At 31.9% G+C, this 72,089-nt stretch overlaps 2 protein-coding genes and 1 long non-coding RNA gene across 3 annotated transcripts in view; 2 read left to right on the forward strand and 1 right to left on the reverse strand.

Annotated features, from left to right (window-relative positions):
• The first annotated feature begins 8,211 nt into the window (after window positions 1–8,211).
• Window positions 8,212–10,120, forward strand: LOC143231489 (uncharacterized). Its single transcript, XR_013016943.1, has 2 exons — window positions 8,212–8,951; window positions 9,978–10,120. It is a non-coding gene; the product is annotated as an uncharacterized LOC143231489 (long non-coding RNA).
• Window positions 10,121–16,441: 6,321 nt separating this feature from the next.
• On the forward strand, window positions 16,442–48,462 carry LOC143231362 (breast cancer anti-estrogen resistance protein 1-like). The gene is made up of 6 exons (XM_076465905.1): window positions 16,442–16,542; window positions 26,063–26,812; window positions 36,087–36,401; window positions 44,372–44,509; window positions 45,901–45,925; window positions 45,979–48,462. Exons 2-6 carry the CDS (start codon window positions 26,726–26,728, stop codon window positions 47,769–47,771), a joined length of 2,358 nt encoding a protein of 785 aa, XP_076322020.1. The 5' UTR covers window positions 16,442–16,542; window positions 26,063–26,725; the 3' UTR covers window positions 47,772–48,462.
• A 23,077-nt stretch (window positions 48,463–71,539) lies between these two features.
• Window positions 71,540–72,089, reverse strand: part of LOC143232151 (lysosomal phospholipase A and acyltransferase-like) — a 24,137-nt gene continuing 23,587 nt past the window's right edge. Inside the window, exon 7 of the mRNA XM_076467246.1 lies at window positions 71,540–72,089. This exon is cut by the window's right edge and continues 301 nt beyond it. The gene's annotated coding sequence lies outside the window, so the exon portion shown is untranslated.

The following is a 72,089-nucleotide window of genomic DNA, read 5'->3' on the forward strand; positions in this document are numbered from 1 at the left end:
CTTTTTAATATCTTAACTCAGAAGTTTGTATTGATTGCTAAGGAGAGTTTTGTTTTGATGTGAAATGTGAGTAACTCTATGTTTCCTAAGGGCAGAGGAAGCTTTTGGATAATACAAAATAATGGCAGAGTAATCATCGATTGATTAGTTAATAGTAAATTATTAAGTCTGTGTTAGTTAGTTTACTAGCATACATTTTTTGTTTTCAACAAAGTACTGAAAGAGTAAGGATAAAAAAGTGACAATTTAGTTTTATTTGTGAGTTAAGACAAATATCAAACATATTTATAAAGATTGTACTAGTATATGAAGAATTAAAACGTCCCATTTTTTATATATAACATATATATATATACATTTTTTAAAAAAGATAACCAAAAAAACATACTCAATAATAGGTTCAAGAGTGGGATTATTTTGGTTAAAAGTATTTTTCTGGAGAGTACTTCAAATTCAAAATGATGATGACATGTGCTCGAAGTAAAATTAGAAATGATGAAGCAGTGGTAATAACAAGAAGAAAGGGACAGGAAGTAAAATAAGAGACAGGGATTTAATAGAGGGATCATTACAAAATTAAATTTGAATCAAGACAAATTAGAGAAGCAAAGTTGAAGTAGTACAAAAGTAAAAGTATAAATAACAGAAAGAATTTAATGACAAAAGTAAAGATGAACAAAAGGGCATTAATGAAATACAAAAATCAATCTATGAAATGTAGAAAGATTGTCATGGCAAACTTTAAAAGGTACAAAAAGAAGTCAGTTACAAAATGGAATATCTGGAAAATGAATTCGTAAATGCAAGGACAAATCTCCTTGATTTTGGAATGTTGCTCACAGCTACACGAGGGCTATCTGTGCTAGTCATCACCACCTACCGCCAACTTTTGGGCTACTCTTTTGCCAACGAATAGTAAGATTGATCGTCACGTTATTACGCCCTCACTGCTAAAATGGTGCAAGGATCAAACTGCCCAACTTCTCTCTATATCTGTTTGAGAATTTCAACACCAAACATCACTACTTATGAAATTTCGCGATAGGAAAGCCCATCTAGCCCATACTTGTCACCCATGCTGCTCTTTTAATTGGCTTCTTCTGTGTGTTTGTTGTTTATCTCCAAACTTCCCATTTTTCTTTCTGTTCTCTTTCCTTCTCTGGTTTTTCCAGCGTTATAAGCCCGCAAATATATTGCTTTACCTAAGGGGGTAGGCATTTAATAGGACTAGCTTTGTAATTATTTCCAATGTTATCTAAATCATTTGCATACCTTGTGTTTAGCGTAAGGATTACTAACTTAATTCAACAATAAATTATACATGCACAAGTTGTATTATGTTTCTGTATAAAAATCCTGCCGGAAATCGTTATTTTTTGAAATTTTGTAGTAAGCACAATTTATTTTGGATTAAAATATATATCATTGACACTTTCGCTACTTTTCAGACAATATTCAATAAGAATACTATGAAAAATGATTTTACAAACGGTCGTAATAGCTGCGGATTATGCATGACATTTTTTATCCTTGCTTTACATAATCCAACACAAATCTTACATACAAGTTATTATTACGTTCAAAGCCAACATGATTTATAACAACGGCTGGCTCACGAAAGTAAATGACTGTCTAGTTCCATTTACAAGTTAAGCCTACAAGCAAAAATGAGTTGTAGAGTTAATGGTTCAAGTCATAAAACACTTTCTACTCACTAAGCAGAATGGACGTTGCAATTTATTTATCAAATAATCAAAACGAACCTGTTAACAATAAAAACTGTTACAACAATATGTCGTGTTTCTTATGAAACGTTAATCTTCTCTGGTTGTTGAGTTATAAGCCTGAAGAAGAAGTAAATGTATAACGTGTTTTAAGATATTTTCAAAGATAAATCTCTAAAATCAGATAAGAAATGTTGAGTTTTATTTAATTCTAAACGTTTTCAAGCCATTTGTTGTTTTTACTTGCAGATTATTTAAGTTTTTTTTTTTATCAAGCGTAGAAGGTAATCCTGTATATACAGGATCAATTGTATTTTATGAAAAGAAACAATAGGTTTAACACCCAGACACATTCACCTATAAATTTGATGGAAACAGTATTACTGATCATTCAACACGCAAAGCCTCCATGAGTAGATTTTTTGATGGAAAAAAACATTCAACTCGCCATGTTTCTACAGGTAGACTTATAGATGAAAAAAAAAAAAACATTCAATATGTAACGCCTCCATGGTTAAAATTGTAGATGGAGAAAGATTTATCAGAGTTTTGCGCGAATGATATTTATAAAGTTAAATTGTTGAACATTGTAGTACAAAGAACAAAACATGCCAATATTTTCCGTATAAGGAGAGAAACTGTAACACTTCAAACTATTTTAGTGTCACACTTTTATCCATAAAAAGGTATGGTTATAAAAAAAGAAAAAAATCTGTATGACTAAAAAAAAACTGTACACTATGTTTTAAGGTATTTTCAAAGATAAATCACTATAATCAGATACGAAATGTTGAGTTTTGTTTAATTCTAAATGTTTTCAGGCTATTTCAAAAACCTGTATGACGAAAAAAATACTATTGTGATGAAATTGGACATCTATCCTGGTACTATAAACACGAAGTAGTCATAAAACCAAAAACAACTTTTAATAAAGGGCTTGTGGGAAGTTTGTCAGGATGTGTGATTTAAGATTAATAATAGCTCTCTTCAAAGAAAATTTGACCTTGGAAGAAATAATTTCAGAGCCATACGAAATCAAGAAATTCATTCTTAAAAAATACTCAATTCTTAACATAAAGCAATGTACTCTAACAAGTACAATAAAGCTCTTTATACGACTTTGTGGTAAGAAAAGTTTTTTTCGTTTTATGGGTTTGATATTGCTTTCACATCAGTTTTGCTGTTTATTCATTATGCTTAATCTATTTTATATATAATTAAGTGCATATATTGAAAAGAGTGTCACAGCTTAAGTAACTTATTTGGTAGTTAAAGTTTTACGTTAAATGAAACAAAGATATTGGTCACTTTTATCCCAAAGTGTTTGTCCGAGTGACAAAACATGGCTTTTTTTATAACTAATAGTCCAGAAATGAAAGTTGTTTCATATATGCTACTATTAGAATAAACTGGGTAAGGGAATGCTATTGGTGCATCTTAATACAAATTATAAAAGATAGTAAGAGTTTATAACATATAAGAAACACTGTCTACTATTCTGTAAAAGTTATCTACCCAAGTGAAAATATCCAGCGTTTTCATAATTGAGGATTTAGACATGTTGTCCCATTCAAATTTTTGTAAAATAATCGGTGTTGTTTTAGTGGGGTACTTTCAAAAATAAGGAAACTATTCCAAACCTAGATAGTATAGTCGTTGTTTGAATTTCTACATCATCGATTTCATTTTTTTTTTTTTTGAATTTCTTGAATATTCCATAATTTGCCTCAATTATTGAAAATATTGAGAAATCTCATTATTTCACACGTGTTTGTTTGTTTGTTATTAAGCGCAAAGCTATGAAATAGGTTATTTGTACTATGTTTACCACAGGTATCGAAACCTGGTTTTTAACGTTGTAAGTTTTGACACTTACCACTGTGCCATTAGTAGGCTATTATATCATAAACAAAACGTTTAGTTTCCTATTTTGGTTTATGAAACAGTTACATTATCCTTTACAGTAGATTTATTTTGTTTTTGAATTTCGTGCAAAGCTACACGAGGGCTATCTGTGCAAATCGTCCCAAATTTAGCAGCGTAAGATTAGAGGGACGGCAGCTAGTCATCACCACCCACCGCCAACTCTTGGGCTACTCTTTTACCACTTAATAGTGGGATTGGTCGTCACTTTATAACACTCCCACGACTGAAAGGGTAAGAATGTTTGGTGCGACGGGGATTCGAACCAGCACCCATCAGATTACGAGTCAAGCCGGGCCCTTTGTAGTAGAACTTCTTTCAGAAATCCAAAATATATGGTGAAAACATAAAGTTCAATAGCTTTCCAAATAAAAATATTAATTATTAACCCGTATTTATGTAAGATAAAAATTAGCTCTTGCTGAGCACTAAATAATGGTAAAGATAAATTACTCGTGGTGAGCAGTGTGTCTTTTCATTCTTTTAACGATTATCTAACACTGAATCATCTTTTACACAGTTACCAAACAGCTCACGACACAGTATTTCCACACCCATAGACAAGGAATTTTTTCAAATAATAAAGGAACAATCCACCACGTTAGTGCTGTTCTAAAATGGTTTAAAGAGCAATACAAGATTTCAGTCTTCTTCCTTAAGTAACTATTTATCTCCATCCGTTTAAACATCTTTGGAGTGAACATGAATGTTACATTGTATCCGTATACGTTTAATTACCAGCTGTTTCCTTTACTCAGTATTTCCTGATAATTAAGCGAAAATCGAATAACATAATTTTCAGTTAATGCCACGCTGAGTGAGGCTACTACTTAGGCAAATAATGATCTTGCCTGATATTACATTAAAGTGTTCTTATCCTTTGCTAAATAGATGAATTATCTTGAATTTAATGATTTAGGCTGCTTCGAAAACACAATAATTAAAATAACAAACATGCTTTGGCAGGAGTTTATATAATATACGTACTTGAAGCATTTACTATTGTTTCAACTCATTGCCTGCAAAGCTTTAAACTTATATTTGCAAATTTGCAAATACTATTGTTTTGACGCTAAAATAACACCGGAATAAATACATGGATTCAGATAGAGAACGGTCTGAGCACATTAAATATGCACATTTTGAAAATGTCCCTTTAATAATTTGTCGCCGTTTTTTTACCTGTAAAATAGTAAAATATTTAAAAGTCAATGGTTACGGAAGCTATTTACAAAGATGAATAAATTGCGTATAATTAAAATTAAACCACAACTTTTATTACACGTAGCAACGAAAAATAGTATTAGCTGTTACTTGTAATGTTTTTACATTTAAAAATATAATATTTATTGGTGATGAATATAGTGTGTGAAATTGTCATTAAATATATTCGCTAATTCTTGTTTGTAATAAATGTACGTTAGACGAAATCTGTAAAAATGTGCTTTTTATTACGAGTTGTAAAACAAACTTCAATTATTAGGATGCTTAAACCAAATATAGATAAAGAGAATGTAAACACTTATACACATGCTTAAATGTTTACGTATTGATAATATCTATTATATCTGAATTACTAGCAATAAATAACTATTGTAAGCTGAAAGAAGTTTTGTGGACAAATTGTCAATGTGGACAATTGAAACGGACATGGTAAAAGAACCATTTTAAGGGTTACTATTTATAGGCCAACAGGCTTAAATTTTAATCTTGATTATGTCCTTTCGAAAAACTAAAATTAAACAAGAATATTAGTCTGGTCATTAAGAATGACTCAAATTTCACACCGTCCTCGATTTTTCAAACTGCAACATTTTTACTAGCCAAAATGTGAAAAAGGCAGACAGAAATATACTTATCTATCCATATCTGTTTGACTGTAGGTCTGTATGTGACCACCATAGCTCCAAGAGTTGAGAATATAGAAACCCGGAATTTGCACCCACACAGTAGACCCTGAGGGTCTTTAATTGGGTATTATTACTTATAAGTGTGCATGTGCATCTTATTATGAAGCAAGCAAACGAAAAATCGCATAGAAAAGAAGTGTGACTGCCATAGATCCAAGAAAAACAAAGAGTCTGTATAATTGAAAGTTCACCAAATATATTAAGTAGACCCTAAGAGTATGCACTTAGGTATTACTTATCTTATTCACATTCGTGTGCGCGAGTGCATCTTTTTGATGAGGTAAGCTAGTGAAAATACATATAGAAAACAAGAAGTTCGTTATATTATTACCAGGTGATTAGGGCACTCGACTCGTAATCTTAGGGTCGACTTTTAAACTTAACTTTTAAAATTTAAACTTTTAAATCACTGGCTGACATTTCATGGTAGGTATATATAATAATCGACTGAGTTATGACATTAAAATGTTTGCCGGAAGGGTTTCCAAAATAATATGCGTTACGACATTGCAAAGTTATATATGTCACTTGATCCCTTTTCATAAGTTTTACATCTTCATGACAACACTTACAATTCAGTTCTCCGATGGGACTGTTAATGGTAAAATCCGGGTTTCGATACCCCATGGTGGACAGAGAAGAGATAATCTATTCTGTGGCTTTCACTGAAGAAACAACTAAATTCAATCGTTAATGAAAAGTTTGACGATTTTTTTATTACTTAAAATTTATCTTAACGTTTGTAAGATAGAAAACTAACACCTCACATAATATAAAAAAAATTTAGTCATCGTTTTATATCTAAAGCAAGAATTAAACAAAATTAAGACACTTTGTTTAGGATTTCCATAAAATAGTGTGAACGAGAATTTTAATATGATTTGTTCATTTTGATTATTATGTTAACTGATTTCTACGGAATATAATCCAGACCCTAGAAAAAAAGAGTATTGGAAACCGTTGAATTCGTTCACGAAAATTTCCATGTGAGAGGGATATACAGGTAAAGATATTTCAAAACGAATATTATATATATACACACATATATCACGTATCAGCAGATTAACCGAAACAATATACAAACTCAAGCCCACGTTTTACGTTTTAACTTTACAAGCGATCACTTTATGAAGTTCACCAGCAGGTTTAAGTTCACCATGACAGAACGCTTGTTCATGATACCCACGAGGACGCCAATTAGGTGTTAGTCACTGAGCCAGGGTTTGGCTCGTTACTTCAGAATTAAAGACAAGTACGGTAATAACGGCAAGGCATCGTCTCAAGAAACCTGCTGCGGCGGCTAAGACATAGATTACTTGTAACAGGTTAAAATTGATCGTGTTATGTCTCTTGTTCATTTGTTTGTTTTTGAATTCGCGCAAAGCTACACGAGGGCTATCTACGCTAGCTTTCCCTAGCTTAGCAGTGTAAGGCTAGAGGAAAGGCAACTAGTCATTATCACCCATCGCCAATTCTTAGGCTACTCCTGCAAACGATGAGTGGGATTGATCGTCACAATGAAAGGGCGAACGTGATTGGTGTGACGGGAATTTGAATCCGCGACCCTCAGTTTACGAGTCGATTGCTCTAATCACCTGGCCATGCCGGGCAGTCTCATGTTCGAGCTGAGTAGTGGTTGTACGATTTATCAGCTGGGAAATGATGGAATATGCAACTTTGGTTTAGATCAGCGTATTAGCAAATCACAATTAGGCAGAAAAATAACAGTTTCTTACGTGATAAGAAATAATACGAAAATTATTATTGTCCTCTGATATCAACTAAAGCTAGAAGTCAAAATAATTAACTTTGAGTGTCTTTTACAAGAAAGAAGAAATAAAGTTCTCACCTCAACATATTAGTTCCTTATTTCTATTTTTCACATAATTATTTTGGAACTTAGTTGAAAATTATAATGTTTTTGTATTTCATTATTATAACATTATTATACTAGGAGAAAAAAGAAGTAAACGTGCTTAGTTCTCAGAATTTATTATATTTACTGGAGAAGGTTTGTCGATTTTCTTAAAACGAAATAGTTTTAGTTAATAAGGTACCTACAGGCGACAATATAAGAAGAGGGAGTGGAAAATACGCACTAGAATGCCATACTCGAGAACTGCTCAATACATACGGCTTAAATATTTTATCGAACTAAATATTCTTTCATTGTTATATTTTATAGTCGTCATGACATGCGTATGTGAATTAAATGTAGAAAATAATGAAAATAAAATTTTAAAAAATATTTAAATAATTATTGATTTAAGTTTTCATTGAGGGACAACATATTTGTGAATCTCTATAGATTTGCAAATGGATTGATTTTAGGAAACATTTAACGAAATGTTCGCTTCTAGCGATATTACACAAGTCTTAAAAACAACATTTAAAGACTTTTCAAAACATGATACATGCTGGTTTTGTTTATCCTCAAAATAATGAACGTAAGATCTAATCTCCAATACCGCTACATCTGTGTTAAAAACAGTGACAGATTCATCTGCTTCACTTGTGGTTGAAAAAAAAAAAACAGCACTATATAGAGCTTAAACTTTGCCCAAGTTTTACAGGTATTAATCACGCGTAATAATTCTGTCAACTTCTACACTAAGAGGCCCAATGTTTTTAGCTTCACATTTAGGGTACGAGTGTGTTTATATAGCGGAACTGAACCTGCCAGACTGAGGTACGGAATACTTTGTTTAAAATACCCGCTGAGTCTACTTCAGGTGATAAGCTTTAGGACGCGAGCGGCATCATTAAACGTTTCTGTGTACGCACTATCAGATAATAGCTAACATAGTTCTGCCAGCGTAAGAAATGGATGTGGTCTCAAAAAAGAATAAACATGAGAGTAGTTGGAAGGATTTTGTGAAACCAAAACTTATCGGCCCAGCGTGTGTGTGTTTCCTTATAGCAAAGCCACACGGGGCTATCTGCTGTGTCCACTGAGAGGAATCGAACCCCTGATTTTAGCGTTGTAAATCCGAAGACTTTCCGCTGTCCCAGCGGGGGACTATCCACCCAGGGATATAAAATATTTCTCTTCATTACGAGGCACAGTGTGAAAACAACTTTTTTGTTTTGTTTTAATGGTGGTTGCAGAACAAAAGAATTAAACTATCCTTGATAGAATGTTTAGGTATGTGTAACACATCGTATTCATTTGTCCTATAAAATCCGTTACCAACCATCAGCGCCTGATTTCGTGTTATTTTAACAATAGATGAAACCGAGATCTTACTTTTTTTCGAATCTACAAGTTTCACTGTGAAAAGGTTCCAACAAAAATAGTTCAAATGCTGACTACAATAATGTCTGTTTTGGTTGTTTCCATTCAAGTATACGTTCTAAGTTCATGACAGTTTTCAAATACAGCGTTTTACCTCCAGTAAGTATTTTTAAAGTCATTATTGTTTAAATGAATTGTTAAAAAACAGAAAACAGATGTAGAGAAGAGGTGTTTATTACTTTTTTGAAACTTATGAATTTAGTAAAAAAGCACAGAGTTCACTTTAAGTTAATAGTTTAATACAAATTCGTGAAGTGTCTATGTAAAGAAATAAAAAGATATACTTTTGTTTCGAACATATATTTATCGCGTGAAAATTTATCCCTTGTACAAACGTGCATAAGAATCGTAAGCCTACAAGAAAAAAACAAAGACAAAATTGCATCCTAAGTTAGTTGTTGTTTTTTGCAAATATGGCTCATTCATTTCTGTGTAACTTAAGAAATTTATAATGAATAATAGAAGAAGGTTAACCTTGTTACGCATGTTTGCATTTCAGTAAGTTTTATGCCTTAGCGATTACAAGAACGAGGAATTTTTTTTTTCCCTGCCTGATGGTACAAATTTAAGCTTCGTTAAAATTATTTTGATTTTTACAACAGATTTTCCAGAATATAGCCACGCGCCATGTTTCGAAAATAGTATTCTCTCTCTCTCTCTTTTTCTATCACGTAAGATACTTGTAAAGTAAAGGAATTGAATGTAAAAGATCGTGATATGGGCACTTTGACCTAACCCGCAGCGAGAGGGTTAAATCCAATAAACTGCAAAAATCGATAATACTAGTGAATGAATAAGGAAATAAATTATATTAAACCTGATAGAAATAACACGATAATGGAAGTTTTACGAAATGGAAAACTTGAGAAGCTACTAGTTGATCAGCTGGTGCACGATTTCGAGAAATTTTGCCAACTGAAATCAAGAAAGGTTATAAATAAAATAAGCACAATATCAACTATTGGGTTGAGGAATAATTCGTGAGCGTTTTTTCAAGTTAAAAAAATATATTCATAAATGAAACGCTTTCGCAAAATATTTCATGTCATTTGGTAGATAATTTTTTGCTCTAATAGATGGTGTGTTTGATTTTCATATGTCTTTAATTTTTGCTTTCATTTTCAGCTCATTAAATGGAATGTCAAGTGGACAAAATCGAGCATTATCGACACCATCTGCTTTTCGCATTTAATTTCTTGCAATTTCGTTTAAAACAATGCATACTATATACCTAAGTATTACCTGAAATAAAGTATCATAATAAATGTTTTGGGTGTAATGTGTTCATGCATTGAAGTATTGTATAGTCTTGCATGTAATGCTTGAATGAAATTATTTAAAAACGCTCACGAATTATTCCTCAACCTAATAGAAAAATTCAAGGTTTGTTACTTGACGAACCACGTAACGGGAAGACTTATTATTAGAAGAAAGTGTTGTAACACTTTTTTGAAGAAGAACTTTCATATAACATGATTGTGAAGTGATTTAAAACAAACATGATATACAACATTTCAAGTTAGAAAGCTTTGTATGTTCTTCATGGAAAGTTGCACAACAAGACATTTAAATCATTGAAGTACATTACATCTCTAGTATACGATTAACAGAATTAAAAAGAAGGTTTTGAGGCTGATCAGTGTTCACTTCTCTAAATCAATGGCTGTTTAAATTAAAAAACATGAACGAAAACACTAAAATCTAGCAATTTTATTCAGCCTCGTACCTCTTATTGCATCATTAATGGACTCTTGAGCTTAGTTTCAATTTCAAAGTGGGTCTTGGAAACAGATAACTACACATAGTAGAAGATCTATGTAAATATTCTCAAAAAGATAATTTCGGTGAAAATTGTGGCTTTGGCAGAGGTGAGTAACCATAGCCACCTGGCTGGGCACCATCGATGATAGCAAAAGTATCGACCAAAATAATAATAAACGTAGAACATTGTTTTTATAAAATGCTATTAACCCTCCGTAAAAATATAAAACTAAAATCAGTTTTTTTCTTTATGTAAGTGTAAAACGAGAATAAAATAATTAAGCTGCTCCGAACTGTACGTTTGATAAACAGAAAATCTCTTTAATTACGATTTGTTTCAAATAGTAAAAATAGCTGTGATACCCAATCTATCATTTGATCCCTCACTTGTCACTTAGATACTCAGTTTTCAAGAAATTTCAACGCTCATCACTAACCCTAGACGAGAGTAGATCGCAAGAACAGAACAAAGCTTCTTATAGTTGGGGAGTGTATACTATATGTATTCAGTAGTTTTGGAGTATATATTGTACGTTTTCAGAAGAACAAAATAATAACGTTGATACTGCATAACCTTAAACTTTTATATAAATATAAGTCTACTCGGGAGAGTAAAAAGTAATTAAAATATATATAAATACATATGGCGTGTTTTGTTTTCTTGTTGTTGCTCGTGTTATTTTGTGTGAACGTAACTATGCTTGACATAACAAAAGCAGAAATTCGCTAAAGGAAAACATTCTCTGTCGTTTGTGTTTGAGTAAAGTTAATTAGATACGTCAAAGTTGTCAAAACACTAAGCGTTATATATCTATGACCTAATGATACAAACATAAACTGCGATTATAATTATTAAAGAATTTTAATGTTGACTTAACATTAGAAGTAGTTGAAAAATATTATTTAAATAAGAAAATTAAACAACAAATCACCTAAGGAAACGCTAAATTTTTTACACGTAGAACATGTAATTCATTTAGGTAGATTATTTCAAAAGGCTGAAAATATAACATCGAACTAAATGTGGGAAACAGGTAAATGGTCAAAAGACGTGATTGTCGATACTTATGTTACTAAAGCTGCAAGTTTCTAGCACTCCTGTACTTATCTTAACATGTTTGTGATGTGTTTTAGTATTAACAAGTTCTCAGAAATAGACTAAGATAACTGCAGCATAACAGTAATACTTATTCTCTTCAAAAGCACATTTGTTTGTTTTTGCTACTTCCTAATATTTACGTCAGATTATTTATTGTAGTGGTGACCCGGATTAATCTTAATAGGCTAAGAGCTAGTTTTCACACGGTCTATTAAAATCAGAACACGTTTATGTTGTATTTGTTGTTGTTTTTTACAGCCTTAAACGGGAAGCTATTCAATTATTTTTAATTTTTAACGAAGATCTAGTACCGAAAAAAGATTATAGCGAAACTACACAGTTTAATGTCCTTCTCTCACGTCTAGAAATTTTCACTAGCACTTTGTATGTGTTGTCAATTCTTATAAATCTCTCCACGTCTTTGTTTCAACAAATAACTAAGTTATTGAAACAAATCTGTTAATTTTTCTGTTGAAATAATAACGTTTCTAAAATTTTCACTTCTCAGCAGACATAGATTTTATGTAAATATTTGAGTCTGTAACAATGAAAATTATTAATAAATATTGATATATAAGTTTGTTTGAATTTAAGCGCAAAGCTACACAATAGGTGACCTGTGCTGTACCTACCACAGGTTTCGAAACCCAATTTCTAGTATTGTAAGTCAGCAGACGTACTACTGTGCTAGTGGGGAGCAAATATGTAATAAATAAATAAAGTAACTTTAGTACAAGAAACTCTCTTACTTTTACTCGATTCCAGTAGCCACGTGACGAATAATTCTTATTCACTTCAATTTTACTTAATTCCAAAACTGACTATATAACCAGAATTAGAGAAAGTATTTTGAAATGAAAATTTATTGTTATGTCCTGTCTATTTCTATTAAACAAAAAGCGGGGGTAGACATAGGTCATAGCTCTTATTTCCAAACTGACCATGATCTAAGCTCAACAACCTTTTGATGACTGGTCTAGACCCTAACCAAGATTAAGGATCAAAGTGTTTTAGATAACTAATATCCGAAATGATAATGATTGCAATTTAACGACCAATAATGATGTGGAGTAAAAACAAGCTCTTGGTAGTTGTTTTCGTAACAAATTAGGAGCAGAAAGAAAATAGATAAGCTGGCCTGTTTGAGGTGGACAATAATAATAACCCATTATGATGTGCCTTACCTTAGGAATCCTTACTCTATGAAATGTAATATAATATGTATAAATAATTAGCCTTTATTCGATGAAAGGATTATATGTCTTGCATGAAAAAGTTTTGTAATGTCTCATACCTACACCTACGTGTACTGTTTTAGACTCCTTATGTCATAACGATTTGTCATCAGATCCACTTTATAGTACTATGCTGTAATCTTTTCCCTCAAACGCTTCTCTTTTATAGTTACAACCGTTCGTGGCTAGTTTTTTCCTAAATCCTTTTAATATTTAACGTATGACAATCTATTTTTGTAGTGTTTTGTAACGTATTCAGCTTTGTGATCACGAAGAATTAACAGCTATTGGTCGAAGTGCGGAATTACTACAACCAGTAAATCATATTAGTGTTTCCGAGTAACGCTTCATTAACAAGTCCCGATCTTTAAACCATAAATGGTAACAAGGGATTTAAACAACGTTAATATTATAATAAACCCTGGATCTTAGATATCTTGTAGAAATCCAGAATGAAAAGAATATCCACCGGATTTTGAGAAGAATGATTCTGGCGAATGCTTTCAAATACAAGACATCTTCGAACACGTGTTGCTCTCAAGTACCGTGAAACAAACAAACTATTGTGAATCAGTAGTCATGACTAAAATGAAACAAGTAAGACTCATTTCGTGATTGCGTGCTTCAGCCACAAAATAAATTTACAACAGTATACGGAAACCGGAGAATGTTTTACAGTCGTCACGTTTGTGGCGTTTCTTTCTTTTCTAACTTATTTTTAACGAATCTGTAAGACAGATATTTTCCTCTTTCATGTGTTCTTTGCGTGACCATTGTAGCTAATGAAGTGCATAATTCTCCTTATAAAATCACGAAGTTTCGAAGGCAAAATTTTCTCTCTCGCACCTTTTTATGGATGTCTTGGAATATCATAACGTAACCAATGATTTATTCATTTATTGTCAGTGTTCCTCTCACTTATCAGATACTTATACAGACATATCCTTCCCAAATTCGGAACAAAATACTCCCTGGTACAAAGTCCCTGTCTAAATAATGACATACATCTTCATATCACCTTGTTAACAACTGCGTTTTGAAATGAGCACCATATATAAGTCAACACTGTCGTTTTTAACTAGCATTCCTTAAAGTTTCAGTTTATGTAGATAGATTAGATATATTCTGGTAGGAGCCATGAAACCGTTTAATGTTTCTTCGAAACATACATATATAGATCATTTCGAATATATTTTTTTCTCTTCTAAACACACATTCGTTAAATTGTTCATTATCTATATGATATGTATTACAAAATTTCATTCATTTGTTGTTGTTTTCTTACTCTATTGTTGAACTTTGCATATCATGAATTTATAGACTTTTATAACTATAATTGAAACTTGCTTCTCGTGCAAAATTTTAAATGTATGTTAAAAACAAACACGAATCCGGCGACTTTTATGTAAGTTATTATTATGAATTTAGTAAACAGAGAAGAAAATGGTAAAAAATACAAATTATAATTATTACTCTTTTATGAAGTCAAACTCATCACGAATATAAATGCTAACCTTATTAAGACAATGCAAAATGCTTACTTCTGCGGAACAAGGAAAACTTATGACTTTCGTCAACTTTTTTCTTTTATTTACTTCTGTTATAAAATTTCTAATTCTTAGCTCTCGCGTAGTAATCATAAGCTTTTCAAGTTTTTGTTACAGAAAGAGTATTGAAAGTATTCACTGATATTAAATGTTTATAAATCCACAATATCTTCATGAAAACATAACACGTAACTTGCTACAAGACAAATTATAAGAGGAGACACCTTTCGACCTAAGAGACGAGAGAAGAAAAATATGGCGCCCAGAAAGCTCTTTAAAACTTAAAATGTAAAATCAAACATTTTTGCCCTATCTAAAAATTTTAATATCTATATCGTGCTAAACTGTGTGAAGCTAGATTTCTTCTGAAAGTTAAAATAAAAAACACTCCTTTATTAAGTTTTCTGACTCGAATGTTTCATTGCAATGGGACATTGAATAAAAAATATGTTTTTCTTTTTAATGGGTAAAAACATAATAAATATATACACGCGCACACAAGTATAGATGATAATATCACGTGTTTAGTCTCAAGAACTGAAGTTTTACTATTTATTTTCAGAAGGACTTATGGATAACGTTTGGATAAAACAATTATAACACAAAACTCTTTGAAGCAGTAACATTTTTCAGTCACACACAGAATAATGAGAAAGTATGGTACAGGTCATACTCAGCTTTATGTTTCTCCATTGCTTTGAACACTTGACTTATCTAAAGATGCGCTTATGTAATAGTTTTTATGCAGTCATATCTGTTTCTCTAGTCTATTAGCATTATTTGTGAGAAAGCGTTTGTTTCAGAACTTTGCACTAGTAATATCTGCCTTTAATTTTGAATAGATAGACGAAAGGAAAGTGCCTAGTTAACAGCACCTTCTTTCAGTTATGCTTTTCTTCTCAAATAGCGGGATATGAGCGTTACTATTATAACTCACTTACGAGCCAAAAGTGCGAAGAGTATTTGTGTTTTTGAAACAAAGGACTGCGAACTATTAACCGTCGAATTAATAGTCCGCGCATCTTAACCACTAGGCCATGCTTGGTCCAGGTTTGTAAAGATCATAAGATGAACCAAAAGAAAATACCATGTAAGTGAGAAATGTTTATCTTTTCTTCTAAGCATGATGTCTGAAATCAGAACACAACAACAATATTTGTACAAATAATAGTAGCGGTTTGATGTTAAAGTATCACACTAGATCACCAAACAGGTTCAGGTGTTTTAACTAATTAATTATTTTGTAATAACAAGTAAAATTAATTAAGGGTGCTTACACGAGTCAGAATATTTAAGGAACAATACGTGACTGCTCTTTCTCTTTGAACTTTTTCTGTAAAACTCCAGTTTTTTATTTGTTTTATGACAATTTTTGGCATTACTGTAAAATATGGCTGTAATACCACATTGAGAAAGTACTTAACAATATTCATGTCTTCAAAACCTTCCAATAGATTTTTTACGAAACGAATTTTACTAACATTGTATTGTAATGTTGGTCTTAACGATTCGAAGCAAAATGAGAGTTCCCAGAGTGTATGTTTTGACTAGCCAAGATAAACAAGGAGTTTTCTTCATGTTAATTCTTCGAACTGGTGGAGTAATTGAGTCGGACTTACAGATTGTGTTTACATTAAGATAATAGATTAAGCTTACAAGCGTAGCATTCATTCATATTGTTTATACTTAAAAAAATAGAAAAAAAACGGAAAACAAGAAAATCTGCCAAATTAAAAATATGTAGATATCGATAATATATGAATGTAAAATGATAACTCCTTTATGTGTGAACGTAGTAACTATTGAATACATAATATACTTTATGCTTATATTGTATAAACGTATTATTTTCAACTGCAATAAATTGACGTCCCCGAAGATTTGATACTTCTAACGAACTCTGGTAGCCCCTGTGAGATGAGAAGACAGACACGTGTTTACAAAACCACCTTGTGGCTTGAGTGAAGTTGGACAAAGAATCCTTAGTGTTTGAAGAAAAAGAGGAATAAAAATCCCCAAATTTTGTTCTGAGAAGAATCATATTTCCGGTATTTATCATCTCTATACATGTATTAAGTAAAGTATCCTAACGACAGTTTATTTCTTTTTTTATAGTTTAGACAGTACACTGTCTTAAGTGTTAATTACTTTTTTCTGAGCCTTTTCAGCGTACATTATAATAAAACAGGAAGACATTTCCGGTTTATTTCAGATTTGATTGCTGCCTGCAACTTGGAATGAAACTTATTAGTAATTTGGGGATTTTTTTTCTAAATAGATGTCAGAAATTGAAGAGATTAAATATGTGTTTCACAGATTATTTTTGTAGCAAATAAAATCTTAGGGATACATATATCAGTGAGAATATCTAAAGTGGGACACAACTGGTTGTTTAATTGATACATCGGAGCGGTTTTCAACAAGACCAAGTATTAAGAAATTAAAATACGTAACTAACTTGGAGACTAAACTGTTAGTGTATATCATTAATTTTATTATTTTATGTCACTTCTTTCTCAACCGTTGTTGAGATGGCAAATATCTCTTTCTCTCTATATATATATGTACATATTATGTTGCAGTTCTTATTGAACACGTTTTTTTTCTTTGAAAGCATAGTTTATTAAATCATATTTTGATAGCATAAAACGCACTCGAGGAAATGTAGACAAACCTATACGATCGAAAGTATCGTTAGCATCAAGGGTACCCAACTGATGAAAGAATGCAATCTAATCTTTATAAGTTGAAACGAAAATACAGCATATAATTTTATATAAATTTATATAAATTATATAAACCTTAAATAATACTAATTGATTTGCCCTCAGAACATAGTTTACTCTAATCGGAAGTTGTATATTACAAAATATTTGTTACTCATTCATGAGAAACTAAATTTAAAAATAGAATGAAGGTACCTTCTTTTACGATATAAATTGAATTCTGCCGTAGTCTCAGTGTATTAGTACTTCATTTTAAAAAGCCACGTAATACCATGCTTAAACCAATTCTTCGTTTCAAACAATGTTTGTTTGTTTTTCAGAGGAAACACTGGCTAGTTTGTTTTAATTTAATAATTATTTTCTTAGATGCACATATCATGACATATGATACTACTAAATAAAATTTCCCGTGCTTGCTACTTATTCACGCAAATGCAAAGTTATAGTTTCTTACTGAAACCGAAAATAATATATTTCTAATTAAAGAATGAATTCAGTTTTGATTCAATATTAAGAGATATTAATTAGAAAATTTAATGGCACGAATAAAATGTGAAGTTTGTCTATCGTCACACCATCCATTGAGTTAAATTGTGGTAACATTATAAGAAATTAAACTGGTTAGTACTATAGCGTAGAATATACAATTATTATAAATTTCAGCCAGTCATTCCATCAAAAACAACTCATTAAATAATATACATAAAAACACACACCCTCATCTTCAACAAAACGAAAAAATTAAATGCATCTACCTCTGATAACAAATTAAGTAGTATTGGCAGTGTTTATATTGTTGTCAAAAACAATAAGACCCCAAATAAAATGTAAAATACAAAACTGAATTGTTCAAATATGCATTTTAGCAGGAATAATTTAATAGAAATTATTTGTTATTGTTAATAATCATCTTTGTGACTCACCACTTCCTTAAGAAACACATAACTGAGGTGCTAAATCTAATGGCCCGGCATGGCAAAGCGTGCGACTCGTAGTCTGAGGGGCGCGGGTTCGCATCCCCGTCGCGCTAAACATGCTCGCCCTTTCAGTCGTGGGGGCGTTATAATGTGACGGTCAATCTTACTATTCGTTGGTAAAAGAGTAGCCCAAGAGTTGGCGGTGGGTGGTGATGACGAGCTATCTTCCCTCTGGTCTTACACTGCTAAATTAGGAACGGCTAGCACAGATAGCCCTCGAGTAGCTTTTTGCGAAATTCAAAACAAACAAACAAACAAACTAAATCTAATAAAAAGCAACATAGAATCATCATACAAACATGTTTAATTACAAAAAAGTAATTTATGGTTGCTTGTTTATGTTTTTTCTTCATGTTTTTCAATTTATCTTCATAATTTACTAAACATGCACACACAAATGTTTTTCATCAAAGCAGGCGACAAACAATCCTTTATGTGTGTAAATGTATGTGTATTGCAAGGGTTAGCAGTATAACTTAACCTTCCAGAGTCCTTTAAATACTTTTATAATAATTTTTCCGATTATAAAAATACTAATAAAGAAACAGGTTGTAGGGACGTTTTTAACCCGTTTCATAAATGTCAGGAGTATTTCCTCATGGCAGTTTTGCATACCTACAGTCTAGCTTCTTTCTTTTTCCGCAATGTCAACGTTCTCTCTGGTTTACCGTGATAGCAAACACATAGCTCAATTACAGTAACATAATAAGAGATTAAAATCTTTAGCATCAACACGTAGGAAATAATGTTATTGTACATTTCGGCCAGTCATTTACTACACCACATAATTCTTTCTTTGTTATAGTGTTGTAATATATTATTATTCCATTAATTATTCTTTTATACATTTTAGAATATAATGCTTTGTTTTATGATGTAAAATCATTTGAATGTTTTCGTAATTACACGTAAAAAGTATTGACCAGTAAGCCTTGCGAATATTAGATTTAATGCCACTTTCTATTCAATGATAGTTTTACTGTTTCAGAATAGATAGTTAAGCTAAACAAAATAAACGTACAGTAAGAAGATTTCAGCAGTTGGAAGTTAAGTAATTTATTTAACGCAATTTCAAGTTTTAATTACTTTAGGGTTGAAAGAACTCGATGCAGTTGTTCTCATAAAAACAATAAAAACATTCAGTTGCAGCTTAGGCAACATAAAATTTTATGATCAGTGTCCCTTACATAATGATCGACGTAAATTTAAATGACACTGGGCATAAATTTTCTGTAAATATTTTCAACTAAGAAAACAAAATGGTTTCTCACAAGTTCTGATCTTTAATAATGGTGATAGTGAATTTTGTGTGATTATTTTCAAATAAGGGACCAAAACAATTTCTTACAAGTTTTTGCCTTTAGTGATAGTAATCGTATATTAAAATAAGCGTTGTCATACTGCCTATTAATGATGTCCGAGAAAAAAATTCTTACAAATCAAATTATTTTGTTTCTGTCGTTGTCGTCATCTCCCTTTGTTTGTATTTCAGTTGTAACTGCACTAGCTCACATAAATACAAATCAACCTGTTAGTATAATGAATACTTAACTGTCACGTATTTATCTTGTTTCCGCCATTCTGGACAGGAGCTGATTTTCTACTGTTTGTTTATAAGCGCGAAGCTATACAATATATCATCCGGGCTATGCCCGCCACAGGTATCGAAACCCAATGTTTAGCATGTCAAGCCCTCAATGTTATCGCTGAGCCAACTAGGAGAGGCTTATTTGTGTTGTTCAAAAATTTTTTTGTGTACCATAAACCATTTTTAGGTCTGGTTTCAAAGCAAATGATCAAATATTTTAAGAGTGTATTAGTTCGTAAGATATATTCATATAATTATAAAATTCACTAATCTAAATCATGTGTCCTACAGTAGCATGTCTACGAACGTAAACTACTAGAAACCGAGGTTCCGTACCCGTGTTAAGTAGAGCACAGATAGTCCTGTGTGTGTGGCATTTTGCTTAAGAGCAAACAAATCATATAGTCATATATATTTGTTTTCCCTTTTACTTCATGATATCTGATGTTTGTAGTTTATGTTGTGTGTGTTTTAGTCAGTTGCTCACCATTTGCCATAGTTCAACCTTTCATCTAAATAATTCAACAGTGATTTGTTAAGTACTAAACCATGAACACATTACTTACATTATATTACCGAAAGGAGGAGAAAATATGCCCATTTTAATAGGTTTGTAGGTCACTTTATCTAAATGAAAGATATAGAGACAATAAAAATAATAGGGACCATTGCATAAATTCAAGTCTTTAGAAAAAGGAAAAACAAATTATCGTGACGACAAAAAAACTATCGGTCTTGTATGTTGTTTGTTTGTTTGTTTCGAAGTTAAGCACAAATTTGCTCAATGGGCCATCTATGCTCTGACCACCATGGGTATCGAAACTCAGTTTCTAGCGTTACAAGTTCGCAAACATACCGCTGTGGCACTGTGGTCTTTTATTTTGCTCAGTAGGCTATACAATAAATTATCCAACATTTCTTGTACGCAAATAAAAGCTTGTTGTACTAATAGTTTTGCTAAAGTATTTTATCCGTAATTTCAGCTTCAAAAAGTTGAAATTTGTTTTGAGTATTTTTAATGTTGAAATTTGTTTTGAGTATTTTTAATGTTGAAATTTGTTTTGAGTATTTTTAATGTTGAAATTTGTTTTGAGTATTTTTAATGTTGAAATTTGTTTTGAGTATTTTTAATGTTGAAATTTGTTTTGAGTATTTTTAATGTTGAAATTTGTTTTGAGTATTTTTAATGTTGAAATTTGTTTTGAGTATTTTTAATGTTGAAATTCTGAAAAACATTGTTTTCCAGTACTCATTATACCTTCAGAGAAATAACACGAAAATATGCAGACTTGATTACCACTCATTACTACTACTAATAGCTCATGATCTTTGAGGCTATTTTAAAATTTATTTATACAGCAAGTATTCTGGTGCTATATCATGATATTCAATATTTATAGTTCGATGCAAAGCAAAATGCCTGTATTTAGCACATTGAAATTCTCTTCTGATACTTATCTCTGATTGCATATACCTATTTGTCTGAGTGACGCATTTGTTTTACTCTGCAATAAAAGTATTATTCTTAAATAAATAATCAACAGAGAAAAAATTAAATAAAATATCAGACAGAAGGACCGTCCCTATGTAGAGGAAATCCTGACAAAAGTATGAGCTTTGGAGGCGATGAGTGTAGGCGAATTGACAGTAATAGTTGAGTGATGACATGTAGTCATCTCTTTACATGACATTCATTGATATCTTCAGTAATTAAACTGTAGTTAATAACCTCTAATTCTTTCTTCGACACTAATAAAACTAGCCAAAAGAAAAGTACAACTTAAGAGGGAAATTTTTTTATCACTTATATTAACCACCATTTTAATGCATGCAACTGAATAAAATTGGGTTACTGTTTACAAATGTTTCTGTAATTTAATAAATTTCAAACTGTAATAAATTTCAGCGTTGAATCAAGTTTATTAAAGAAAACGAAATTTCGGCTATAATCCTAAAGTTGGTGAGCTCTTTATAATAATAGCTCTCTATAATTTATCAACATATATTCTACAAGTAGTCACGAATTAAGCCTTGCTATGTTACAAAATTTCCTGTTCATTGTACATGGCTTCCTTTATTCCTCTTCTGGATGTATTTAATTCACTTTCAGTAACCTCGATTTTGTCCCATTGCATTTCGTCTTTGGAACAAAACTGTTGTTCAGGAACGTGAAATGTGTTTCAAAGTTCTGTGATTTTTTGAAACACGACAGGTGGTTAAGGTATTCGACTCGTAATCCGAGGGTCGCGGATTCGGATCCCAGCCACACCAAACATGTTCGCTCTTTCAGGCGTGGGGACGTTATAAAGTACATTCAATTCCACTATTCGTTGGTAAAAGAGTAGTCCAACAGTTGGCGGTGGGTTGTAACGACTAGCTGCCTTCCTTCTAGTCTTACACTGCTAGATTAGGGATGTCTAGCGCAGATAGTCCTCGTATAGCTTTGTGCAAAATTCAAAATACAAACAAACAATCCTTCATTTGCAGTAACACCTCTGCATTTATTGGTTGTAACATACAAACATCATACACTTGAGCTGCCAAGAACATTGTAATCGTTAACCCTTTCCTGCATTAATGTGTAAAGATTCTGCAACATCCCTACGGGCAGAGTAGATACCATATACTATCGACAACAACAGAGACAGATAGACAACTATAACGAAACAATTTCAGTGTTTTTTCTCGGCAATGTGCTTATGCTAAAACTGCATAGATAACAAACTAAGTGAAAACGTAAAAAATCCTATATTAATGAACCTGATGGAAAATATATTATATGCTACATAATACACTTCTTCCCTCATCAATGTTTCATGATTGGCCTCAGGGCAATAATTATAATTAAACTTAAACCCACTAAATTAAATTTATGATATAATCAAGAAGCACGTTAATAATTTATCCCAACAAACAATTACTTGCCACATGGAAGACTGTGAACTATTGTTAACTACAATGAAAAATGAGATAACTTACCTAAAATTCAAAATATAGGATAATACATTAATAATAACCCTCTAATTATCTTTTAAAATGAAATGTAATAACAAGTTAGTGAAAAAAGAACCATTTAATTGTCATATAAAAATTAATTAATTGTGAAGCATAATCTGATAAAAGCAAATAAAATAACCTTTAACTTTTATTATTCACTGTATAATCACATAAAAAAATAGAATGAAATAAATAAGGAAATATTTCACTTCAATGATAAATTACAGCACAATGCATAATATAAAAACAAAAAGTTGCAATGTACATAATACATAAAGTAACCATTTAATATAGTAATACAATATACAAGTTCACATTTACATCTATACAAAATCCTTTAAGTAAGAATAAATTGTGAAAAAGATCTCTATCAACAATTTCCTATCCCAAATAGAACAGTTGGTATAAAAGACTATGCGAAAATGTCAGAACAAAACAATCCCTCAAAAATGATCTAGCTCTTTAGAAAGAAGCACTCTAATATGTTATGTAAAAATAAAATGAAAACCTTCAAAAATGAAATGAAACATAAATTATAAAATATTACATGGTTAAATATTGTGATAGAAAACAACGTTAAATTAAGACTAAGTTTCATTAATATTGAAATGTTATGTAACACAAATAAATGTTTTAACAACAAAAATGAAACATTAACAATTTTAAATTTAAAGAAATACAAAAAGATATATCAACTTTTAAAACAAAATAGTCACATAGAAAGAACAAAAACCTTTGAAACTTATAAAATAGCAATACCTTCAAGCGGCATAGCGGCGTGTCTGCAGAATCATAACGTTAGAAACTGGGTTTCGATATCCCTAGTGAGAAAAGCGCAGATACACCATCGTGTTGCATCTGCAGACATATCGCTGTGCCACTGGGGGGGAGGCATTTAAAGAAGGGAGAGACTGAGCCTGCTTGAAACTTAAAATTAAATGCTCAAGGACCAGACTCAAGTGCAAGGTTGAAAGATTTTCATTTGGTAAAAAAAATCAAACTAGTGTGCACATTAAAGGGGGTCATAGTGTGCAATTTTAACCATGAACTATGAAATTAGGCAATGATGAAATGACATTCATACCAGCTTTGTTGATACTCACAATGCATCACCCAGAGAACATGTAGTCAAGCATTCTGAGTATATCCAGATTCTCATTCTTTTACTGGTATCTAACTAACTAAATATCTCTTGTTCTAGTAACTTCTGTTCTGTTTTCTGGACAACTAGAACAAATACCCTACAATCTGAAGTGGCCCAGTTCTTCGTTCTAACATCTGATTGTCAGTTGTTGTGAGAAGAAATGAGGGTCAATCCTACAACAGGTTCTTACACACTCAAGATGATTCACGTTACGTCATTTCAACATTATATTTAACTATTAGCTTCACCAATAATTTCATTCAAGAGAACGAATACATACAGTTTGCATTTTTATTATTTATTCTCATATTTTGTAACGAAAAAGGTTTAAGAAAATATGTAGTAAAATTATATGTTTATTAAACATATTGCAATACTCATGAGCTGAAGATATTCTATCTCAATAAAATAAAACACTGAGCACATATGAAGTTATATTTGTTATGATATCTGAGCCAATGTCTGTGAATTTCATTCACTAGTTATAAATTCAACCACTCATAAATATTTCACCTCAATTCATTCAATATATTTTCTGTTATACTGTTCATGAAAAGTGTCAGGTAAAACAGTACTCTTCAAACACCATGTAAAACTAGGTTTTTTCTCTCTCTCATCCATAGTGACTGTCTTTTCGTTACTTTTATCTTTTCCATTAAATTTTCCTACCTGCTAAATGTTCCATTTTCTTACCAGCATTAATGAAAACAACGGGTACCCTGCATTTTCCAATAATACTCTCTTAAGTCAATCATCATAGTTGATCTCATGCTTACCAATTCTTAACCTCTATCAGGATCAAATTGTTTGTCTTCATACTCTTGTTGATTTTTATTGGTGTGCCCTTCGATTAATTCTTTCATTTGTGTTATAAAACGCTCATAAATGACTATTTAACTGTTATTCATGCTTATGAAACTAAACATGTTTATTTATTAATATACATATATTAACGTGCTGCCATAATACTTTATCAAGTACACTAGTAGTTTATACAGTGTCTCTAGCTACTGTTTGAATCACTTCAGTGATACTCAATACTCTCTGAAGTTACACTCAGTTGTTATAGCAGTGTAATCTAGGGATCAAAAACTGTACTCATTATACTTCAGGCTTCAAAAATTCAATGGCATAATTCGGACCAATTAAGGCTTTTTACCCAAAAGTCTAACTAACTAGGGATAAGTTCGTGCTCTTACTTTGTATCTAAAATAAATATTCACAGAAGACACTCCCACATAACGTGTGGAACCACAATTTTTTTACAGGTGTATCGGCAAAAACTTTGAAATATAGGGTTGTATGGTCTATAGAATTTTCACCGTTCAGCTCGACTATAGAAATAGTGGGATTGATCGTCACCTTACACTGCCTCCCAGGATTGAAAGGCGAGCATGAACAGTAAGCGGGATTCGAACCCACAACACAAAGATCGGGAGTCGAGTGTCCTAACCACCGAACTATGACAGAAAATGATTTAGTGATCTTTCCTTTTCGTTGTTATTTTAGTGCACGTTAAATCTGATTGACAATTAGGTTATACCATGATTTATTTATTTTCTTATGAACTTAATTTTAGTACGTATACAAAAAACCTCCTGGAAATGACAAAGAAACAGTGGAAGCTTTGACGTTATCATTTTGATAAGACATAATGTATAATGGGTCTTTGTTGCCATTATCAGGACGTACTATGAAAACCGCTCATTGTCAAAACACACTTAAATAACGGTACCTCCTAGTGTACAACAATTATATATTCCTTAAAGTATACACTGTACGTGTTTGTCATATTTATAATTCAAATTGTCTTTAAGACAAGTTTAAAGTTTTTCTTTATCTTGCAAGTAAAATACACCCTTCTAAAATATCGTACAGTTGCGTTACTGTAATAAAATTAATTTGTAACAGTCTATTTTTTGTAAATACGATGGGGGGGGGGGGTATGTATCGAGAGTGATAGAATATCTAACACTGAATAAGTATTATACTTTAAGCCATAAAATTATCTTTAGAGTAAAAAACTTCTAAATATGTCTTCTTCATATTAAACAAGAAACAAATTTTATAACAATCACAGAATATGACAGTGATTTTCCAAAAAATGGTCAAATGTTTCTAAATCTCTTTCCACAGACTAGGCGGTAGAGAAGAGTGAAAACATCTTTTTTGAGGCTGCTACGTCAATTCTGGCTCCTCCCTGGCGCCGCAGCTCGTAAGCAGCTCCTTGAGTCACGTGATTTCTCCAGCGGACTCTGCGAACACGAAAACATTTTAGTCAGAAGCCCAGTTTGTGATCATGTTTTTTGAAAGAACGTGTAACATTTATCCCTTTGAAGTACGTCTTTAATTCTGCAGTCCTGAAACTTTTTCAAGTGACCTCTGTTGAAGAGGCCTTTTTACAAGCGTGTTTACGGAAATATTTCACATGGAAAAACCTTCTATACAGGTTCACCACAGTGGACAAATTGACATAAAGAACCATTTTTCTCTTATCTCACGAAACTTGAATCCAAATCTCAAGACGTTTGCAAAGAGCTGCATTATCACTCAGAAAGTTATCTGTGTGCAACCTGACATTTCTGAAAGGATGTGCCTCTTTATAAAGTAATAACATTAGTGCTTGAAATATATATTTTTTTATTGTTATTGTTTGTTTCTTTATTTTTAACAACTGTTGACGGTAATCGATACGTTTTGGTAAAGACGCCGAAACAACAACCCAAGGTTCTCAAATAAACGCGCGGGATAATATTTGGGATTTTGTCAGTGTTACTGCAGAGACAAACCACACTGACAATGTCAGTCATAAGATACTCAGTGAAATCTCAAGAGTTTCCAAACTTTTATAAGACAGAGCGCCATCCTGTGAGTTACAGCAAACTGGTATGTCATTTGTCAATACTGTCCTTTTCTTATGTCTCTTTACACGTATAGATTATTTAAGCGGTGGTTGTAAAAATGACACCAACATAGATGTGGCATGTTCACATCTCAAATAATGAACTTTTAAAAACAAACATTGTTTGTTTATTATTAAACAGAGAAAGCAAGTAACCCTAATTTTAGTGCATATGAAGTCTTTTAAGCATTATTAATATGAATTTAAACTTACCGTGTGTTCAAAATAAGAAACAATTTTTTGTCAGTAAGCACGTGGAAATATATTCAACATTGGACCTTGTTATTACTGAGCAAAAACGAATATGAGTAGTTACTGAACCGGTAGTGTGATTACAACGGAAGTGGAAACAGACGAAAAAATATGTAGTTTTGGCTTTTGTCACTGTTCCGAATGAATATGTATGACAAATTTATGCTAGACTATATAGGTGAATATATTTTAAAATAAATTTAAAACTTTATTATTCATTGATGTGGGACTTGAACATCTGAAAATCTCTTGTTAAATAAAATAATGCATCATCTGAATAGTTTACAAAGAAAGAACCTCTTGTATCTTATTTACAAAGAATTAAAAAGACTTTTTTCTCTAATAATGGAAAAAGGATAGTATCATAATTTCTCTTATCTACCTATATATATAACAAAAACTAATTTCATTTTCTATAAATGTTGCGCAGTTATCTCTATACTGAACTTCTTAAGTCTAACATGTTAGCATTTTAGAAGCATAATTTTACTCTTCCTTTGTATGAGAAGGCCAGGTGGTTAGAGCGCTCGACTCATAATCAGAGGGTCGCTGGTTCGAATCCCCATCACACCAAGCATGTTCGCCCTTTCAGCCGTGGGGGCGTTAAAATGTTATAATCGATCCCACTATTTGTTGGTAAAAGAGTAGCCCAAGAGTTGGCGATGGTTGGTGATGACTAGCTGTCTTCCCTCTAGCTTTATAGGTTTTATAATGTGAAGGTCAATCCTACTATTCATTGGTAAAAGATTAGCTCAACAGTTGGCGGTGAGTGATGATAACTAGCCTTCCCTCTAGTCTTTCACTCCTAAATTAAGGACGACTAGCGCAAATAGCCTTCGTGTTGCTTTGCATGAAATTCAAGAACTAAAGAACTGTATCAGTAATAAAGTATACTATCAGACATACTTTTGGATAACTGCCTTCAATATTATGGTAAACATGAACTGATGAACAAACTACAGAGTCTCATAATTCATGATGAACCAAGTCCTAAGAACCTCTCCCCTCTGAACATCATAAATAAGAAACTTATCAGCCAAACAATATATTAACTGACTTCTAGACAGAAAATCTAGCTCTGTTTTAAAAGGGTTTTGTATGTAAAAATAAGGTTATGTGTATATATATATAGTGCTAAGTGGAACTATTTTGTGAACAAAAACTGATAATGCGATCATGCATAAGTGAAAATATATGAGTTAATATATTTAATTAATATACCACTTTCTTGTCATGTCCAAGGGACAATATTTAACATATTCTGAGTAATACAACAAAAGTGACATAGGTTATTACTTAGGGTTCAGTTACAGTGCAAGCAAAATTCCAGAGAGGGAACAAAAGGTCTATGCTGATCCTCACCTTCCCTGGTCCGAATTCAGATAAATAATAATAATAAAATTTGTTTTTGTTTTCTTTCAGAGGAAAAATATTTGACATACAACGTTACTTAAATGCTTGTTTCGTAACTAAGATGTCGGTAGATGGTGCTTTAGACCACGTATAAAGTAGCATATGATCAAACGGGCTTCTGTAGTGTAATACTCTTTTGTGAGAGACTAAGTGACGAGTTGTAAGAGGAAACACACGTACGATCGTCGAAATCAATTACTGTATTCTGAAAAAAAACTTCAGCTTCATCCTGAGTTAATAGATATTAGAATAACGTGTTTGACTGAGAGTTCGTACTGTATTTTATGGTACGGGTGATTTTTTTTTTTTGTAATCGTTATGTAGCATGACCCGACAAGAATGAACATAAGATTTATTTGATATTTATATTATACCTCACACGTTAATAACTGAATGGAAAACTTTGTTTAAATGTTCTATTTTAACTTTTGGTATATTTTAAATAACTTACGTTTTTATTTTCAGTTATTAACTACAGAAAAGTTGGGGAAAATAATGTATTATCCTGTGAAAATGTATTTTATAATTATTGTTTTAAACTTCAACAGAATTTTGTACGAACCAAGTAAGCCTGATAATACCCGCAAAGTATCTTGAATCGTAACACTATGGACAACTGCAATTATGGGATAGTTACAACATCCTTTCGTACAGCAAGTACTATGAATTTTTTGAAATGTTTCCTGCTCTGTTTTTAAACTCATATGATGCGCTTGATTTGACGTAGGATGCTCAAAACTATCTCAATATGTTTTCACAACACGTAAAGTACGAAGCTTCTTTATTAATATGGAGTTGGTTCTCCATGAGCAGACAAAGTAGCATTAACACCTAGTGTAATTAATGAAACGGGATATTGCACATCAAACAACGATATTTTTAGCATTCGTCGATTAACGCTTCTTATAATTATTGAAGCAAAGTTACTGGTAGAAAGTTGCTTTAAAGCTTAATTTCAATACCTGAAAAGAGAGGATGGATAACATATCTGTGATTTTCAAGTGAGGTGATCAGACTTTTCCTCGTTCTCTTGGAACCAATCTTTAACAGCTTCAGAAGTACAAATAGGTACATTGTACTCTAAAAACAGATATGCTCCTATTGAGAATAAAAGGTTAAATCTAGGACAAACCTGTTGTGTATAAAGCTTATGCAATACTTCCTTATCATTTCATCTTTCACAGAAATCACAGGATCTTCCCTCACACTTAACTGATGGTACAAGAAATTTAGAGCTGTAAACTACTTTTGGTTTTAATCGAACATAAGCACGTGTATTTGATGCAAAAGATGAATCTCTGATCAAACCACGTTCTTCCATTGATCTTTCAGTTTTTATATTCTTGACACAATTTTACTTGTGCTTTGCGTGGTTTGGTTTTCTTACAGATTTCTCAACGGCAGACTTACCACTACCACTATAACTCATCTTGTTTCGTTCCTTTCGAGTTTTTCTAAGAAGAATCTGTTGTGATGGGCTAACTTTAAGTTCTGCCCACACTTTTAACTCTGTAGTCTTTTGTTTCCGTCATGTTCATGCTCGTCTGTCACGACCTGACAGCTTAATTCTCAACCACTGTTATGTTTGTCTGATAAGATTTAATTTTGATAGCCACGCTTACATCACTTTTAACACTGTTCCTCGGGACATATTCGTTATTGTCGATGTTCGTGTCACTAATAATGTAAGACTTCATCTACAATCTGGCAGGTCAGTTTAAACCTATATTTTAATATTCTTTTTACTGAAAGAATAACAACAATATACCACTCGTATACAGACAATCCCAGTGATATAGAATAACTTAGTGTACAGTTAAATTACTGTATGGCTACAGTTTCTTTTCGTACGGATACCAAAATTTGGACTTTTTCAAACTTTATGCAATTAGACAAGACATGATTAATATGTAACAAAGCAGCTTATTTTATGTTTATCAGAAATCAGCAAATAGCGTAACTTCCTTTGGTGTAAATCTTAGATTGGTCTTCATAAGAAACCTATTTTTATCTTCGATAAAATTTGTGGAATTTTTAGAACGTAAATTAGTCTCTTCCTTAGTCATGTAAGCAGATTACAGGGTAAGTTCATATTATTTGTAGCAAGTACTTCTGTATCGTTTGAAGATTATATTAAACTTAAATTCAAAAATAAACACAACACATTTCCATGATTAGCATAAATGTGAGATTGTTTTGTCTATTGCATTTTGACATAAGAAATATTTTTGATTAAGAACAGTAAAGGTATTTAATCACTTCGAACGGATGTTGTTGTTTATTGTTTGTTTTCTGTTCTTATACACTCTTAATTTCCATACATCGAGTTCACCGTAGGGTCCTGACACTCTGGTACTCAAACTAACGCCATGTGATAGATTTCCTCTCCCATGTAATGTAACTTAGCTGTTCTTATCCACCGTCAAAAAACTCAATTTCCATTTCTCAAACTCTATTATATCTTAAAATTTCCCAGTCCTTAACTGCTCGATTGTTGTTTTTTGTTTGCAGTTAAGCACAAAGTTAAACAATGGGCTATCTCTGCGTTGTAAGTCCGCTGTAATGCCACTGTGCAACTGAAGGCATGGACTAATTTCTTGAAGCAAAAGGTACCTCTTGACGGGAGTGGATAATAAGTAATAATTTAAACGCTACTCAAGTCACCATCTAGAATAAAGAATGAGTGTGGTGGCTGTACATATCATAACAAAGACAACAACTTTACGACTGTATATCACAACCTATAGCCGTCAACTTGTACATGCCACAGTAACAAAAACATTACATCACGACAGCGTACTGCAACCTCTAGTTGTGAACTCGTATATATTAAAGTAAAGTAAATATCATTAAAACAGCGTACTGCAACTTCTAGTAGTTATCTGCATTACAGTAACGAAATTATAATTATGACCGTGTGACGCAACTGACAGGAGTTACATTGATGACACGCGAAATCACAACTAAACGCTGTACTCTTTATTCGGTATCGTGTTGACAGAACCTTTTAACAAATCTGCGAGCTGTTCCAGAGCCTATTTTCTGATATTTGTATGATAATATATTAATCATTTCCAGTTTCTATGGTAGCGACAGTGATAAATCCGCTTTTAAACCGGACCAGCGTTCAAGGCCTGGAAGAAAGTTTACGGTTAGCTGAGTGCAACGTAGTAGTTTTTACTGTATTAACCTAAACTTTATTGTTATTTGAGGAAAAAATATAAGAATATAAATAGTGGGCTTATAAGTTTTGTTTTGCTGTATTAATTTTTTCTTGTTTCTTTGACAAACAAACTGTTACTGGAAATTGGTATCTATATATGATACAAGAGTTCTTTATTGTACAACTCCGAAAAACTCCTGATTTGTTACATAAAGCTACCTTCCAACAGTATAGGGCGCCAGCCATCCTTACTCGAATTGTTAAAGTGCGTTCAAACTAAACCTTTCCAGAGCAACTGATTGGTAGGAAAGCACTTATCAAATGGCCAACTCGTTCGCCCGATTTAACTCCCTCAGATTTTCATTTCTAAGGTTTTCTGAAAACAAAAGTCTATCAAGACAAATCAAAATACCTTGAATATCTGAAACATCTGATTCGTAATGCTATTTTATACATCTATAATGCTGTATTGGAAGATGTTTTACCGAAATTTCATCGCAGAATTATATTAATTATAGCGAATGATGAAAGACACATAGAAGCCTATTAATTTTTAACACTTAAACTTACAACCCTACTACTTGTCTTTATATTCAATTTTTGTTGTTATCTCAAATAACAATAAAGTTATTCAACTTTATTTTTGATATATTCTTTTTCGGACACCCTGTAGTTAATGAACATGGTCACACAGGCTTTTTACCACTGATAATGTTAACAATAATAATAAGAACGTGTTACTTACTGTAATGATACTGAAACCATTAGGTAATAATATATACGTATGTGTGTGGTAAAGTAAAATGGTTAGAATTTATTACGAAACTCTTACTAATTATTGACGCACATGAAGCATTACACATACTTATTCATTGATATGACGTCAAATTTTCTGTGTTCATTCAATACTTGTTTGGTAATGTTTTAAAAGGACTATTGGTATTATTGTGGTATTGAATTTCCAAGGGTTTTCTCAGCTTCTTCACTGTTCTAGATTTTTATTTCTAAATTCACAAAAACTTAAAAGAAGTTATAAATATTTTCAAAAGTGCGAGATTTTTATTATATTTTACGCTCTTATTTTGTCAAAACAGCGTGTTGATTATGTTCTAAATGATAACCAATAACGCTAGCATAATACGTTTAATCGACAATTTTCTTCAAATGAAACTATTTGACAAATTTTAAGGCTTATTTTCCGCAAGTGAGATGATAACCCCTTGTAATTATATTAAAAATCTAAGTCGCGACAGTTGTGTCCTGAAGGCTCCAAGATTGCTGATAAAACATGGAAGGCTATAGCCATAGTGGCGCCGCCTATTGTCTTTATAACTTGCTCCATTCATTTAGCGTGCGGGCAGTGTAAAGAAGTTGTGACGTCACAAGGTCTTTTGAATCGGAGTGCACGTGTTTGATTTGATCTGCACACGTTTCTGTTACGACAGCGCGTGACCTGAATGTGATACGTACAGGTCACAGTCCAGTGAAGGAGGAATTTTAATATAGGAGATTATGAGATGTTTTATGCATAAAATACGTGAATTATGCAAATACAACGAGTATTCTTACTTTTCTTTAACGTAAAGCAAGTACCACTCAAAATATTCACCTGTACAGATTTTTTTACCCCTATAAATATGTTCAAGCAACAAAGATAAAAAAGAAAATAAAAATAAATACCTAAGGTTTATTTAGTCGTTACGAAAAATTTCAAATATCTTCATTGAATTTTATAATTAGAGGCAGATGTACAATTCAACTTTATCTTTTATAGATTCCTTTATTAATTCAACGCCCATCAAAAAAGGAATTGCAGCTGTAAGTAACATTTCATCTGAACTGTTGCGCATTCCCCTGCCCTCCATTCTGCCATTGTCCCCATATACTATGAATGTTTTCTACATACAAGTCAAAGTATTTTCCAAGATACCACAAGATCGTATTCAACATACATAGGTTTGTTGTTTTATAAATTTCGCGCTAAGCTGCAAGAGGGCTATCTGCGTTAACCATTCCTAATTTAGGAGTGTAAGACTACAGGGAAGGCAGCTAGTCATCACTACCCACCGCTAACGAAAAGTGAGATTGACTGTCACATTATAACGCCCTCACAGCTGAAAAGGCGAGCATGTTTGGTGTGACGGGGATTCGAACCCGCGACCCTGGGATGACGAGTCGAGTGCCTTAACCACCTGGCCAGCCAAGCCCGCGATACATAGCACTGAATAAATGTCTCAAAGTTGAAACTCTATAGGACTAGGTAAACTACATTTCATCAGCCTGTAATGTCAACCAGTATCAATTAAGCATAATTTAGTGAGTTAGTAAAATTAGTTGAGTAACCTTTGATCCAGGCATTTTGAACGAGTGGATTTTGTGTTATTAATGCTTTCATGTGATAAGCCACAAAATTAATGTTATACTAACGAGTTAGTTTCTCTTTAATATATAACGAGTAACTAATAAAATCGGTCAAAGGTTTATTCTCTCATCGTTTGTTACGGGCTGAGTTAATTACATAACTTCACAGCAGCAGTCGAAACGTATACTAAAACACACGGGAATTCGTTTGAATTCATGGAAAGAATATTCGTTGTTGTCTTTTCTTGTTGGTAGCTATCCATGGTTAGCTCGAAAATGTTTACATCTAGTAACTGAGCATTAGTTCTAGTCATTAAGATGAAATTCTTCTTCGTTGATTTGTTCCAAACTGTATGTACAAAATTTGATAGCACCATAAATACTTATGTTACATCCAACCATTATTAAAAACTCTGTTTACCAAATCTGATAGCATCATAAGTATTTATACGACATCCAGTCATTGTTCCAAACTGTGTTTACAAAATTTGATAACATTATAAGTATTTACATGACATCCAACCATTATTAAAAACTGTGTTTACCAAATCTGATAGCATCATAAGTATTTATACGACAACCAGACATTGTTCCAAACTGTGTGAACAAAATTTGATAGTATCATAAGTTTTATATGACGTTAAACCATTATTTAAAACTGTTTACCAAATTTGATAGCATCATAAATGTTTATATGACATCCAGCCGTTGTTCAAAACTCTGTGTACAAACGTAATAGTATCAAAAGTATTTATATGATATCCAGTTATTGTTTTAAACTTTATTTAGAAAATGTGGTAGTATATTAAATATTTATGATATATTGCCACTAAACATTGCTTCTAGTTAAGTTTGATTGAGTTGTTTTTATCCACGTGTTGGTATTGTCCTAAGTATTTATATGATGCTTATACCACTGAATAATTGTCACTAAAATGTAATTAGAATAAGTCTGAATAAATACTCAAATAATATTTTATTTGTAATCATCTTTCGACAACCTTTATAACATGTATTTATACATCTACTTTAACTCTTTTCTATGCAGGAAAGTCTTTATGGTATTCAGGTTTTAAGCGATTTCATTTCCTGTAAAATTTTCCACCAGAGTAAGAATTAGAATTGTTCATAACTAAGCATAAAGCTACCCACTGGACTATCTGTACTCTACCCATCACGGGTATCTAAACCCGTTTTATAGCGGTGTTAGTCCGTAGACATACCACTGTGCCACTGAGAGGCTCCACTGGGATAACGTCATTCAATATCAGATCGTATTAGGCCAGTTAGGTCGATAACACGAAAGAATACTTGATGGAGCCATGTCTACGATTAGAATACCTCACCAAAGTGACAGATAAAAGTTTTATCCATTTTAATGATCTACACCCTTACTACCTTGCTTCCAGTTTAAAGTTTGTTGAATTTTATAGCGCTTTGAGGCTATAAATTGTGAAGATTTGTCGTTTTTAACTTTCTCTTACATTTTAAACTTTTCAATAGGTGTATGGTCAGCTTTATGGTGCATTATAAAAACGTATCAGTGTTGTCTTAATGCTAAAACATAAGAGTCTACTAAATTATTCACTGAAAGCACTTTTTTATTTATCAACTTCGATTTGATAATAAATGTTTAGATTTTCAGGTCTCTCAGTTGTCATCAATGTTCTCCTACTTTAAGGCTTAAAGAGTGTAGTTACCAATGGTTGGTAGTGTGTTTTGTTTTAGAAATGACATAAATATAACTAACTGTTTCTGGTCATTTATACTTGTTCATTATTATACTTTTGCAACAAAGATGTTTTGCATTGTTAGCTTAAAACTCGTATTTAAGACTAATTTCAAATCTCGTTAGATATTGTTGGGAACAGGGCCGAAAATATTGTTAACAGCGAGAGTATCCAACTGCTCAAACAATGCTTTCTGATCTTTATAGGTTGAAACGTAAGAAAAATATACTTAGTTAGTTATACTAGTGTTCAGAGTTGTCTTTAAGTTCACTCTAACTACACACTTTACTCTGATCGGAAGTTATTATTATCACCTACTTTGTTTTTCTTTTCCTTCAGAAGTGTTTAGCCAAAGCTCTGTTTGACAATAATGCCGAGTCTCCAGATGAACTAGCCTTTCGAAAAGGTGACATACTTACTGTTCTTGAACAGAACACTCGTGGTTTAGAAGGATGGTGGTTATGCGCCCTTCGAGGACGTCAGGGTATAGTTCCAGGAAACCGTGTTCGTCTGATACCGGGAATGTATGAACCGGTGGAGTCAGGGTATGAGACCAAAGCTCATGCCGCCACGTCACTTGACCAAGTGGATGAAACAAATATTTCTCCTTCTTCGGAGTCTACACAGCGTATCTGGCATCTGGATTCCAAAAAAGTGAGTGTCCAGCACTTTTTATAAATAATTGAGACTTCTTTGAATTTCCAACATAGAACAATAAACAATGGTGCAGTCACTGAACGAAAAAGGTCAGTAATTACGGTATACGCAAATTACATTAAATTACCCTTTTGAAGTCGGAGAGTCTATATACTTTAACTATACTAATATTTCCTGTGCTATTCCCTGTTATAAAAGAACTATTTCACACTTGCGAAGTCAAGTCTGTGTATGTTTTGGTTACTTTTTTGTAAAAAAAATATATATATATATTGCTTTTCTAATAAAAGTAACTATCTTTGAATCTCTAATACCAAACCGGTAGCTCTTATTATCGAACATTTCTCTGACTGGTAGAACTATGAAAGAGTCATCTGAAAAAGATCAAGTGAAAGAACAAAATATACAAAATTGCTCATTAATTTTCCACATTTTCTTCTCATTATTTTAATTGAAAATATTCACTATCCTGACTTGAATTAAATATACGTTACCATTGATTAAATATGTTGAAGATTATATATTGATTGTAATACTTTATTCAATTAAAACTTTACGATTCCGCTAAAGTATTTTCTATAAGAAATATTATCATACTTAAAACAAGGGTGTTTCAAGTTCTACACTAAAACTTTCTTTAATAGGTTTTGAGTAAAGGACTCAATATAGAACCAGAAATGCTACTCGCTACACAATTTAAAGCAAGTAATAGTTCTATCCTGAAACCTTCTTTAGTCGGTTCTGGGTAAAGGACTCTGGATAGAGCCGGAAATGTTACTCACTACAAATTCAAGTGCAAGTACATTTCTATACTGAAACTTGGGTACGTTTTGGGTAAGGGATTCTGTATAGGATCAGAAAATGTTGCTCATTCAACAATCTTACAAGAAATCTTGAAAACAATGTCTTTGTTTCATTATTGGTACCTTTATGTATTTTCTTGCTCGTTTAATGTTTCTTATGTTAAGAAAAAATAGAAGCACAATTCCTCATCTTTTGTTAGAAACAAATTTTTATTTCACACGTCCAACGGACGGGTACTCCAGCTAGTATATATATATATATATTTATTTATTGTGGCTGTTGAAATACTTCGCATGAAACTTCATATAGTAATGGGTATATCTTTAGGTACAATAAGCTTGCTAACAAAACCTAGTTTAGTCATACGTTCACAAGTGGATATCACAAGTTTCATGAAATAGACCAGTGCTTAATATCGACTCCTTTTTATGGTTTTCTTACACATGTGTAGTGATATTTTTAGAAATAAGTATTTTCTGTATAAAATAAGGAATGCTCCAGTTATGAACTCTAAGACTATAAGTGGTCCCCTATTTTATAGTAAGTGTAACTATATCATAATTTCATTTTCTCACAACTCGCGAACAAAATATATACACAGATATATAGAAACATATCAGTTTCAATCCGATGGCTGTCCTTGATCAATGAGAACCGTTACTAGATTTTGCTTAATTTAACAGTTTGCTAAATGTTATTTATTCATCAAAAAGAATATACAAATATCTTATAGCTATCTTTGTGATGTTTACTTGCTTAGGAGAGGAGGGGTTGAGGGATGGAACCCCCCGTAGGAAAAGAGTGAATAAGTCTTTCATGGCTAATTTTGATTTAGTTACCTCTTGCTAGATGATTATACGCATCTGCAGATGAAGTGTGCATTTGAATATATTAAATGAGTGAATTTTCACGAAAGGGAAAAATAATTTACTTTGGCCTTTTTTTTTTACGTTAAAACTATCTCCTGTGATGAGTATATGCGAAAAGTATTTCATATATTTCAAGTTAACTCAGGTGTTGCCATTGTTTGCTATTTTTGCGCTAAACTTTCGTAAAGTGTCGTTGTGTTTATCGTTTGACAAACAACCTGTTTTGTATTGTTTTTTCTAATAAAACCTTTTTATTATTTTAAACATATCTTTTTACGACAGTAATAATATTTTCAGGATTAAGTCTCTCTGTATGTTTAAAGAGGTCTTGAAATAATTCCAGCTCCGTGAGGCACGTAAAAAAACCCCAACAAAATACCTGTCTATAAGCCGACTGTTCTTTTTCCCACGAAATAAACATATCAGCATTTAACCTTGAGGATCTAATCTGATTTTTTCTTGTTTGTAAATGTACTTGACTGTTTATGTGTACAGCAGATGCATGCGAAAATTATCTGTCATTTTCAGTTAAGATACATTTACAAAAATCAAGATATGAAAAACTAGTTTAACCTTGTATTTGAGAACTTAAACTTTTTTCAAGGAACTGGTACGTTTGCCTGCATCATGCAATATCGCTTTCTGTACAGGGAGGGATTAGTTGCTCAGAATAAGAGCGACCTCTATGGTATAAAAGAAGAATGCTATGATGAACTACGTCTGCTTAAATATGCACATTATACTTGTAGCAGTGTTACCTAAGCAGGCATTGTTTTGGAGATCACTTTAAAAATCAGTAAGTATGTAAAGTAAAAAGATAAAAATCATCACACGAATACGTTGATTCTAGATGTGTCATTAAAGTCATTAATGAGCTTATTTGGGGTTGGTTGATAAAAGAAACATGCATACACATACATTCTTACTGGATATGCTCATATACTTTACTTTTTAATCTCGATATTATGTGCATGTTAATTAAACCAAGCACACGCTTGTTTAATTGAACATGAGTAATACCTGGGAAAATATATCTACTACCACGAAAAGTGTTTAAGCATTCTAATTCTAACAACTTTTAACCTTCTAATTAGCTACGTTTGTGCCATATTAGATGGTTTGATTGGACATAAACCATATTAATAAACGACTAAACAATGCCATAATATTTTAATGTAATACTATAAAATATTATGGCATAAAGTTTTAGCTTAAATTAAAAGCGAATTTTTACATAGAAAATAAATCAATCGTACCATTTAAGTAATATGTAATAGAAGAAGTACGTATACTAATGGAAGATTATTCTGTCAAAATCTGTTATTATGATTCTTTAATATTCAGCGTATGGGGTAATAAATATGTTTATCTTACTTTTCTTTCTTTCAGTAACCTGTATTTTATGGGTCTTATTTCTCTCTCTCTTTATCTTTTACACAGCTAATTCAAAAATGCTCGACACAGTTTTCCATTCTGTTTTGGAAATTGTGCAATTTTAATACGCATAAGTAGGTGTTTGCAGTAAGTGTAATCGCACCACCCAAAATGCATCCATATGTATACGTAAAATATGAGTAAACGATGTTAAAAATCATCAAAATCTACCATTTTCAGTGAATATTACAAAACTGTTGATAGAGGCATGCCCCTGGACCCTTCAGTATAGCTATGCCACTCGTTTTCTTTTTCTCCAAAAGTAGCGCCCATTTTTAGAGATTCCTACCCACATCCTGTTTTATAATAAATTATTCTGATTCCAACAAACCTAAATATTAGCAAAACTGTCACCACTTTAAAACTTATTATGATACAGTTACTGCATTTTTTTTTCCAGTGTCAGTTTATGATTTCTCGTATTATCGTACTATGATGATACTGATTAAAGTACACAAGTTATTTCTGTCTGACAACTTGAAATTTAATAAGGGCACTCCAAAGTTCAGTTCAACTTAGAACTAAAACATACATTTCTTGCTGTTAATACAGATAATATTTCAATTTTTCATTCCCCACTAAAGGAAATTGCAAGCTTTAGGTTATAAACGTATATAGCTGTTGTTAACTTGATTTGGAAGCAACTGTACATTTTATAAAACGTCTAAGAAAAAATAATAATGAAAATAGCGGGTAAAATAAATATTCTAGGAACAACAGGCCTTCGTTTGTAAGTGTTGGAACATTTGTTATTTTTATTACAATTTTATTAAAATAAAAAACGTGGTATTATCATAATACGTAACAATAGTAATAACAATGTATATCAATGGATATTAATGGCAAATGTTTCGTAGTAGTTAGCTTTTTAGTCTCCATATAGTCCAAGGTTCTAGGTGCAATATGCCATAAGAGCGCTATAATGGTGGCAATCATTCTCGCTATGCCCCCCCCAGTAGCAGATTGCTAAAAACTGGGTTTCGAAACCCGTTATGAGCAGAGCACAGATAGTCCTTTGTACAGCTTTGTGCTTAATAACAAACAAACAAATAGGCAATAATCACATTAATATTCCTTTAACTGAAGGACCAAGAGGAGCCAGCGATGTGAAACTTTGAGTTCAAGGATCCCAATTTTCTGTTTTATTACCGAAATGTGAGCTCGTGTGTGTATATCGTATTCTGAACATTAGGATTATGAGTTCGTTTTAGTAGTGACGGTCATGTTCAACTAATCAATTAGAGTAGCCCAACGTTTGGCGGTAGTTTCTGTAGAATAATTATCTCTCCTCTACTCTATCAACTCAGAATTAGATAGGTTAGCACAGATAAACCTTCTGTAGCTTTTCACAACATTCTCAACCGCACTGAACCAAAATTCAAAATTTTTAGCTTACTGAAGTAATCGCTTACAAATCTGAACAGTTTACACATATAATAGTTGAATTTTTTTTTATCTGGAATTACAATATTTGTAGATAATATGAAAAATACATAATATTATATATGGAATGAAATAAAATTACTAGCTTGTGAAGAAGCACAAAGATACGTTATTTAACATCATGCTCACATAATAATTTCACTGTAATGTAATGTCTGCTCAAGAAAAATATAAAGGTACTACAAATGTCATTTCAATGGTAAAACTTAACTTCTTCTAGACATTGTACCACAGACTGTAATTTTTCCCACTGTTGAAAGAAAAATAATTTTCTCTTTTTTAAATATAAACGACGCTATTAACAACTTAATTTCTTGGTGCCAGATGCTATTTATTAATTTAACTTCTTGTAATCTATCTGTTTATAATGGAAATACTAAATTTCAAATAGTTGGTAATTTAACATTTTAAAATATCATTGAAAAGTGGAAGACAGTATAAATTGCTAAGTTATTAATGTGTAAAATTAGAAGTCAGGTTTTATTTCATTTACGTTACTTTTCGAACAATTTTCTAAACTTTAGATAAATAAGTTGTTGCATTTTCTATCGCTTTGTGTGCATTTATACATTTATCTTCACACTTCTGTGAAACCATTTAAATGTTAAGATGTGTGCTTTTTAACCTGCTTTCAAAGTCTTAATTTCATCAAACATTCCCAGAATCCTTTGTACACGGACAGAACGTGGCCCATGACGAGCATGCCGAAATGTAGATCTACGGGTCTATGGTTTACGCCTCATACCGAAAAAATATCACATTGATCACTTTAGGGCTATAGATGAGTTATAAGCATGACAGCCAAATCACACTATTCAGGCACACGAGAAAGGCCTAAGAATTAGAGGTGAGCGTTACTCGTTAGCTTTCTTCTCTTTAGTCTATCAGATTTTAATTAAGATAGATAGTGCAGATAGTTCGGCCTGGTTATGGTGCTTGATTTCCAACATGCGGGTCGCGGGATCGATTTCCTGTTGCCTTGGGGACGTTAAAATGTGTCAGTCAATCTCATCTTACTATTTGTTGATAAAACAGTAGCTCAAGAGTTGGCGGTGAATGGCATTAATTGGTTACTTTTCAGGTAGCCTATCACTGCTAAATTAGGGACGGCTAGCGCAGATAGCTGTCTTGTAGCGTTACACGAAATTCAACAAAACAAACCAATACTTAAATTATTACTCGATTCTCGAAAAAATATGAAAACAAGCAAGGTTTCGAATACAAAAATGTGTCTCTATTTCTATCGTTCCTCATCGATTTTATGTGATAGTGTGTAAACATTAGTTGATTAAACTGTCTCCCATCAACAATAATCTTAAATATGAAACTTATTTTTTCTGGCGATAACTAAATTATTAATATTTGCTATTTTCACTTTGAACAACAGATACTGATATTTGCTATTTTCAATCTGAATGATAACTTATATAATTCATACGCTAAACGGATGGCCAAGTTAGAGAACACTGAGATTCAGTCATAAAACTTCAAATTACTGACCAGAGAAGGAGTAACTAGACAGCAGCACTTGCTGCTCGCACCTTCAGAACATACTCGCCTGTATAGATCTGGCACAGTGACTTGTGTTCAACCAGTATATTTTAATTTTTCCTTCATTTTGAACAGCGAGTCTGCGACGTGCCTTTGAGGCATCTTGAATGCTAATGCATCATCTTTAATTTTTGATCAGATTTTACTTAATGACATTAGCTCCTCTTCAAGTAGCTGTCCCTAATTTAGTGGTGAAAGATTAGATGGAAAGCAGTTAATCAACAACACCCACAGCAATCTCTTGGGTTACTCTTTTACTATCGAATAGTGAGTTTGACACACGGTTGAAAGAGAGAGCATGTTCAACAACGAGGATTCGAACCCAATACCCGTAGATTGCGAGTCAAGCACCCTAATTACCAGGCCTATACATTAAACTAAAATTTTCAACGTGACCAACATTGTCGAGTGATATGCTCACTCTCGCAAAGATATTTTTGATATAATGAAACAAGTAATATTTTTTTCGTGAAAAAAAAATGCTTATAGCGACGTTAACCTACAGAAGTTACCAGTGTCGTCGAGGTCTGGCATGACCAGGTGGCTAGCACGCACGACTTGTAAAATGAGAATCGCGGATTCGACTCCCCGTCACACAAAACATCCTCGCCTGAAAGAAACATTCAGTCTTGGAGGTGCTTAATGTGACGATTAACCCCACTATTCGTTGGTAAAAGAGTAGGTCAAGAGTTGGCGGTGGACGGTGATGACTAGCTGCCTTCCCTCTAGTCTTACACTGCTAAATTAGGGATAGTCAATTCAGACAGCTTTCGTGTAGCTTTGCGCAAAATTTAGAACTAACAAACAAATACCTGTGTTGATAACAACCATAATCCTATACATTAGTTTAGTAACATTTGTTTCCACAAACATTACTTTAGATGTATGTATACAAAAACGTAATTTGATATTATTCAATTTAATTATTTTATGTACAAGCTCCACTCACCTGTGGTACTATTACTTATTACCCATCTTCAAACATCTTCTGTGTATTTGTATTTCTTTCAGGATTCCTTGAAACACGTTTCGTTGGTGAAACGCGCTTTCATAAATTATTTCCTCAAAGTGATTGATTTCAGTCATGGACAGTCTTCAAAGAAAACAATATGGAAGAGAAGTGTTGTATTCTTTAGTCTGTGTGCTAGGTTATGTTAGAAACCACTTTATAAAACTTCTTTCATATTTGTCTAACGTATGAAAACATATGTCAAATAAATATAAAAAATAATGTTAATCCTTAAATTACAGATTTACTTTGCAACTATTCGCTACCGATTGGTTTACACTTTGCATTATATTATAACATTAAGCATTATATGTTTTTGCCTGTTGTATCTTTAGTGATAATTCAAATTTAAAAAAATGACCAAACAGTTTTTATGTAAAATACATGGAGGCCCCAACAAAAATTAGTAGAAGTAACTGCAGTATTGGCGGTATTTTTCAGTTTGCATTTTTTGAGTGATTAGTATGGTATTATAAATCCTGAGTTCACAAAGTAATGGATCCACGAATGTTTTGATGTATAAATAGTTTAGAAAATTGAAAAAGACAATGATGTCTAGGCCCCATCAGTAATTCTGGGTTAAATTACAGGGCAGCAGTTGTTGTTAATAATGACCAATACCTCGAGACAAAAGTGACAAGAATGTGAAACTAATTGAATTCATAGGACCTGCATACTGATTCTGGTTAAAACCTGACCTTAACCCACAAATTAAAATCATAAGACTTATCTTAATCTACACTTTAAAATCCTAAGACTAGGTTAGAATATGCGTTCTGTTACATTTTGTCATTTGAAGCATTTTCTCAGCGTACATTATGCGAGGAATTCTGAACAGTTCCTAACGTCTCTACCAGGTGGTGACACCCCAGAAACTTGGATATGTGGACGTACTAGATGATGTGAAAGTTTCTCAAGACTACGATGTTCCGAAGAGTTTTAACTCAATTAAGGTTAAAGAAACAAAATTTGGAGACTTTTTAAGAGTCCATACGGTAAGTTTAATTAAAGGTAAAAAAGTACGTTCCTAATGAAGACAGTGTATTCTTATCGTTATAGGTTTTAATTTTCTTGTGTATGAGATCCGACACTCAACACTTCTCATCAATTTGTTATACAGAATTGGCTTCATTAGTTTAGTTCTGATCTTTATAGCTAACTTATTTCTGATCAGAGCTTTTAATAACTGACATTATAGAGCTCCGTGGCCTTTCCGAAATGTAATTCAGTGTCAAGTATGTCAATTGTGTATAAAACAAGGAAGGACTAAAAGATTTATAGCAACTAAAAAGTAGCGTCGATTTCTCATTTCATTAAAAATCGCTGTTTTTTAAAGCGTCATACTTCTAACTGCGGTGGTTAATGTTCTAAAAGAAACGGAAAAATTACTATAGTCTGTACTCAATAGCTTTTTCTTGATTTTTTTATTTCTTTGAGCGACAAATACAATTTTTAAACGATAAAATTGTTGTTAAAATAGAATAATAAACAATGACCATTTTTCATGTTCAGCTGAATTTAAGTCAATATTTAGACCATAATGCTGTACTTTAAGACACTTTACCGAGCTTTTTCGCGTCACCATATTAACAAATTACAAATACGAGTTACTTCTTATGGCATTCATTTCTCGTTGACCTTTGACATCAAGATTACTTCATTTTCATAATACGTTGTGAAAAGTCCTGGATGTAAGTAGTCTTGTACTCACTTTTTGTAAGTACAAACATATATAGCTTATTCCTCCACTCCAGCCTGAAACTTATTAAGTTAAACTACTCAAAAATATCTATAATGATTTATTAAAGAATGTTTTGTGGGTCTTTCTCGAACGAAATATTCTATGTAACTACATTAAAAATCAAAAGTAATCAGTAAATATGAAATTTTACTTTTTATTTGCGTTGTTTTCCAATAAAAACAAGACCCTGAAAATAAAGCATAAGAAAAGAACAATTTAATTTATGTATTATATAAATTAATGCAAGTAAGTAAGGGATTAACCAGCGCGATAATAAATTCAATATTAGTGTAGCATCAGTTGAATTTACAAAACAAACAAACCTGTGGCTCACATAAGATGTATTTTTTAAATTAAACTTTAACTATTTGTGAGTTACAGGTTAAAATGTTGTTCACAGCCAATTAGAATATCATAAATTAAGCTGGGTTGATAGAAACAAACCACACCAGAGAAAGCAAGACAACGGTGACATTTCTGTCTACATTTCTTCATTGTGATAAATAATTGTAGTTTTAGTTTGCTGTTCCAAATCTTGGCCTAAAAGACACCTCGTTTAAATTTGCTATACTATATTGAAGAGATCTAACATTACTATATGTGCGCATTCAGAAATAAAAATCATTACGATATTTGTTTTTATAGACGACTACGACACTCCTACAAGCGTGCGTGTTTCATACGACTTGCCTACCACCGAGGAGACATGTAAACTTAAATCAGTAGAAAACAGCGACTTAGATGTATATGATATCCCTCGTAGTGCTGTAGACCTTTATGATTTTCTACAAGGCAATAAATATGACGATCCTGATGGGCTATTGCAACCTGCTAAATCATTCTTAAAAGAAGAGATTGGTGACTATGACATTCCAAAATCGTGTTCTCGACCCGTGTACAATACAAAGGATATGTCACTTGATTGTGACACCAGATCTGGTTTGACTTCACCTCTTTCACTAAGTTCATCTTCCACCAGTTCTACAAAGAGCAGTTATTCTAGTCTATGTACCTCTTTGTCCAATCGGTGTAGTATGGAAGATAAACAAGAACCGTATGACATTCCATTCAGGGATCCACGCCATGTCAATATTAAGTCTTCTCCACAGCCCTTTCTGACAAGTGATTCAGATTCACTTCTACAACAAGCAGAACCGCTCTGTGATGTTTCCCAATGTAATATATTGTCTAACCAACAAACAAGTCCAGAGGAATCAATGCAGATCCACATCCAAGGCTTGTATGATGTTCCACCACGCGTCACTCGTGATCCTAGTTTCTCTGTAAATACTGAAGAGTCCTGCCGCAGTCAATCCGCTTCTGGTGAAGAATTACAAACTTTATTGTCAAGATGTATTGTGGGTAAGGAACTTCCTCTAGAACGTCGAACTGCTATTGAATTGTGCACCAAAAGATATGAAGATGTAAATTCTGCAATACAAATGTTATTTAACTGTGTTAACGATAAGCGAAACGTTCGTTCAGTTTGTAAGAAACTCAAAACAACAATGCATGAATTTATTGAACTAGCGCTTGGTGCTCTGTCTAACTGTACCCATTCTTCAGACAAAGGGCTAAGTACAAAACTGGCTAAACTTCTGAAACCTTTGATAGAATCTAGCACGTACATAGAAGGAACTATAGACATGGAGTCCTACACTTCAGAAGAACTTGATAAGCTAGTTGTTTGTGCCTGTAGTCTTGTGGAAGACCTAAAGCTTGTAGCGTGTTTTATACGTAGCAATTCTTCATTAATATTCAAAAGATCAAATAATGACATTTATGATAAAACTGCAGCACGCACAGTTGCAAGTGATTTTAGTAGCTCAAACAGTACAAATAAAGAATCTACGCAAGTAAGACCCAGTGAATCTTTCACAGGCTTAGCTCTTGAAGACAAGAAGACAGACCAGGAATGGTTAAAACAATACGATTGTGTAAAGCTCGAACATGTAGGCACAAGCAAAAAAGAAAATTGGAAAACGGAAAATGCTGCAGTGAGGGAAGTAAAAAATTCGTACGATAACCATACAAAAAGCTTTACAGATCTTGTTCAAAAAGAAATACCTAAAAATATAACAAGCAAAAACAGTTCTCAAGTCGATGAGAATGGCTTGGATTCAAATGAACTTCAGCTGTTACATTTTTATAAATATCAAATTGAAGCAGAAAACATTCGTTTTACAAATTCCATTGATGCTTTTTTGGTTACCATAAGGAATAAACAACCACCGAAGATTTTCCTTCAACATTGTAAGTCTGTGATTATTAGCGCAAGTAGAATAGTATATATTGGAGATACAGTCCATAAGAATGTGAATGAATCAACCATTAAAACCAATGTTTTTCAAAAATCTAATACCCTTTGGGATTCGATAAAATATTTCGTAACAAACGCTAAAAAGGCAGCTTCGATATTTCCTTCTGCTGTCGCTATCCAAGAAATGGAAGAAAGCATCGTTGATGTGTCAAGTAAAGCAAACGATCTCAAAGCAATCATTGGAAACATTTGTTAATTTTAGTAAACGTCTTCAGGCTTGAAGTCTACAATATATTTTACTCAAATTATTATGTATGTGTGGGTGGTAGGTGAGTGGTAGTTATTTAATACACTTTATGCTTTAAAATATTCGTTACAGAATGAAACATCCAGTCGAAACAACTGCACCGCTATAGTTGGTTCGAATTTGCAAAATTACTACTTTTTCTTATGATTTAGTAAACTGCTAATGTAACTTACATTAAAATTTTTAAATAACTAATGTTATAACTATTCATATTTTCTTTATGATAGGTTGTTGGTAGATTTCATTTAAAAGTGTAATGTACTATATATATGTTTTATCTGATTTCTGAGTGTTATTACTTATGGTATCATCTGTTTCACTTGGAAGAAAAATGTGAATTAAACTATATAATGAAAACATATATTTTTGAAGTTGAAAATTACAGTTTTTGAGTTAGATTTCTGTTAATAGGAAAAAAGAAAATAGTATTAAAAATTATATATATATATATATACAGTTATTTAAGAGTTCAGTTAATTTCAAAGCGATTATATATTTCCTAATTAATAAGTTTTAATTGTTTTCATTGGTTTTAATTCTGAATTTAAATTCTATGCCATAGAAAGTTCAAATGAATTATAAATTTGTAAAACAATCTTTATACTAAAATAAAAAAATGTTCTATATATGTATATAAAAACACGCTGTTTCAACCAAATATTTTAGACTACATTGTTAAGCTATTTTCATGTAAGTTCAGTGAACCACAAAGAACATGCCAGTTGATATGTTACCAATTTATCATGAACACTACAGTAAGAACTTTATTTTTTATATGATATAATTATTTTCTGAAATAAAAGTTTCTTTCTTATAATGGGCAAATTTTTGCTTCGATTGAAGAATAGTTGACGTACTGATTTTGCTTATTTACATTTTGTTATTTTTGTTGTTCAAGCTTAGAAATTTCTACAGTAAAAGTCTTTACTCAGTTTATACAATAAAATCTGTTTATTTTTGCAGTAGTATGCGTTGTAAAGTTAAATAATCGCACTAATAAGAGCGTGAATGATACTGAAAGAGAAATGTTTGATATAAAAAAGTTTGGAACACGCAGGTTATTTAGAACGTCTTCTCATTTGCCAATTTTCATTTGAATTAACCTGCTTCAATAGAACTTTGTTCAAAGAAAGGATTATCGTATTATACAAGCCTAGGCTGAGAGAATATTTTTTCTCATCTCCTATACAGTTCATATATAAAACTAAGTATTATGTATGTCTTTTCTCGTACAACGATTCATTTTTGTCGTCCAAACTTTTTTTAAAATGGTACGAAAGTCCTGAACCGCTAGGGAGAAAATACAAAGGTATTATCTCAAACATACAACATAATATTTGAATAATTACTGGGAGTGATACTCGGAAAATATGGTCCAAATAAGTTCTAAGTTCTGATTCACGAGAAATCTATTTTAATATATAATGCATTATTATAATTATGGATTTTCGAATATTCAAGGTAAAATAACACCAACGTGTTCAGTACTAAAACTTCAAATTAACAAGTAATTAATGTGACACCTAATTATGAAATGAATACACCATTTAGCTGTTATCTATATAATTATCCCTAAAATTAGGCACATTTATTTCACAATTTATACATGTAACCGTACGACATACTTTGTTTTTTCACCTTGCGGTTCAGGATTCCCGTAAAATTGTAACTTTACTTCTTTGTTCGTGAATAATTCCATTAACTACTGAAAGAAACAATTTATAAAACATGTCGAAGTAAAAGAATTTGCTTCTTGCTCCTCTTTATTGTTGTAAAACTAACTAATCGAAAATCATAATCATAATGTCAATAAGAATGGCTGCTTTTCTAAAATATAGATATGTCCTTGTTTGGAATACCATCAAGAAAAAGGACATCAATGCAACTTTAATACTTAATAATTAATCAATTTGGCTCGAGGCATCTCATGTTAGGAAAGTGTTCAATACGTGTTATGTATTACAAGTATGAGAACACACTGCTAACTTTCTTGAGTAGCGAAAATCCTAAAATATTGACAGTAAAGTCTATAAATAATGTTCATAGTACAATATATTTTTAATATGTAGGTTTTCTGTAAATAAAGGATTTTGAATTAATTAGACTGTTCTTTATCTATGTAGATATTGTAAGATATATATTTGTATTTTATGTATCTTAGTGGAAATGTTTATATATATATATATTTGGAAATTACTCTGTATATATAATGTAAGGAAAAGTTGTATAATGATTTTCAGATCAGAAGAATACAAGTTAAGTTTGAATAACTTTCTAATTTGGAAATGTTATATGGCTGGTTTATGGTACTGGACAGTTAAAAATATATATATTAAAACTATAAATAGTTATTTCAATTTATACTAACTCAAATGTTATGGAGAAGCAGTCTTAATTTAATACCTGCTGTAAACACAATGTTAAACATTATTGCTATACCACATACTTTCATTTAGCTATATGGGTTAACTCATGAATTATTAAACTATGTCTATATGTAATTATAGTTACACAGTTTTAAGGTATGAACCGATTGAAAATTAAAATCCTCCTTCAAATGTTGTTTTCTTTGATTCTCTGTCATTTTTGATATACAAATATCCTTTATTAAAAAGGACTGAAACATATGCCTTTAACCAAAAATCTGTATATAATTGATCCTCTGAAGGTTGAAAACAAATACATAAAACAAACAGTATTGTAACATCGTAAGAACTTGGAACATATCTTAGTCTGTTTTATAATCAGTGATGTCGAGAACGTAAAACCACACATTGGGTTTTCTGCGTTCTGTTCATTGCATCGAATCGAACCCTGGATATACATTATTTAAGTCTATAAGTTTTCTGCTGAGTCACCTGTGGATGAAAGCAGTGTAAGAAAATAAAACTAAAATGCATTTATTATATGGTTCACAGAGAAATTTTTCTTTGTTTGGAAAAATGTTTAGAAACGGTACAGATACAAGTACGATAAAAATGGAAAGTTTTGGAGTACAGTCGCACTCTCGCATGCCAATGAAGAACAGTTGTCCTGGTGTGGCCCAGTCTTATACCTCTCGAGCCTTTGTTCATCCGGGTGTTCTGTGAGTGCTGCAGTATTCTCCCGAGTCTATTAGAGCTATTGAAAACTGATTGTAAGAACAAATGCCTTTGGCAGTAGTTATAACGTTACTATGGAGAAGGGGATAAGATAATATGTAAAGAATATGCATGTTAATAATTATTATTTAATTAATGATTTATCAATTAATGGTTCATTAAATGATTAAAATGTAAATGATGCGCAAATTAAAATAAATTTATATGCATATCTCATTGATTAATTAGATGCTTAATATATAAAGTTTTGATAAAACGTAAATGAATTAATATGCATATAATGAAATGGTGACTATTCTGCCTAAAAAGAGAGACGATTTCGATTAATTTTGGGCAGCAGTCGATGGATTATGCCCCCTATTACTAAACAAATAAGAAATGATCCTCGAGAATACATTGAAATAACATATAGAAAGCTATTTTATGAAATTTTGGATGTAATTTGCGGCCGAATTGAAATTAGGTTTCAAAACTAGAAAAACATAACATTTCTTGAACTTCTCGATATTAAAGAACAGGAATAGAATAAAAATTATTTCTCGAATTAGCATTAAAAATCACTGCAAGATAATTATAGAGAAAACTTTGATATTCATAACTTCAAAAGTAAACTTTCGGTTTTATACACTGACACTGATTTGAAAGGAAAACAAGTGAATGAATTACTTTATTGTTTGCGAAATGTCAAGTTAAATGCAGCCTTGCAGTAACTTACAAAGTTATGTGAGTTAAGTGTTCTTGCTCTTAAAAGAATACACAGCTGTACCAGCAATGCACAACGACAAGAAAGACTTGCAAGTTTAGCTTCTTACGGAAATAAAGACTGATAGTTTAATATGAAGATGTAGTAAATTTATTCAGTTAAAAAGAAAGGAGGATGGAATTAACATATAAATAAAGTAAGTAGCCGAATATGTCCTGTTTTTATCTTTAATTGGAACTACATAATTTCAAGTATGATTAATGACTACAAGTAATTAATTTTATCTTTATTGGCTGTCCTGTATATATATATATTTTTTTTTAATTTTATAATCTACCATTTATGCTTTTACTTCCCCATCAGGACAAATCACCGCACCCCTCTGAAATGCAGGTATAATCAAATATCATATCGAATAATCGAATAATTATAATAATTAAAATACAAGTCCTTGCTTTGCCTGCTAGGTGACATCATATAATTACGTCATAAACGCCCGAGAACTCGTTGCTATGAGAGGGATGACATCATAACCAGCGGTCACATTACAAACATTGATCTCTGCATATGTTTGTTTTGGAATTTCGCACAAAGCTACTCGAGGGCTATCTGTGCTAGCCGTCCCTAATTTAGCAGTGTAAGACTAGAGGGAAGGCAGCTAGTCATCACCACCCACCGCCAACTCTTGGGCTACTCTTTTACCAACGAATAGTGGGATTGACCGTCACATTATACGCCCCCACGGCTGGGAGGGCGAGCATGTTTAGCGCGACGCGGGCGCGAACGCGCGACCCTCGGATTACGAGTCACACGCTTTACGCGCTTGGCCATGCCAGGCCTATCTCTGCATATTATTTCATTAGAGTTATAGTTCTCACTTTAAGTGTTTATCTGTTAAAAATAATGATATACAATGATTTTAATAGATCATAATTTTACTCTATAATGTGTGAAGGATTCATGTATATAGCATTTTACATTTCCAAATCGATTATTATTTCACCCATATACAACTTCAATGTGTTTTAAAAAAGATATTATTAATATGTGTTAATTAGATAACAGGCATAGTAACAATTCAAATTTTAGGAATACTATAAGAAATTGAAATAAATAACACAGCATTACCTTTAAGCATTTTTCTGTCTGTAAATGGCCAGGTGGGTTAAGGCGTTCGACTTGTAATCTGAGGGTCGCGGGTTTGAATCTCCGTTGCATCAAACATGCTCGTCCTTTCAGCCGTGGTGGCGTTATAATGTGACGGTCAATCCCACTATTCGTTGGTAAAAGAATAGCCCAACAGTTGGCGGTGGGTGGTGATGACTAGCTGCTTTCCCTCTAGTCTTACACTGCTAAATTAGGGAAGACTAACGCATATAGCCCTCGAGTAGCTTTGCGCGAAATTGTCATGTGTATACTATATTCTGAATAAAAGGAAGCATAGTAATATATTTTTATGTTTGTGCAAGTTAATTCACAATAATGATCTGACCATTTGGTATACAATCAATAATAAACCAACAAAAGGAACATTCATATCAACACGTTTTTCAACAAAATTATAAACAGACGTATCATTAACATTCTTACCACAGTTAACTTTCTTTAACAGTTTGTGTTTCAACACGTCTGCAGTGGTAATAAGCATAGTATATACAACTATCGAAAGTACCCGGCTTCGCTCGAGTTATTAGATTGATATATTCTAGATGACTATGTCAGTGTGTGTATTCTGAACCTATTTTAGCATAGGACAAATATAACAAAACACGTAAACCACAAGAAAAGAAGCGGATCTTTATGTTACAAATTAGCAAATAGCTTCGCATGTGTTAGTAGGGTTATTTTAGCAAGTGCATAAAATTTATTATGAAAGTAAAAATATCGATCCAATTTCGACTCAGTCATTTCTGAATTAAAGTATTTTCTTTTACATCACCAACGTTTTTAATAGAAACAATCCTCTTTAACCAAAGGAGACTATGAATTAAGAAATTATCAAATATTATTCTAGCTTTATTGTCTATTCATTTCGTATTATACTTCCAGTACATAGACAAGCAACAATATTAGGTTATACTCTTGTTGCTAAGCGACATAAAAGTCATTGTTGGAACTCACTGTTACCAAAACACGCTGACATTTCTATGTATTAGAGATTTTTAATCTAGCTAGTATACTAAAGGGTATATTATAAGATAAGTAATAGTAATACCCAGATGTACCCCAACGAATCCACTCAGTATGTGTACAAAAGTTCAGTTTTTAGGTTCTTTCTCTTTGTAGCTATGTCAGTCACACATAGATAGTAACGCAAGGTGCGCACCCATACAACTGTGTGTATGTCTGTAATTTCTAGTCATATGATTAGAAACCACTGTTTTTCTATGTGTTTTTTGCTAGGTTGGGTCATTGTAAAGACGTGCATGCGTGCACGCACGTGCAAATACCGTTTCTGTGTATTGTTTTGCATATAAAAAGATGCAAATACGTGCACGAATGAGGATAAGTAATAATATCCATGTTCACACTCTCAGGCTCTACTTAGTATGTATGCAAGATTTCAGGTTTCTCGGTTCTTTCCACTTGGATCTATGGTGGTCACACAGAGAGAGAGATCCACAGACACTTGATATAGAAAATTCGCGAGTCGTTTGATTGTCACTAATGATAAGAAATAATATCATATCCACTGGTTTTCTTCAATCACCGTTTATGTTGGAGGGAGAAAAAATAAGTCTAGCTCAGACTTTGTACTTTAATAGGAATTTTTATGGGTCTTTTAGTTTTGGCAATTCTGAGCATAATACCTTTATTTTTTATTTTTTTTTCCAGTTAAGTCACCTCTAAGTTATTTCAAAGCTCTTTGTATTGCTTGTTCTTTTACATTATCAACAAGGGATTTTCCTTGTATGACATTTAATGCCAACATCATGCCTCAATGAACAGCTCGTTTTCCTTCATTAAAAGTATAACTATATGAAACACGTTACGCAAGGTTTCGTACTCCATGACCCAATTGCCATGACTACTAGCAAAATAAGGTAAAACGTTTCCTACTTGGTAATCGTAATATGTGTCATAAACAGCTGGTCCATGATAGTAAAGTACTCTCATGGTATTAAAGGTGATAAAAAAATGGAGTTTTATGATGGATCTCCTTGGTTCAAATAGAATATACCAACCCATGTCGTTCATTATATCAATCTTAATAGTCTAAAGTATTTGCTTAGAAATGGGTCTGTAATGAGGGTTTGTAAATGTTTCAGTGATCATGTCTCCATCATCACCATTAACTCGAATGATTTGTAACAGTGGTACATGTGCATTACCAACAGTAGTAGGTTCCACAGTATCTGAATAAACAAAATCTGCGATGAATATTCATACTATATGGAGATATAGTTGGTTATGATATCATAATTAATATCTAGTCTAAGTGGGAATGAAAATATAAGATCAAATAATATAAATGCTCCATGATTCACATTTGCACTTATTTATGAATCATAAATAAACATAGTTTATTTGTCGGGTGTAAAAAGTGATTATACTATTTGGCTTAAGATTCGAATTAAATCTCCAGGCTCTTTGTTATTGCCTGGTCTAATATAAATTTTTTTGTTGAGCTTGAGTGACAGACGGGTAGGAGATCCACCTGTACCATCAGGTATGTTATGCCAGCTATATAGGTACTATAGTTTAGCCAAGGCCACTTCCCATAAACCACTGAGGTAACTAGATCTCAGAAGATGAGTTACATAGTTTGCCAGAATATTGTTGGAAGAACAGTTCATAGAACAACTGCCAGATAATATCACAAACAGTTGTTCCATGCCTAATAACGAGTGATGGAGTTATGTTTATCACTTGATGATTGCAGGCAATTTAACTCTGTTTAAGGAACCCAGCTAATAACCTTATAAGGATATCCTTTCCATTTTACGAAATGCCGTTTGTTTTAACGCTTTCCTCGTTCATATAATATGTTTCACACATTATAGACGCCATTAAGGGACTTAATAACTCGTTGAAATTTTGGTTCATAAGGTGTTCCAATCAGTTTTTCTCACAAATAGTCTTGCAAATTATACACTGGATGATTTTGCTCTAATTTCTTATTTAATTGTAAATATGTTTTTTGTCCGTTCAGGCATATACACATTTTTAACTTGATGATGTTTTACTTTACTAACTCTTCTGTGGTTACATTTGATCAGAAGTTTACTTTTGTGGTCAATTTGTAAACTGTTTTTTACACCATAAACTGATTAGTATGATTAATATAAAATGGCTTTATTTTGATACTGTAATGAAATTATTGATAATAGATTTTTCAAAAGCGATATATTTGTAAGTTTCATGATAAATATAATCGTTCTGTTTTTAAGAATGTGATTACTGTTTTCTACTGTTGGTTCTTTTGTTTCATCATGTGTTGTAAAGAATTGAAAGCCTTGTTCCTTGAGAGGACGTTAAAACAGATTATTAGTAAATAATAAAACAGTAACAGTTTGAAGTTTAAACGATTTTAAAATATGTTAAAAGCATTCAAAGTGTCGCACCTTTCTTAACTATGAACAGGACAATCTATGCATACTTAGAAAATACACCAATTCATGTAAATACTTAAATTGATTTTTATAGTGATTTAAATTAGACAGTTTCATCACATCAGCCTACCATTGGCCATCGACCCCTGAAATGATTACCTGTAAAAACGAAACAACGTTTCGCTCCTCTACATAGAGCTTTCTCTACCCATACCAGCCGTTTTTACATATATATTTTTCTCTACAAGTGGGTTTTCTCGTCATCACGGATCACAAATGATTACCTGGTTTCTTTAAAATTTATACCTTAGTAGTTTATGTAGAGTGTACGTATCTTGAAGACATCACCAATCTTTGACATGTTTTAGTATGGTGGATTTATCTAGCACTTCCACAGATCAAAATAGGAATGTATAGGATTATAAAAAATAAAGTGTATTGTCTGATCCACATTAGAAGTGATATATTATATTAAGTTAACATACTAATCTTATTTAGTTTACCATCAACATTGTCTCCAACATTAATAATCATTTAACCTTTACAATACACAAAGTTACTTTTTAGACAGCTCAAAATACTACTATGGTTAACAGATTGACAACAACCCGTGACAACAGTCAACAAACAAAGGAATAAATAATAAATCACTACATTATTAAAAATGAACCTATTTAGACGCAGAAAGTTTGGATCTTTCAACATTTATAGCATGTTATATATATATTTATAGCAAAATATATATATTTTGTATATATTTACCTATTTGCATTTTCGACAACTTTTTGTGGAATATTCATATACGATATTTGTTTTGCAAATTCTTTCAATTCTATGGGGTTAAAATTCTTTCATTTTCGTAGTATCAGATCGTTTATGTTACTGTTTGAATGGACCTTCCACTAATCACTAATTCTCCTCGATTATTCCATGTTAGATCCTCACTGGAATGTATTAGGTTTAATAATATTTTAGTTATCTTCTTATATTCTGATAAAAGCTTTCAGTGATCTCTAAACTTTCTTGCGCTGGTGGTTCCATTGTAATTTTAACAGGTTCCAGTGCTTGTGAATGGAAGGCCTAGTTTACCATCCACAAGTAACATGTCATTTTGTATAACAGAATTCAAGTATTTATCTATAGAGTTTAATATTTTATATAGTGGTCTTTCGTAATCTTTAGGTTTATTTATGGTGTGTATCAGTTCTTTGGGAATGAAAATCATTTGTTTTGTGTGTTCCATCATTTTATTTATTCCAATAGCCCATCCTGCCAAACCACAAAATAATGAAAGTATTGGTGCTAGGAGTAATGGTATAAATCCACCTTTTCTGCATTAGTTGGTTTCTTTTCTGTTTAGCTGATGTTTTTTCAACAGCTAACTCTCACAATAATGACTTGTGTCGTCTAAGTTTCTGCTTTTATATGTTCTTCATAGGAATATTGTAATTTAGAACATTTAAAACACATTCACAAACACACATTAAAATTCATTTTGAGCTCCGGCTATAATTCCTTTCATGTATTCACGTGCAGCTTTAATTAATGCCCAGAGCAAAGGTTAGTATTCCTGAACACTGCCTGCCCATACAAGCGCCAACCACCTTTCATAAAACACATGTAATACAGAAAGACATATAGATAAAAACTATGAAAATCATCTGAGATAAACTAAGTTCTCTGTGCAGTTTTATGGAATTAATAATATCGCTGACATCCCTATAGAAACACCATTTGGTTTTTTTTAAGACATACATTGTTACCATTTCTTTAAGTGTTATTAAGTCTGTGACTTAACTGACATATATTAACAATATCTGCTTTAAAGTATTGGAATTTTTATATAATAAAAGAATAACCCAACTGAAAATGTTAATTAATAAAAAATAACTAGGTATTAAAACGTGAATATTAATTATTATTTGCATATTAATTAATTATAATGTGCTTATCAGTTACATATTTATTAGCTAGCTGACATTTAATTAATGAAATATTAACTAGATATTCATGAACTTGCATACCACTTGTATATCAATCATCATTAATATTAATCAGAAAAGAGTAAATTATATATTAATTATTCATATATATATATATAATATTTGCATATGCTTAATAATTACATAAAGCGTCACCTCCCCCCATTTCCGCCTACGTATTGACGTCATAACTAATTTCGGCGCATTGAAATGCATAAAACTTGATACAAAAAGAATCGATGTACGGAGACAAGAAGATTCTGTTCTTGACTTGATTAACAAGGCAATGAAAATATGTTTCACTCAAACATAAGTGAGAGGCATCTTAAGTAAAAAGAGTATGCGAAACGTCAGTTCAATGAAAAAGACAGATAAGACAATCACAAATCATTTAGAAAAGTGAATTTTATAAAGCTTTGAATTTGGTATCAACCAAGTTTCCATGACACTTCAACTAACAGAGTATGCAAATTGCGGCCTAAATGTGAAAGTTTTATCAGGTTCTGTGTCAGCAAATATTACTTCTTGGAATTCTGAGAGTAACACACTGCGTCCAGTGATAGAACAAGATTAATGGGCAGAGGCTTTAACATCAGTTATTAATAATTCGAGGGTAATTTAGCCAGGGAAAGAATTTCCAAAAAAATGAGGATGGTTTGATTGATTTTTAATACTCAACAGCCACAAATTTGACAGTTGTTAAATGAATTTGACAATCTGATCAAATTGGTCTTTCTTTGCTGCTACATGTTATAAAGTTACAATGGTCTTTTTATGCTTTGATATGCCTTAAGAATTGGCTGCGTATTACAATGATTAAAAAAGACTCGCATCAAGATACATACCCAGCGTGACATACTTGACAGTTTATATATCATCTTCCTTATGGTAAATTTTGTAGGTATAACACTGGAGTGCAAATCAGTTTTTGGAGTAGCATAATCTAAAGATAACAGTAACTTGGCAAATAAAAATTACTAGTCTGTTTAGGCTATGTTTGAAATCGAATTTATAAAGTTTCGCAGTATTGTTTCTCTACCTGTTGCAATCATTGAGTTGTTTTTAAATAGGCTACATATCACAAACAGTAGTTTTTTACAGTATAGAACTGTTTACTTTTGTAATTGACATAATGTGTTGAGAAGAAACATTTTAGTGTCGAACATGAATGTATTGTTTTTGTATGTTAGTATTTTAAAAATACATCTTAAGAAGTCATTGCATTTTATTTACGTAAGATCAATTCGTCATAGTTAAGACATTGTCTTGTTGGTTTATACGTCTTACATAAAACATACATTTTCCGACTCGCGTTTTGAGGAATTCCATTCCATTTTGTCCGTTATAAAACTCATTTGGTTTGGGCTGTGTATATGACTGTGAAACGCGCAAAAGATTTCTATGTACTCTATACGTTTAAAAATCTCCTAGTTAGAAAACGTTAAGTCTACACGACTTGCAATGTTAAAATTTGGGGTTAGGTCCCTCGCAGTGGACATAGCACATAGCCCAATGTGGCTTTGTTCTACAACAAATAAATAAAAATAATTAAAATTCATATTTTAAAACGGTATATCCCCATGTTAAGCTCTCAAAATTTGAGGCTCGTTTCTGCTTCTCTAGCTCTCTTATCCATAATATAATGTTTTGGCAACAGTTTCACTATTTCAACGGTATTTTGCTACTGTTTTATTTTCAAATTATCATAAAACACAACCAGGATTTTTTATAAGGGTTGTTTTTGAAAATGCAAACATATGAACAAACAAGCAAGCGAATCCAACGATAAAAGTAAAATAGCACAAAGGGTGGCAGTAGGTGCTGTTGACTGGCTGCTTCTCTGCAGTACAACAGCTCAGAATTAAATATAATCAGTGCAGACATCTCTTGAATATTTGTACACATATTTACTAAACACTTGTATTTCATTATGCGTGCTTATTACTTTATAAATTGTTTGAATGTCACTAGATTGCGCTATATGTAGTTTGTTCTTTTGTTTCGTTTCTAGTCTTATTTTAACATAGCTATATTGCAAAGGAGTGACGTATTCGATTTGTAGGAGTAAAATAAATAAAAGTACTTTAATCATAATTTTACTAATAAATGGTAATTTTCTATTATCGGAAATTATTGTTATTTTACTATTTGTCTGCTTACATTAAACATGAAATATTAAATTGTAAAAATTAATACAAAAAATATTTTCTAAGAAGTTTTATAAACTTTTGTATGCAGAAAAGATAAGTTAATTTCTAAATATTTTAGAGATGTTACTTAAGTAATAGTAATAAAATATAAGTTTAAATCTTTTAGCGAATAATTAGTTTTATTTAACACTGAAATATAACCATAAAACTGTCCCTGACTAGAATAAAGAGATTTAAAAAATAATGGCTGTAATATGATTACAACTAAGTAAAAATAAAAGTATTCCACATTTAGAGACCACATCCAACTTCCTGACCGTTGCTATAGGTAATTTTTAGTCAGTTACTCAATCTGTATCCCTAACTTAATAAGTATTTTTGTGATTTAAGTATATGCAATCCAATTACAATTTAATCAGGTATTAACTATCTGATTGTAACTTTGACATTCGATTAATTAAATTCTAGAGTGCTAAAAGATAGATATAATATATTAACTGGAAGAAAAACTTATACGTGTAAAAACGGCTGGTATGAATATAGAAAGCACTATGTAGAAGAGCGAACGACGTTTTGACCTTCTTCGGTCATCATCAGGTTCACAAAGAAAAAAAGGAGGTAACTGACCTATAGCTGACCACATGCTTGAAGGCGATTGTGTAATTGAGTGTAGGAATATAGAGGGCGTGCTTAAATGTTGGATTATGTTTATTAATATAGGTATAATGGTGTTCCTTTGTATTGGTTTATTTTGGGCTTGAGTTGTTGTATAAGTAAGTCTTCTTTAATTTTGAGTTTATTTATGTTTGTTTCTTTATTTAGTATTTGGGTGTTTTCTATGGTTATGTTGTGTTTATTTCAGTTGCATTATTCGAAAACGTTTGAAGCTGACATTTTGCAAACGTGAGAAAAGTAAATAAAAAGAAAGGATCAGTGATCAAAGAATGAAAAAGTGACAAAAATTAAATACAACAAATGATGAATGACAGATACTTTAAAACGCATGAAATGGCTTATATTTTTAAGGAATTATGTCTAAGATTATTGTTACGTAACTTGTATGGGCAAAGAAAAAATTGAAAATTCTTCCACAACATACAAGTAAATGTATTTGCGCTTCTTCTGTTAGGTGATCACACCGTCATGACCAGGCAGCTGCAAACAATATTGGTATATCTACATTTGCTCACATAGTTCATACAGTTATAATACGGTGGCTTATGTCAATGTTTGTGCACTTTGGGAAACAGGCAGCAAACTTAGCACAGTAACGCATCTCTTAATTGTAAATAATTAAGGATATAATAAAACTTCGACAAGTCCCCGCTGAAAGGTGTAACCATCCAGGAATATTCCTTCACCTAACTGGATCTAACTCATATTTTAAATTCTGATTTTAGATTTATATTTTAATTATATTAAGGTATGTATTGCAACACCCAGAAAGAAAACAGCAGTAAAAATTTGTTATATATTCAGGCGTTTTGATGAAGGCGCTAACTGTCACGTAAAATTTATCCTGCATGTTTTAGTCTGAATATCACCTTTAATTCTATTTCATGCTTTATTCCTCAACTGGTATTGTAAAAGATGTCATCGTAAGTTCTCTTTCTATTGGTCATAAGTAACTAATTTTTCAGTTATGACAGTTGATAAATTATCCAACGTAGAATTATGTTCAGTGCTGTGACAAAACGAAAAGGATCAGTATGAATGTTCATTCACATTTTGGAACAGGCATATAAAAATATATATTAAGTACAAGGTGGTAAGGAATGAGATCCTCTATCCGTCAACATGGCAAAATCTACGTAGTTGTATTTTGAGGTATTGTAATTACTTAACTGCTCATACATTTCTTATTGCAGGTAAAAGAATTATTGTTATTACCCCAGAAAAATGAGGTTCTTGTGATGGTTGTCATATTAATGGCATTTCTGGTGTTTTGTTAAAATGCCACAAGTAAATTAGTGCATTCTCAGTTTACGATTTTTTTTAATAGTCAGATGGCCTGACTATTGTGTGTTTTATTCGATAAACGAATTACGGAGTACATTAACCTATACATCGTCACTTCGTATTCATGCAATATAACAAATCTATTATAAAGGAATACCTGCCATGTAATGTAATATTAATTATCATATGCTTAGGGTTGTATCTTTGTCGTTTTATCATTTTTGTTCAGGATGGAGGGAATCTAAGACAGGAATGTGTGTATCATCCCTAGACATGACAATGTTTATGAATAATAGTTCAATAGTTAAATGTTATAAGTCATTACAGTTGCAACTATTTATGCAACATATCTTACGTAGCATAATGTTTTGGAACAGCGTGATACCTATTGGTCTATTTCGGCTGTTTCATCCTGCGAACTCAAATAAAACAATTAAAAGAAAATAAGTAAAAAATATTAAAGCAAGTCCTTACCATATTCATATAATTATTAAGCTTCTTCTTAGACTCACGTAAATTTACTACTTTTACAGCATCCGAAAACAATCCCTTCCAAAATCCAACCAACTTGTTAGAAAAATGAACACTTTTTTTTACTGTAGATGACTCCTATCCTACTAAAATTTATAGTTGTTTCCTAGTTTTGCTATTCTCACTGTTGAATACGGAAAGAGATGATGTACTAACACTTTACAACCTAAAACACCTCAATCAGATACCCTCTAACTTTTTTTTTTCAAGAGAAAAAAATTTGAGAATTCATCTATCCTTGAATGACAACCCTCCACCACAGTACTATTCTAGTAACCCTTCCCTAAACTCTTTCCAACAATTCAATGTGTTTCGTGATGTAAGGAGATAAGAACTAAACACAATATTCCAAATGTGGCCTGACTATTGACCTCTTCAATGAAATAATAACCTATTTAGATTTCTATTAAATATTTCTGTAGATATAACCTAAAATTGTATTTGCCTTACTACTAGCAACAGCATACTGCTTGGATGGGTTTAGAGACTGATCAACTATTACACCAATATCCCTTTCTTTCATAACACTGTTAAGGTTATTCCCATCCAAATTATATTTATAATTCAAATTATGATAGCCTGCATGCACTATCTTGCATTTATTATGATAAAAAACTCATTTATCATTTATTTGTCCAACTCATTAAATGATCTAATTCATTTTCGAAATCAGTAGTATCCTATTCGGTACTAATAACATCCAAGATTATAATATCACCTGTAAATTCAAGTAATTTATTGACCTTTTCTTCATTTATGCTAATGATGTAAAATAAAAGGAGCAAAGGACTGAGCCGCTTAAATCTTCACTAGTAAAAACTAAAGAAACAACAGAAGTTAATAACCCAGCCATCTCGTAACCATTAGATACTAGCCTTTCTTTATACCCGTCACACCAAACATGCTCACTCTTTCAGCCATAGGGGCGTTATAACGTGACGGTCAATCCCACTATTCGTTGGTAAAAGAGTAGCACAAAAGTTGACGGTGGGTGGTGATGACTAGCTGCCTTCCCTCTAGTTTTACACTGCTAAATTAGGAATGGCTAGCGCAGATAGCCCTCGTGTATCTTTGCGCGAAATTCAGAAACAAAGAATGGGACATACTAAAATAAGTTCAAGTGGTCAATTTTAAGTTCAGTTGGTGTGACAGGGATTCGAACCTGCGAGAATCAAATTACGAATCGAGTGCCCTAATGACCTGGTCTTACCGAGCCCCAATTGAAACGTAAGCTCGTGCGTTTATTATTGTTCGATAAGACGTTTGAAATTAATAACGACACATACTAAAATAAGTTCAAAAGGCCAATTTTATTTTCAACAAGATTAAAACGTAATTTTGCACCTTCGTTAATTATTCTTTTTTCGATAAGACTTTTAAAATTATTATATTATTTTAACTCATTTCAGCCCATTTTATAGTCAAACGTTATTTTCTTGTTGGTTGTCCCCATGTGTCAACGCTAAGTTTAGGTAGTTGCAACTTTCTAAAGTTTGTGGTTTGATTCCCGGTGTTGTACAGAACACAGATGGTTTACTTACTTTGCACTAAATCAAACCAAAACAAACTTGTAGACTTCTAGTTTAACTTTTATATGGCTGTGAAGACCTTACTTATGGGAAAATTATACCTCTATCTTCGACCTTATCTTGTATATTCGTATTTAAAGATTACGAATGATTCATTAAAACTGTTGTTTGGAATCTCTTACAGTTTAAACAAGTTTCAGTTAAAATAATTTAATAGTTGTAAACAATGAACGTATGAAACAGACGCTAAAAACCAGTATTTGTATCAGTTTGTAACGCAGATTCTAACATAGACTTCGTAGCAATGATTAACATTGCTTTCAAACATTCTTTTAACTTTATAAAAGTGAACCTCTGTTTTTTCCTATTTTTTTCGGTAAACACTTAATTCTAACCTTTAGAAATATGTTACATAATATTCGTAAATCAATACATTGGAGTCTGTGCTAAAATCCATTTTAAATGGCACAAGCAAACTGTGACACCCACGGGACTGGATGCAAAGTCCATAATAAAGTAGTCCCCCATCTACCTGTTGCTACTCTATACCAAAACAATTGAACATAACATCTCGCGAGTACACCACGAAATCGCAACCATTAAATTACAATTTCAAAACGCTAGCCACTGGACCGTGTTGCTCCATACTTTTGCTTCCTTTAACTGATCATACTTAGTCATCATTCTGCCAGATAGGCGAGACAAGAAAGGCGCTCCGAAGACCTTCAGTCGACAGTAGCGAATGGTATTGGACAAAAGAGGAAAACTCCATTTTGTAGCAAATCATACATGAAACACACAAAACAAGAAATATCGATTTCAGTATTACTGTGGACTCGACACTACACAGTGTTGGCCAGATTACAGGTATCTATTTTATGAACATTTTCAAGTAGAGCAACATACATTTTTCACTTTAAAACAGACTCTCTGATCCTGATCAAAATGCAACTTTTTTAACAACTCAAAGTACCAAGATGACATTTCATTAAAATACTACCCACTTGACTCATTGGTACTCACCTGTTTTTAACGATTTAGACTTAGGTATTTACCCTTTTTAACATATAAGAATCACAGTCAACAAGAATGAGAGAATATATAAATTGAACAGATCAATAAACCTCACTGCTACTGTGTAATAGTAAGGATATCGTGAAAGAGCTGACATTTACTCTTGAATAATCTCTGTGGTAATACTTGACATTCAGGAAAATTGTAAGATAGGAAGGAATTATATATGCAGTTGAATTGGTGTTAAGTTTAAACTTGAAACCCAATAGTCTCGACGACACACACAAAGCAGCTTTTTTGTTGTTGTTATTATTATTTATTTTCATTCAAAACGAATAATGCATATACTTTTTTTCCAATTACAAACGTTTACACCCTTGTGCAAATGAATTAAAACGAATGGTCATTTTACAATATTTTCAGCATGGCAGCCCGGGTAGGCTCGCTGGACCCGTTGATTTCCTTTAATAGCCATTTTTTCACACAGACAGCGTCATTAGCTGTGTTTTGCAGTACGGTCGATCTATTTTTGGGATACATGACGAAATTTTAAGGAATATTACATCATTCGAAATTGCGTTACAAGGGCAAGGAGACCAGTCAAAAAACAATTTCTTACCAACTCAATGAAGAAAAAGCGGTATCAATGGGGTCTGAAATACAAGAACTGGACGCAAGAACAATGGAGGAAAGTGTTATTCAGTGACGAGACTCATTTCTTCGTACAGGGTCAAAGACGTCTGCATGTTCGTAGATCTCCAAGTGAGAAACTTTGAGAATCTCACATCAATCAGTTCGTAAAACATCCCTTTGAAGATATTTTGGGGCTTTTTCAGCTACTATGGCGTCGGAGGCTTACATATCGTAGAAGGTATGATGCGAGGACCACAGTACATCGAAGTTTTGCAGAGAAGAGTCGTTCCAGAATTGAAAAAGAGATTTCCAAATGGAGCTAGTATTTTTCAGCAAGATCTGGCTCCGTGCCACACATCGAAACTTGTGAAGAATTTTATGACTACAACGCGAATGAAGGTGCTAGACTGGCCTGGAAATTCCCCGGACTTAAATTCTATTGAAAATCTTTGGGCGATTTGTAAAGAAAGACTTCGGGGAAAATACTGTACTACGAAAGGTAAGCTGATTGAGGCCATAATTGAGGTGTGGTACCGCGATCCAAAAATTAGTAAGATTGCAGTCAACTCGTGGACTCGATGCCAAAGCGGATTAATGATCTTCTGAAAAATAAAGGCGGTCATATCACGTATTAATTTGTAATTTTTGGATTCTCAGAAATAAAAGGCAAAAAATTGAAAAAAATCGTAATTTTCCGTCTTGTTTCAATTAATTTGTATGTTTGGAAGCAAGTTTTAAGTTAGTATGTTTTGGTTGAAGTTGTCTGTCTAAATGGAAGTCATTAATATTATGCATTTTGTTTAAAAGTGGTTCAAAATCATATGAAAGCTTAAATAAATTATAATAGTTTGAACAAAAATTACCCCAACAGAAAATAAAGTTTTTAATTAAAATGTACGAATGATCAATTCGAAATTAGTTGAATATAAAATAAATTATGTTAACCACTACCGACACAGTGAAAATTCTAGAATTTATTTCCCGATCAATCCAACTTGGTAGAAGGAACATCTACTAGTTTACTATAACAAGTAATTTAAACACCGTTTTTACATAACAAAAAGAAAAGCGACTTGTATTACTTCTCGTTGGATGAATAACAAATTTAACATTGTGCACAAGGTAATGGGCGCTGAATACACACTGTAAGTGTAATAAAAACCTATTACTGAAAAGAAAGTATGGACAAATCCAAGAATGTTAAAATAATTACTGCAATATTAATAAAACTGTCTACATAGTCAGTGCCGTGTCTGTAGATAAACCATTCTCTCAGTACTACGTTTATTTTTAGACACGCAAAAATAAAACATTTCAGCATTTCATTACTTACCTGAAATTGGTAAACTTTTAGATATTTTGAAGGAATATCCTTCATCCATAACAGTAAAATATTCCAAACCGAAATATGGTAATACTACATTTCTTAAGAGTAAAATAAAACCCGACATCTCTTTTACAAGACTTTAGTCTGCTAACAATATTCTTTGCAAGAGAAATTTGTTGAATTACTCGAAATATAGGAAATGCGAAGGGAATTAAAGTATGCGCCAAAACAACTTTTTTTATGCTTAAAGTACCCAAACATTGAATTAATCTCTCTTATCACAGATTTTAAATCAGACTACATCTGTCAACATGTTAATATGACTCCATCCAACTCCATGAGCTCTTCAAAGCATGTTTCGTATACACAGTGAAAGTTTTTCTTCTAGGTATTCACAAAATTAAAACTGCAAAAAAAAACTTAATAAAACACCAGTACAACAAACGGAGCAACACATTTTAAAACCTTTTAACTTAAAAATACTTCTTTTTGAAACGTACTTTATAGCTAGCTACTGCAACATTAACACCTTTTTGTAATACGAGTTATATTCTATAATGTTTCCAACATAATTATTTATTGCAAGTAATTCTTCAACTAAAACATAAAAGTGAAAAATCAACTATGAAACGTTTTGAAGAAAGTACACAGTTATTATGGTACATAACATCTTATGGCAGTAAATCACAATATTCTGATTGTTATTTTGCGCAAAATTAAATGACAAGACTGATTATTTTGTTAAAAATTATTATCCACTTTGTCCTGATTTAACGTCTTATTGAGATATAATGTCACAAAAGACACCAATCGAAGCAGATTGTACTATGGTAGCTCAATTTACTGTTGCACTTTCAATGTCGTTACTACCTATGGTTTATTTAACAAATATATTAAACAATAACACGATTTTTTCATTCAAACTAATATCTGTGAATTTTTTAACTGAAATAGTGACTGAAGTCATTCCATTACTCAACAATAAACATTTTTAAAATATCCTGGTCTTTATAATTGAACCATGAATAATAGTATAAAAAAGTCATTACACTTAAACCTCCCACAAACTATATTTTATTAAATGTAATCTTAAATCAAATAACTGTACATTATTAAAATCGCTTGCTTGTAAAACTATTCAAAAATCCAATTTTTCAACTAGCATGCAGAGTTAAAAACACCAAATGCACAAGTTAGTCCTAGTTTGTTAAAGCAACCATGTACAAGGTGAAAAGAATGCCAAATAATAGATATACATAATACAAATTGTACTATAAATTTAACACATCATAACAATAAGTGTGCTGACTAGCAAGACATTTTTCTAACATAAAAGAGCTAATCTCATTTCTCTTCACCATCCGACTTGTGACTGAAAAAGTTTTCAAACTGTTTCATAATGACCCCTCAACACTCAGCTTATTTCAAGTTGCCACTAATACTAGTTATATCTGATTGTATCCAATTACCTAATTGCTTCTAAGCATTAACATCCAGTTCCTTGTTACACTTTTAAAAGTTAAACTATCCTTGCATGCAGGTTCAACAGTACCTTAAAATTAAGGGTAATGTTTAAACTTTATAACATCAATACTCTAAAATAGCAACAGTACAATTTCTTTTTTAGGAAATGATGCACAATAAAAGAAATATTTCCTTGCTACAGAATTTTTACCACTATCCCTCCCTTACTCAAAATGAAATGCCTAAATTTGGAAAGCATGCAAATAGAATATAAAATTATGAAAACTATTCATGCCTATAAGTATCCTAGCTCTCAATATACACATGAAGGTTCTGAGGCAAGTGGCACCACACTTAAAACACCAGAAGGACTTAAATGAGTGTCAAAAATCAGCAATATCCCATTCAATAAAAATATTCTACTTTTCTACAGTTTACTTATCACAATGCACAAATAAGAGGTATATTTAATGAATCTTTTAAGACACTTTGAAAACAGCAATCTAATTTTTTGTTACTGAAAAATCAGAATGAATGAAAACTTCTTGCACAAGTTCAAAGCATTTCACCACTAATTGTTACAAATATTATCTATCCAGTGAAACATTTTGGCAAATGCTGTTCAAAGCATTTTGCCATCAAATATATTACAAACATTATCCATTCAGTGAATCATTTATAAAATTTTTTATGGCAATGTTATACACTATTTTTTCTTAAATTTTCAAGTGATAAGTTAACTGTTTTTCATTTGGCAACAATTAATGAATTCAAGTGTTTGGTGATTATACTGCATCAGTTTTTACAATTTTATATAAAAATTTTTGCCATGACAAATTTTCTTAAAACTATAGACAAAGTAAGATATGTTGAGCTGTTAATACATCACTGTGTATAATAACACAAGTTTTAAAGTTTTCTGCAAAATAACTTTTCTAGATATTGTTTGAATATTTAGTATTATTATTAAAATCATACATGTATCTTTTATAAACTAGTGCACATATAAGTGTTACTGTCAAAGCTTCAAGCACAAGTAAACAAACTTCCTAAATTATATGTACATAGCATACAGTTCACCATGACAACAAAAAGCCCAGTCTTAAATTTATTGATTTGTTCTTGTCCAGGATTACTGATAAGGATGGAATTTTCCAAACCTGTCCAGCAGTCAAAAGTAATGAATCGAATGATAGGCTGGGCTTTATGTTAATATGTAACATCATAAATATTATCACTGTTTCAAGGTCATACCTGTTTACCAGCTATCTCAAAAATATGGTTCTTTCAGGTGTAATAAAAAATTACATGTATGTAAAGAAGCATGTCCACAGACACAAGTCATTCATAATATCCATGCCACATTGTGTACAAAACATTTGATGATATAGCAGTTTTCAGACACAGTTCTAATATCACACAACCTACAGCTTAGCATGTAAAATTCAAATTTAAAACATAACCAGCTGATAATTTCTCTTTTTATACGATGCTCTTATTAGAAGCAATTAAAAAAGAAGATTCAGTGTTAAGTTACTGTGTGTGTGTGTGTGTGTGTGTGTGTGTGTGTGTGTGTGTGTATTCCAAATATTGGAAAAATAGATATTTCAAAATACTGTATTAGAAAAGGACTATATTTCAGATATAAAACTACTTTAAGTGTACTGGCATCTACACTGAAAGTTTACATGCAATTTTAACCTTTGGAGTCTTTGTATGGACATGACCTTCTCTTTTCCAGTGTTTATAAGACAGCATTAACACTTAATTACAGAATTAAGAAATAGCTTAAAACTACAAAAACTGTTTTCAAAGTTAAGAAGGAGCCTTTATGTTGAATTAAGAATGCAATTATATTAAAAGTATCAAAAAACAGAAATGTGTATGTATGTAAGTTCACATGTAAAGTGTCTTAAATATAAAACTTTCACAGATTTTAGAACAATTACCAGTGAATACAGCTTTGAAAATGATACATGAGAAAAAATAATCTACTTCAATATGCATCATTAAATTAGTATTCATACATTTAACCAAAATATTTAATTACTATTTTCATAGAAATATTAAATGTAACATTTAAAGAAATATATATTTAGGGTTAGGGGGAAGACAAATTTCTAATATATTAATCTTTACCGATAATACTATTGTTACATTAGTAATATCACTTGTGTCTATAACTCATTTAACCTGCTACAAGTACAAGCTATAAGAACCAAAAGCACTCTACTCTTTTAGAATGAATCCTACAATTTCAAAACATTACAGCTACATCTGCTAACACAGGCTTACATTTAGATGTTTAGGTTCCCCAGTAAACTAGAACCTTTTAATGCATTATGACATTAGATAATGGCCACTGACATTTTTGTTAGTACTGTTGAAGTTTTTCAAGTAATTATTCTGATACTCTGGAACTTTTGGTAATGTACTTTTGAAAGTATTTTCTACCCAGAAAAACAATAAATGATTTTCTTTATTCTAATGAGGTACAAGTTAGAAATTTAATAACAAATTATGTATGAGGTAGGTTATATTATAATTTAACTATATTTAAATTTATGCAAAATATAAACTCAAAATTTTATTAGTCAAAGTTCAAACTTGCTCATTGAATCTTAAAAAAGTGATTTCTCTGGTGATATAGATTTTGTATTATTTTTCTACCATATATTTGTATGTGTATTCCACCTTTTAATTTTTGCTCCTTTTAAAATACTGCACAAAATAAATATAACTGGAGACACAGAAGAAGCAAATGGAAGATATTCCTGTGGTATTTTAAAATTTATTTAGCTTCCATAGTTTAACTTTATCTTCCACAGTAAATGCTGCAAATCTTTTCATACAAAAAACTAAAAATTTGTTTGTTAAAAAACACCAAATGTAAAACAAAACTTTATACATATTTCTCCAGAATGTTCTATTACAAAAGCTTTATTTCTTCAGTTTAAATCAAAAATTAAATTTATATTACTTACTCCAAATAAACAGGACTACAGAAATTTGAATATTGTTATTTCTAAACAAATGACACTGCATGAAATGTATTTTATATTTTGTACAAACCAATAATACCTTCTAGTTGCTTCACCATAGTTAATCTTATTACTGCTTCTGTTGTTACCTTAATTACTTAAATACAGAGAGAAAAAAAGCCAAAAATCATTTTAACACTTACATACTTTTTAAACAGAGAAAAAGAATCATAGTAGTAGAAATGAAAAATAATTACTGCAATCACAATGTCATCCTGTTTTAGTTTTAGTGAGTAAACAAACAGAACTGTTTTATTCAAGTTAGAGACTGTTAAGTTTT

This window comes from Tachypleus tridentatus, chromosome 11 (assembly GCF_004210375.1).
Source record: "Tachypleus tridentatus isolate NWPU-2018 chromosome 11, ASM421037v1, whole genome shotgun sequence".
Classification (NCBI taxonomy): Eukaryota; Metazoa; Arthropoda; class Merostomata; order Xiphosura; family Limulidae; genus Tachypleus; species Tachypleus tridentatus.

What these genes read in the sequence shown, in the direction of transcription:
- LOC143231362 (XM_076465905.1), top strand. Translation starts at nt 26,726, where the DNA reads ATGTCAGTCATAAGATACTCAGTGAAATCTCAAGAGTTTCCAAACTTT. An exon ending in GGCATCTGGATTCCAAAAAA is followed by an intron (nt 36,402 to 44,371) that starts GTGAGTGTCCAG and finishes CGTCTCTACCAG; the next exon opens with GTGGTGACACCCCAGAAACT. An exon ending in TACGACACTCCTACAAGCGT is followed by an intron (nt 45,926 to 45,978) that starts GCGTGTTTCATA and finishes AACTTAAATCAG; the next exon opens with TAGAAAACAGCGACTTAGAT.